The following is a 72,089-nucleotide window of genomic DNA, read 5'->3' on the forward strand; positions in this document are numbered from 1 at the left end:
GACAACTTGGACTTCACGGATTTCCCATCGACATGCGTCGCCCTCCAATAGGCCAAAGACCCCGGGAGATTGAAGACTACTTAGCGCAGCAGCGCATGGCGCCAACTTCTCAGCGGCAGTCACGATCCACGTCCCCACGCTGACCATCGCCGCAGCGCGGGCCATCCTGGACGGCGCAGCGACGCTCGCCAAGTCCCCACCGGGTAAACTAAAGACAGCGACCTCCGGGAGCGAGGCCGCTTGCAATCGACGTGACGAAGACCCCCTGACAAGGAGACCTGTGAGCGATCTGGATTTTACGGCACCGACGACAGTTCCTACGCATGGACATCGACTCTCGCTGGACATACCCGTGCTTCTTGACGGCCATAAGGTCAGCGCATTGGTGGACACTGGCGCGGATTTTTCAATTATAAGCGGGAAGCTAGCAGCGCTTCTAAAAAAAGTCATGACACCATGGTCGGGCACGCAGATTCGCACCGCTGGCGAACATGTCGTAACTCCTAGTGGCCTGTGCACGGCACGAGTTCAAATTCGCAGCTCCACGTTTATTGTAAGCTGCCTCGTTATACCTGACTGCTCCCGTGACGTTATCCTTGGGGTTGATTTTATCCGGGTGTATGGAGCTATTATCGATCTCCGAAAGCGCACAGTGACATTTTCAACCGAGAAAGCTGCTGATACTGACGTCAAGAATCGCCAGCGCTGCGCCGCCCTTCGAATTTCCGCCGAGAGCGTTTCGATTCCGCCACGCGCTAGTGTTTTTGTGACTGTTACTTGCGACGAACTGCGTGACGGGCATGCGGTCGCGGAAGGCAACCAGTCACTTTTGCTCACCCACGGCATCTGTACAGCGCGCAGCCTCATCCACCTCCGCGACGGCCGGTCTGATCTCCTGGTGACTAACTTCACCAACGAACCCCGGAATCTTTTTCGTGCTACTGCCATCGCGTTTGCTGACTCCTTAGCGGATGTTTCTGAATGTTTTACGTTTGGGGCTGTTAGCACTGTGCAGCCCCCACTTGACCGTCTTGATATTAGTCTGGATCTCTCGGACACACAGAATCGTGAGCTACGTGCCCTCCTACTAGAGTTCAGCTCTTGCTTTGCGTCCTCATCGAAAGTACGGCAAACGCCTCTCGTGAAGCACCGCATCATTACTCCTGACGACGCCCGCCCTATCCGCCAGCAGCCGTACCGTATCTCAACGACGGAACGTGAAGCGATTCAGACACAAGTTCAGGAGATGCTTTGTGATGGTGTCATACAACCATCCAACAGCCCGTGGTCATCCCCTGTCGTGCTGGTAAAGAAAAAAGATGGGACCCTTCGCTTCTGTGTCGATTATCGAAAGCTGAATGTCATCATTAAAAAAGACGTCTACCCGCTGTCCCGTATCGACGATTCGCTCGACAAGCTTCGTCGCGCCCAATACTTCTCCTCCATTGACTTGAAGAGTGGGTACTGGCAGATTGAGGTTGATGAACAGGACCGCGAAAAAACAGCTTTTGTCACCCCAGATGGACTGTACGAGTTCAAAGTGCTGCCTTTTGACCTATGCTCAGCGCCGGCAACTTTTCAGCGCATGATGGACACCGTCCTCGCCGGCCTCAAATGGCAGATGTGCTTAGTCTATCTCGACGACGTTGTCGTATTCTCTGAAACCTTTGAAGAACACCTCGAACGCCTGCGCGCAGTATTAGATGCCCTTCGGTCAGCTGACTTGACGCTCAAGCCCGAGAAGTGCCACTTTGGCTACAAAGAGTTGAAGTTTCTTGGTCACCTTGTGAGTGCCGCAGGCGTTAGGCCAGACCCCGACAAGACTGCTGCTGTCGCCAAATTTCCCGTTTCTGCAAACAAGAGAAGTTTGAAACGCTTCCTGGGTCTCTGCACGTACTACCGCCACTTCATCGCCGATTTTTCCAAAGTTGCCGCCCCCCTGAATCGCCTCACGTGCGATGATACACAGTTCGTGTGGGGCGCCGAGCAACAAGAGGCTTTTGCGGAGCTGCGCAGCCGACTGCAAACACGCCCTGTTCTTGCGCACTTTCATGAAGACGCCTACACCGAGGTCCACACCGACGCCAGCAATATCGGCCTTGGCGCTGTACTCGTTCAACACCAAGCTGGCGTCGAAAAGGTAATAGCGTATGCCAGCCGCACGCTCTCCCGCGCCGAGACAAACTACTCCACTACGAAAAGGAATGCCTTGCGGTTGTGTGGGCAACCATGAAATTTAGGCCTTACCTCTACGGCCGCCAGTTTAAAGTTGTCACCGATCATCATTCCTTGTGCTGGCAGGCTAACCTCCGCGACCCATCGGGGCGCCTAGCACGATGGAGTCTTCGCCTCCAAGAATTTGAGTACACCATTGTGTATAAATCTGGCCAGAAGCACGAAGATGCTGACGCGCTGTCGCGCGTACCCGTCGGTTTAGTCGATGAGAGCACGGACGATGAGAGCGGTTTTCTTGGACTGGTGAGTGCTTCAGACATAATGACCCGACAGCGAGCTGACCCGGACCTTCGGCCTGTCATTGACCACCTGCAGCGTCGCGCTGCTGATATCCCTCGGCAATTTGCTCGAAACCTGTCTGCTTTCTGTGTCCGGAATGGCGTTCTACACAAACAGAACTCCAGCACTGTTGACCGAGCGTTCCTCCTCGTAGTGCCAGCCGACCTCCGTGCCGATATCCTTTTTGCCTGCCATGATGAGCCCACCTCCGGCCACTTGGGCTTTACACGCACGCTCGCCCGAGTTCGTCAAGCCTATTATTGGCCTAAACTCGCTGACGCCGTTCATCGCTACGTCAGAGGCTGTCGTGAGTGCCAACGTCGAAAGGCGCCACCTCTCAAGCCAGCGGTTTTGCTCCAACCTATTGCGCCTCCCCGAACACCGTTTGACCAAATCGGCATCGACCTTCTGGGCCCATTTCCGCTGACACCGGTCGGCAACAAATGGATTATAGTCGCGACCGACTATCTCACACGGTATGCGGAAACCAAGGCGGTGAAGCGTGGCACGTCATCTGAGATCGCCCAGTTTTTTATGCAGCAGATCGTGTTGCGCCATGGCGCCCCATCCCAAGTAATCACCGATCGAGGCACGGCGTTTACGGCACAACTTATGCACGACGTATTTGAGCTGAGTCACACGAGCCATCGCAAAACCACTGCTTATCACCCACAGACGAATGGCCTCACCGATACACTCAATAAAACGATCGCCGACATGATTGCAATGTACATAGACTCCCAGCACAAGACCTGGGACGAAATTCTCCCGTACGTCACATATGCCTACAACACTGCCATCCAAGAGACAACGCGTTTTACGCCATTTCGCCTACTCTATGGACGCGACGTTCAGACGATGTTAGATGCCATGCTTCCGTGCTGCACGGATAATCCTCTCATCCCAGACGCTGAGCAGTTTGCTCAGCGCGCCGAGGAAGCACGTCAACTTGCCCGCATCCACATTCAGCAACAGCAGGGAAAGGATACGCGTCGCTACAACCTCCGTCATCGACACGTCACATACCAACCAGGAGAGCAAGTTTGGGTGTGGACACCGGTGCGCCGGCCCGGCTTGTCTGAAAAACTGATGTCGCGATACTTTGGACCTTACAAGGTTCTGCGCCGTGTCACAGAAGTGACATACGAAGTCCTTCCAGCGGGTACTGTGCAGACCTCGCGTCGGCAACCACGCTCCGAGGTGGTGCACGTTGTCCGCATGAAACCGTATTTCACGCAGTAATGTGCGGTGTACTATGCACTCGTTTAGTTGTGTAGGGCACCGCCTCTGGTTTATATTCGTTTTCTGTACTGACTTGCATCGCCCATCGCTGGCGCCCAGTCTGTGCTTTCGTTTTTTTAAGAGGGGGAGTAATGCCACCTGGTGTCCCAGATGTTTTTAGGTGGCACCTGGAAGAAAAGGACGCCGAAGTTGTCTCGCGTGCTGTGCGCGGAACTTTGCCTGCTGGTTGAGCTTCGTCCCGTCATCTTAGTCACATCTAGCCCTGTTGTCCGTGACAATGTTAACAAATTAGGACGGCTTAATTTCTGTAGAAAAAGGAGATTACGAAAACCTATCAGAAAGTGCGCCATGCGTTCCACTGTTACACGTGTAAAGAGTTTCGATTTATGAGGGTTGATTCAGTATTTTCTCGCAGGCGAAATTATTACCTCTACATTCTGTTACGTACCAATGACCCGAAAGTAGATGTCACACATTTTTTTTTTTTTTTAGATGAACTCAAGCCAAGAGAAATGTGCTGTCGACAATAATAACACAGATTAGGGTACTATGCGTTGAGCAAAGAAGAAAACACGTTTTATGGATGCTAACTGGATATGCGTTCGAGAGATGTGGTCAGGGATGTAAGTCGAAGTGCATGAAACCATTCACCATTAGGGTAGCAGAGTGGGTTGCAATGTATGAAAAGTTACAGAGGACTGCGATTAGCTTTGGTTAAGAACTTAATGGCGATATCCCTTCCTCTTTCTTTTATTCTACCTCTGTCTTGCATGCTCGTGTACTTGTTATAGATTTATTTATTTTTGTTGGCGACATCGGTATCTTAGAACTACACTGCTCCCCATCTGAGACTGGGCTGGCATACACGTGTCCTAATTGGACTATAACGACTACGCCTAACTAACCGAACGCGGAAATTATATCGATGTCAGAAGCTATTTCGATCTCTTTTATACGCATTTCGTGAACGCGAGATTTCCGCCATGATCTATAGAAAGGATTTTGCCTTAATTAAGGATAAGAAAAAAAAAAAGATCATTATTTTTGCTGGGAAATAGAATGACCTTCCAGCCGGGGAGACATAGCTACAACGAAATGCGGCAGGCACTGGTCATACGGCAGAAATTGCTAATGATTAGAGGAATGCCCGTGAGTAGGTATATTTCAGTCGAAAGAACCTGATCATTGGTGTCGATGAAGGCAGAAAAGACATCCGTGAAATCGATCGTGACGGTCCAGTGATATGACCTACATCTTAACCTTTTCTTCAACAGAAATAAATTAAGGTGAACATAAAACGGCGAATGAAAGTAGCCAGAATAAGAAATAAGTAAAGACAACAAGGCAAAGAACACGCAACAAAGATAACGTTGAAGATATTTCAAGATCGTAAATAGTTTATTCAGGCCTAGGAAGCACCCAAAAGCACGGCGAGGACATCAAAGAACTTATTGGCTGCAGTGAACACATTGCTGGCCCACATAGATGTTGCAAGTGCAAGCAGCAGAAAGGGAGCAAAGGGAATTTACACGCACGCTTTAGAGACGTGTCGGTCTCAACAGAGTTATCAGTCTACGCGTGTTCGCCTAACGGGGGGAATAAGAGAAGGGAATTGTCATTGCAATTCTTGTGATTGTAGACCACGCGGCTACATAAAGGGAGGCCTCGTCTCATGCTTGGCGTTAATGCACCGATGGTTTGATTATTATTCTGGAAGACGATCATAGCGTCGAGTCGGCTTTGATGGAGGGCGCTTTCTCTGATGTATATAGTACTCAGGATCTATAGGGTAGTCAGGATCGGCAGGCGGCATTCCATCGTCCGGATCCTCCCTTCCATGTGGTATCCTGCGTCGACATTTAGGGATAAACGTGTTATAATGCTCATGTTTAGCCCACTAATAATAATAGAAGTTGCTCGCGTTCTAATTGTCTTGTAGCGTTCTTGGCTAGATCCCCGCATCACAACTTCTATACGGCTGCCTGTGTCGGACGACTCAGATATGATATATTACTTAAAGGTTCAGTTATGACATACGTATCGTTTGTCTACGTGCTAACCGCAAAAACAATATTGTAACTTTGAGCATAAGCTTAGCTGTATAGCCCCTGAGGGTTTCGGAAATGAAAAGAGCTGCCACAATCATCCTTCAAATGTGAAAGTGTAGACAGTACGCTTATATTAGAAATTTTTAACCAGATCATGATCTGAACTAAAAGTTGTGGTTTAACGTTCCAAACCAGCGCTGTCTATGAGCGACGCCGTAGTAAAGTGCTCTGGAAATTTCGACCCACAGTGGCTCTTTAACGCGCAGGGACAACGGATTGCACATAGGCGCATTTACTAAATAAAATGGTATGAAGTAATAACCTCACATTTTGCCACACAATCTCATTAAATTCTCATAAGATATTACATAAAAGTCTCATATAATTGCATAAGATCTCATAACGTCTTGCACATTTTCGTAAATTATGGAATATATTTTATGATAATGATGTGCACCGTATGAGAGTCTATGCGACTTGAGATTGTGTGAGGTTATTGACCCGTAGAACTTTTGGTTTTTTCAGTAGGGGCATGCGTTTCGCCTCCACAGAAAAGCGGCCGGGATCCGATCACAGTTCCTTAAGCACAATAGCTGAGCGCTGCAACCACTGCAGCACATACAACGGGTTAAACTACAATAGAGACAGCAGTTGCTGTTCAATGCGGGTGACTGCGTACATAGTGTCGCAAGTCTACCATGTCAAAACCCCGTGTTTTTCCAGCTTTTGGTTTATGGTACTTTAAATTATTTCAAATGCGTCTTCTAATATCGGCTTCTGTACTTCCAGTCTTTGTTGAAAGGGTCCAGGCCAGTTAGCACAATTGTCATTGTGCAGTTCTTGTCCAAAAACGGCATTTGCGCGTCCCCGTCGGCCTTTATTTTACCTTCACATTTCGCTTATACACCCATTCTTCTCATCTCCACTAAATCACAATCTGCGGTCACAGCCTTATATTCGCTGCGTATTGAAACTCTCAAGAATAATTTGACCAAAGTAGCGAGCGGACACAACCTTAGTCAAGTAGCGAGCGGACACAACCTTAGTCTTCACGACTACGAGGCAAAAGTGTTAATGGCTTCTTGTATTAGGACTCTCTCCGATGCAGATTCGAGGCCACCCCCCCCCCCCCCCATTTGGGGCCTAAAAACAAAAAATACAGGAAAGCACATAGGATCGCTTAAGAGCTCAATGGTGAAACTTCGCTTCTACATTTATCTCGCGTGCTTGTGTATTAGTTATAATTTCGTTTTTGTTTCATTTTTTTTTTGTTTCACCATCAGGGACATCAGCATATCAGGAGTCCCCTCCTTAACATGCGAGACAGGACTGACCAACACGAGGCCCTTTGCGGCTTTTTATACGGACTAAGCCTAATTAACCGAACGGGAAAGTTATGTCGACGTCAGAAGCAATTGCGAAGTCCTGACCGAGGAATTTATGTCCACGTCAGAACCTAATTCACCGTCTATCTGACACACCTCCCGGAATCTCACGCAATCTCGCTGAACACGAGATTTTCACCATTAGCCTACAAAGGCTGTCACCTAACTTATTGGATGGATGGATGGAATATAGGAGCGTCCCCTTTGAAACGGGGTGGTAGCAGTAGCTATCATGCTCATTTTGACACTCACCTCCAATGCCCCTGGCGGCAGATGGGGGACGTTTGACCCGTCTAATATTCAAACATGTGGTGACTCACAAAGGTGTTCGTGGTGCCTGTATGGCCAGCGAATCATTAAATACCGAGCGTCCCTTGTATTAATGGACAGTTAGTGCTATCTCTCTTTATGTAAGATAACGATAGGACTCCCTGCCATCCTGAAACACCTATTTGATCACGTGCGCATGTGTGTGTTTGTTCCTTTATTCGAAATGATTTGGGTGGACAACGCGTGGGATAGAGCGTTCAGGTAATCGTGTCCTCTGATTACAGTAGAAACAAAACTGAACTAAAGAACGTTAGTTCATATTTGCCCGCTAGCATCCACTATCAACAAGCTTTTTGAATAATGTTTCTCGAATCGCACTGTTAAGCTACGAGTCATTCGACTGTAGTTGCTAAGAATTGAGCCTTGTGCATTTATTGAGACTGTGCTTATCATTTTACAATGTCTTTTTTCTTGAATAATGCTATTTGCTTTTGTAGGTACTACTTGGTTCTTTATTTCGCTTTGGCGCAATGAGCCATGAATAGTTACTAATTTTCGTCGATGGCTGTCGTTGGTTTTGCTTGAAAAAGGTGGCCTGAATGCATATCATTTGCAAAGCCGTTCGAGAGTTGCAATGCAAAGGATAATTGTTCATTCATCATTAACGCTTGATTTACTGATTATTTAACCCATTAAATGAACATTGTGATAAACTGATCCACACTACAAGCCACATGAACGCGCCCACGTTAAAATTTTGACCATCGTGAAGAAGCGTTGGCCTAATAAGAACCTTTTATTTAAATGAAATACTCAGTATTTTCAGCAGCGTACCAATATCTTTCTACACAAGTGCATGAAATACCAGAATATGTCGACACTATATTCATGAGCACAAACCCTTCACGTAAACAAAAAAGCTTGAAATAAGACGAAGCGCCGTAAAATGCGGTATAGAAGATAGAAACCCAAGTGACACACACTGAGCAATAGCAACAAAGGAACGCTAATGAAATACTAACTGAGGCTATCATTGCTGAAATGACGCGGAGATATAAAGCGATGCACATAAACGCTGCGGTCGATAGCACAGCAACATGGGTTGCAATGCAAAAATATCAACTAGAAACACGTGATTCCGGGTGAGTATGCGATCACAATTTTTACAGCACTGAAAGGGTCTGGGCTGAAAGAGTGGAAACGTTATTTGAAATGAGTAAGCTTTGTATTTGTGCAACGGAGACACGGCAGAGGCAATATGTGCATGGCTTTTGCCTTTTTGCTAGAGACAAAGACAGAGAGAGCTTGATAGGTTGAAAAACAGACATCTTTGAATTTCATGCAAACGGCTCCATGCAACTGTCTCTAATATTGCTTTTACTTCGTCCAGTGCGTATAAAAACGTATATAAATACCTGAAATGAAGTGACCACCTTAACAATCGGAAGAAGATGCGAAAAAAAAAAAGACAAACGAGGAGCCTTAGTCAAGAACCATGAACTTATTATGTTTATTCAGGCATACGCAACACCTAAAACATGGCCACTGTATTCAAAATCTCCCTAGAGGACGGCCTGACCACCAGTCTTGACCCCTCAAGTGCAGAAAGCAAAAATATATGTAAGCAACACTCACTTATGGTAAAGCAGGTGCAGGTCTCGAGTGCGTTGTTAGAGTTGTAGTCTATGTCTCATGAGGTGGGACCTAGGCAGGGATACTACCGTGAGAGCTGTCAGTGAAGGAGGCTTTATCGTGCGTGGGCGCCGTATTGTCGCGTCTCATACTCCCTGCGTACTCGACTTTCTCCCGAGAATTCTTCGCAACTTGACTACCAGATTCTTTGGCCAAAGCTGGAATAGCGTGATCGCGTTTCATCGATGGGTGGTAACGCTTCCTCGTCATATTGAAAACTGAGTCGTCATCGCGATCCGTCATTTCGCCATCACCGGCCCCCTTTGGCGATGCCGGCATTGCGAAAAGGTTATTATTTGAAGACGATCTCGAGCGATGATTTCTGGAGTCATACGTGTCCCCAGGATCAGAAGGATAGAGCCGCACCGCCCTGCCGTACCTTGGAGGGGACACTCGGTGACCCTTACGTCGACGACGTCGAGTATCCTTGTAATCCGTGTCTTCTCCATCCTCATGTGGCCACCAGCCATCGTCCTTTTCCTCCATCCATGGTCTCCTGCGTCGCCTGCGTGTTAAGGACGCTACCTATCAGTGGTACCCTGGTGCAATATTAGCATGTTTGTATTTGGTGGTATCCTTTTTAAGAGGCAATCCTGAATCCTAATGGGGATACTTCTAGCTCCGAATGCGGCTGTGCATCCGAATTGTTTGGAATCGAGGAGCTGCTTCGAGTAACAAAGATAAATGGTGATGATGCGACGTTGAATTATGGGAGACGCATGAATAGAGATTGTGCATACAGCACGCTACAAATATTTAAAGTGACGCAGTTTCTAATTCTGCCAACGTAATTAATGCGTAGAGCTTTATAAAATATAGAGCACAATCATTTACGCGAGGCAAATCAACGCTGTGTTGCTTCAAAATCAGGCCTTTTCTATAACGTAGTGCACAGCTACCAGTCTACAGCATATCCTTTTAGCACAATCATATATCCCTTCGTTGAAGCCACGGCTAGCTATCTTTACTTGAACCCAATTCATGTCAATATTAAGGTAAAAATCTGTTAATTGTTTCAGTTCCTAAAATACCGGGAAAATTGTTACTGCTCCGCGCTTCCTGGTTTACTCGAAGAAACACCTTAAATGAACACTGAGAACAAGTGTATAATCCATGCTTTGTTAAACAAACCTGATATTACTCAATTTATTGCCTTTGTTGTGGCACCGCTGGCCGCAAAGGATGCATTATTCGCTGACACAATTCGGTTTACTATGGCCACATTTTTTTCCAACCTAAATGCACACTGAGATTTCGCCTATAAGGCCACAAGTGAAAAATATTGCAATATAAGTAAAATTCGACTCAATGACAGCTTGAATGCTGGCGGTGACACACTTAGTACCAAGTAGTGAACATGGGATTATTTTCACGGTATTCAGGCCGTATAGCACATTCTACGCACTGTAGTCGGGTGTTGTATTTGTAGTTATCTAAAATATAAGTATATCTAAATATATCGAATCATCACCGGTTATCCATCATTCTTAGATGCATTCAACCTAATCTAATATTTGGTTCTTCCGTATAATCCCATGGCACTCTTAGATCCCGACTCTAAAAGCAATTATTTGAAGCCTGTAGAAATATCTTACCTTTACCTTATCTTATATCTCAGGAAGGATTTTAGTCAACCCAGCTGCGACGATATGTACACAAATCCTAGTGTATTTACTATTTAGTCCTTTATATTCGTACCACATTTACATAATTGTAATGCCGACTTTAACGAGATGTTTTAAGAAGACAAGTTAAACGATGCTGAGCATTCAATATGGAAATTCTATTCGTATTTAGCAAGTCCAAGACATGAAAAAATATTTGCAGAAATTTCAAGTGAAATCTTTTTCTAGCAAAAGCACGGCTATTCTTAATAGGGTAGACATAGTGATTGCGGTCCTTTAATCCATTGCACGCGCATTTCTTATAAGGCTGCACACCCACCTTCTATTCTTTATTCCTTCTTTTCTTCCCCTTAACGTTATTGATCAGCGCTTGTTGATATTTCTTCGTTTCCTTAACGCTTTCTTCAAGTAATGTGCTGCAGCTGTATTTCTTATCAGGTCCGTTTAAAGTTGCTAATCCTCTGGCATAAACGAATGCCAACACTGAGTTGATTCTCGGAGTTACTCATTACGTGCTTAGAAATGTTCATTTCCATAGTATTGCCGCATTATTAGAGCAAACGTATTCATACGCTGACCACCACTGTCATGAAATATCACATCTTGTGTGGAGCAATACTTTGACTTTGCAAGCTGATTGGAGAGGTCACAACCACGTGGCCTCGTGCGGGTAATTAAAACTCAGTTCGGAATAGCCCCTCGTTCCAATACGCGAGTTCTCCGACAGACCTCCCAAGGTTGCCAATAATAAAAGGGTGATATAGCCTAGTGGTATTTTCAAATTAAATATAAAGAAGCAGGAGCAGATTTAAACTGGCCGTTTTCAAACGTCGGTACACGGGTTCAGTAGCCAATAATTTTGGCCTCTTGGGCACCGCGGCGCATGCCCTCGCTTTTAGAATCAGCATGCGGCACTTAACGCTGTGGCTCACTGATAGCGCCGCAAACCCGTGGCCTCTCAAGCCCCTCGCTTTAGTGGCCTCTACTATCAAGCACACATTGAGCTGGAAGTGATCTCGGAGCTCACGATTAAATCTGTCATTTGGCGCGGTGGCATCTAGACGGCGCCACGTTCAAAATTGAAAATGAGAGTTCTCGTACTCTCGCACTAAAATCTCGTGAATCGAAGTAACATTTGCCCATTCTTAATTTTTGGGGTATCTAGGGATGATAGTTTTGCCGTTGATAAAAAGCCGTCCTCCGGGAAGCAATTTCTCATCTCGCCCTTGACGCTTTCTGTCCCTTTTATTCTTTATGTTTACCTGAAGTAAAATAAAGCATATGATGACCACGTATTAATGACCGCGTTGGTTAGCTAGCTAGCACAGCTAGCACAGAACCGGGTTAATTGGAGAAACATGGGAGAGGCCTTCGCCCTGCAGTGGGTATAGTCATGATGATGATGATGTTGATGTCTGGGATACTGCTCAGTCACTGCATTGTTTCTATTTTGATTTGCACCAGTCCTAATGTATTTCTACCCTGTATTACCTGTAGATGACGTACACACCCTCGCCATCATTTTGTTGATTGGCACACATGCACACTTTTAACTGGATCATATAATTTTAATGCCCACTAGCCACACTGCTTCGCGGCAATGAACGCGAAGGGAACCCCATGATGAAACCCGGAAAAAATGATGGTCACATTGCGGTTTCATCTCAAATGCAGACACCATTACGCATATGTTCATCAGGCAAAATTGCTGTAACGCAATTGGTTTTTTCGACAGTTTGTTTCTAACCGAGGCAATAATTTGAGGTTTCGGTTATTTTTTACATTTACTCTAATTACTTGAAGGCCGAGTTTGCCAGTGTTTACTGTGTTCGATCAGCAGCAATATGACAGCCCCACATGCGTTTATGCACGTCCTTGCTGAATAAAAACCGCTTGCGAAATAGGCGTTTTTGGACTACTGTGCAACTGTAGTTTAATTTTATTTGAAGTTATATTGCGAATTCCTAAATAAATAATATGAACAATATTTTCCTTTTTTTTAGCTTCTGCATTACATTCACAAATAAGACACTCTATATAAGAGGAAACTTTTTCCCGTATTCGTATTCGACTTTTATACAAAATTTTTATTATTCGCAAGCCCATAGTAGAAAGTTTGATGTTCTTTTGTACCTTTATATTTCAGCTTCCTAATATTTACTGACAGAATATATTGGCTTTTAATGTTTCCATCCTTATTTTTTTCACACTGAACCGCTGTCCGTAAATAACACAGGGCTAGAATTTCGGAGAGCAGTACCCCGTTTCACAACAAACCTTTATATCAAGCCAGATTTTCGAATGGGCAGACGACTCTAGAGTATTTAAATTGATTGATAAAGAACTCGAGGTTCCTTTGTGTATCCATAGTTGTAAATACAGAAAGGTCACTAAAGAAAACCTTTAGAGATAATTAGAAGTGTCTAGCTACGAGGAACCAAAACCAAAAGACCTTGAAATAGCATTGGATTCCTCTCATGCCGCCAAGTTTATCTTTCCTTCTGCTTAATAATTTAAATTGTGGTTTGCTGTTTCCACGAAGAAAGTGCGAGCGTTGTTTCGGAATAAAACCTATTTGACAATTATGACTTGTAACCATATTGAACCTTGGCAGTCTCGAGATTTGGAGTGCTTAATGGCACTTGTAATTGCGCGAAAGGCCTGTGGCGCTGACACAACTCTTTCAGTTCCTGATATTTAGTAGTTACATGGACTTTGTTTTCAGTGCGAGCAATCACTTTGTGATTAAGCAGTAGTTTGCCACACAAGGCTGCTTAATTTCCTTCTACGATGCCATTCAAGACCTATTCATATGTTCCGAAGGCATTAACTCCAGCCCCACTGCATCACAGTTAGGCGAAAGACAGATGAAGTTTCAACCCGATATTCTGCCATACGTCCGCGAGCAGCTGTTAAGGCAAGCTTCTTGACATGATCTTAAACTGCGATGCAAGTGTAAAATCTTAGACGATACTGCTACGAACAAGTAATTGGGCAAGGGCGACATAATAGCGGCTAAAAAAGTCGTCCTTGGAAATTTTCCTCCGGGTTCAAAACTAGTCACAAACTGGGCATTGGAACTCGAATTTGCTTATCCCCGACCTGATCCATCGTAGCAACGATTGGGGCGGTGCCTAGTGGCGACACCACCTGGCCGTCCATCCTTCCTTCGGCGGTCTGGAGGTATCAGGGGGCTGGCTGCGGTCAGTAAGTCAAGTCGTCAAGTAGTTCGCGTGACCGCTTCAGTCCGGCAGTTTTCGTCGTCCCCGCCATCGTCTATTACCGATGCCTGCAGCCTCAACGCTTACGCGATCACATTGCCACTTATTCGCATTGCGTTACTGAACAACCATTCAAGAAGATGACGACCAATTAAAGGGAGACAGAAGACGACTAAGACGACTACAAGAGGTTGGACTGCCCGCCACAAAGGAGGAAATTTACACTTTTGGATAGCCGGAGCTTGCTCCACTTTCTTGAAGAAAATATGCTGCATTACTTCTATACGTTAAAAGACCGTCTCATTCTATCTATTTATGCCATATGCCAAGCCTTAAAATAAAAAAAAGACAAATATCCCCATCACTCTCTTAGTAGTTTATCTAATTTTAAAAAACTTCCTCTGCCTGATCCGTCGAAATTTGAGACTTGTACACATGCTATTGTTACCATGTCACTGCAATGTCACTTTAAAAGAATACGCTGATACCTTGATAAAAGAGCCCCTAAATGGCCCCGTATTACCTATCCTTTAGGTGATAACCTATGTTACCGCAGCGAGGTGTCGAAGAAACGTTTTATTAAACATGCAAACTGGGAATCTTTTAGGATCTGACAATAAACTGCTCCTCAAATATTCTTGGAGTAAGAAATCATATCGTTCCCGATAACTTGAAATTTCTCTAACAAGGCTGCGCTGCCGTAGCCCACCTCTAAATATTTATCTTCACAGGTCTGGTTTGGCACCTTCTCCAGCCTGCGCATTTTGCGATTAACAGGAATAACTAGAATACCTAGAATTATCTTACCTTTAACACCTTGTTAATAGTCACGTTCTATACGTTTTACAGAGGAAACCGTAAAATTATCTTCTGTTTCAGGAGCGATTTTATTCAACCCAGCTGTGACAATGTTTGCTCAAATCCTAGTTTATTTACTATTTAGTTTAGAAGCGTTTTTACATGACATTCAACTGCGATGCAACAGTAAAATATTGGACGATACACCTATAAACATGTAATTGGAGAGAGGCGACATAACAGCGGTTTAAAAAGTCGCCCTTGGAAATTTTCTACCGGGTTCAGAGATAGTCACGAACTGGGCATTGGAACACAAATTTGCTTACCTCATATCTGATCCATCGTAGCGACGATTGGGGCGGTTCCTAGTAGAGACACCACCTGGCCATCCACCCTTCCTTCGGCGGCGTGGAGGATCCATGTCAGGGGGGTAACTGCAGTGATTATGACACTCAGGAAGTCAAGTCGTCATGTAGTTCGCGTAAAAGCTTTAGTCTGGCGATTCTCGCCGTCCCCGTCATCGTCCACTGCCATCGCCCACTGCTGGAGCCTCAACGCTTATGCGATCGTATTGCCATATATAATGTCTTGCGTTACTGAACATTCGTTCAAGAAAATGACGACCAATTAGAGGCAGACAAAAGACGTCTACAAGATGTTCGACTGCCCGCCACAAAGGAGGAACGTTTACACTTGTGGCTAATGGACAATATTAAGAGCCGGAGCTTGCTCCAATTTCATGAAGAAAATAGACAGCATTACTTCCTATAAGTTAAATACCACCTCATTTCATTATTCTGTGCCATATGCCAAGCCTTAAAATAAAAAAAAAAGACAAAGATCCGCATTACTCTTTTTGTAGATTCTCTAATTGGAAAAACCTTCTTCTGTCTGATCCGACGACGTTTGAGACGTGTACACATGCTATCGCTACCATGTTACAGCAGTGACTTTAAATGAAGACGCTGATATCTTGATAAAGGAGCCCCTAAATGTCCCCGTATTATCTATCCTTGCGGTGACAACGTATATTACCGTAGCGAGGTTGCGGAGAAACGTTTTATTAAACATGCAGACTAGACATTGTTTAAGATCTGACAACTACCTGCATCTCAAATATTCTCGGAGTAGGAATTTATGTAATTCACGGCAACTTGATACTTCTCTAACAAGGCTGCGCCGCCGTAACCCACCTCTAAATATTTATCTTCACAGGTCTGGTTTGGCATATTCTTCAGCCTGCGCATTTTGCGATGAACAGGAATTACTAGAATCACTAGAAATATCTTACTTTTAACATTTTGTAAATAGTCACGTTCTTCCAAATATTCCGAGCGTCCTTAACGCTGATTTCGGTTGAGTATTTACATCACAACCTGGCACTGACCTACCTTCTTTTACATCCTGCGATCATTCACCCATGCCTGAAATAACTATAAACGCTAGCAGCACTGCAGCACTAATTGATTTTACTTCAATAGCCGGTATCGATGTCATCCTGTTTTTTTTCTCATTGAGAATAAGCCTATAATATATATTTTACTCACTCTATAATATCTAGTGTGTATTTTACGTACAATGATATGATGTTTGTATTTTGCATCTGTATACAATTCTGTATACGTTACGGAGATAGTGTAATGAGTTCTCTTTCTACAATCATTGAAGAAAATGTTATGCCAAACATCGTGTCCCTGTTGCCTGGGTGGTCAGAGCGTTGTCGAGCTGCTGCTGTGCAGCTTTTCCCCGTCCCCCTTCTTCACCATGTATACCTTCCTTGGTGAAAATGAAATATATGTGAAATAAAAACTTTCACTGCGGCCTAATTCTTAGCCGATCCCCCTGTGTGCGTATGTGCCATATATTATTGCGCAGAAGCGGTGTCATACCCAATGAAGTGAAAACTGAGGGGCGACTATTGCATACAGTTAAAACATAAACAACAGCTGTAGCAACGTCTGGTGCTAAGAAGAAGGTTGGCGCTTGCCGGAACCCTTACGCATGTCATCGGCTGCTGTGTTTCCTAGACTAACCTTCTTGCCATGTATGAATATTATCATGCTGGTTTGGCGGTAGCATTTTCAGAAACAGTCTTGGTTTTCTAGTCGGAATTACCGCCTTGTGCTCTAGACGCGATGTTATTGGAACCGAGTTTTCATGCTTCAAGTAACTGTGTGGGGCGACTTGAATATAGGGTGGTACTGAAATATTATACTACGTGTACGTGAGTTTAGTTGGATTTTGAACGATGTGCTAATAATATTTAAACAGTGCCACATAACCAATAGGCTCAATGGTGTTCACACGTGGAGATGTCGGAAATGAAACTCTCATAGAATTACGGGAAGGAAGCGATTGCGATTTTTCCAACGGTCTCGCCTCCATTTGACCGTGACCGTTTTTTTGCTGTGTAGACAACGGAAGGGCGGTATCAGAGTAACCTTAGAAAATATAAAAAAGCATTTTTGGCGTTGTGTCGCGCTCTTATAAACAGCGCATGTCCTATATATGGTGTGAAGGAATGTAAACTGCAGCCGAAATGAATGCCTAAGACATGTATTTTTTGCGAAAGCTTTCGCGATAAATTTTAAGAGGACAAGAGAAGTTATGTCGAACACGTGATTAGCTTCTAGTAAGATGAGGTTTCATTTATTGACGGAAGTACACCGCAGTTTCTGAAATTCTGTATAAACTAGATATTTGGAAAGGTACAGTTAGTTACCATGTATCAATATCTAGTCGTTTTGAAGGTATTCAGGACACTTAGCCCAATCACCAAGCTCTTATTTGGTCCTAGAAATCGTTATCTGGCACTTATGATATATATGATATATATCATGCTCATTGCTTATGTATCAGCCTTTTATAATTATTCACCCTAACCTAATCGCTTACCGTCTCATAGAGGCATATAGAAATTCTTAGAAATTCCAATGCAATGAATTATTCGAACACTGTGCAAATATTGTGCTTAAATTAATTTTATTGCCCATATGCTACCCTTGTCTCTTTGAATAGTTTCTTGCAGAACAATCGCTGATTCAGCACTGGCTTCAGCCAGCCCTGCTGCGGCGATCTTACATGACGCAATTTTCTGTGTTTTTCCTCTTTAGTGTTTTATATTCAATAGACCCATTTATGTCACGACCTAGGTTCATTTGTGGAGAATTGAACGAGAATTTTTAAGAAGGCATGCGAAATTACACTGAACACTGAATATGTAAAATCCTTTTCGATTTTATCGTGATCCCGACCTGACAAACCATGTGCTGAAGCTTCAGGAGCAATAAATAAATAATAAAGAAGGATATACCTAAATATTTGCGTGTAAACATTCGGTATTTTTAAATTGTCCTGGCATTTTAGCGCATTTATAATGCTTCTGTAGGTGCCGTTAGTGCCACTTTGGTGTGGACTCTGACGGCCTTCCATCTCTAGAATATCTCTTAGCTATCAATTTTAAAGTTATCGCTTTAATGTGCTCGAGGTCCAAATCGTTCAGATACCTGCAGCCTCTATTTTATCGCAATGCATATAAGAATTAGGCAAGTACAAGCTGTAAATTCTTTTACTCCGGAAACTATCGTTAACAGCGCCGCACTCGCTGCGTTTGCTTTAAAAAGCAGCGGAGACTTTGAGGACCACTTTAGCGTAATTTTAATGCCGAACAAAACGTACACTGTGGCATTTCTTGCAATCGTTTTGTCGTCTTCGACAGTAAATTAGTCATTTGTTGCTGAATGATGTTTTAGAATATGAACGGTTTTCCTGAACGCTAAGATCCAAATCTGAGTTTTCGTTACTGAAGACATAGGCGAAACATTGCACCATACATGGCGTAAACTGCCAGCTGTACTCAGAGGTTGCAAGCGTGCGGCGAGCGATGCTGTCCAGCCGGACACGAAGCGAAATCCACCGCTAAGCGGAGCCATGGCTTTTCTTTGTTTGGTTTGGCTTATGGGGTTTACGCTCCAAAGCTACTCATGTTAAAAGAGACGCTATAATAGAGGACGGCGAACGTTTGGTCACCTGGGGCGTCATTAACGTGCACTGACATCACACAGCACATGGACACCTTGCTTTTCGCCTCCATCGAGAAGTGGCCGCAATGACAGGGATTCGATCCCGCATCCTTGGGCACAGTGGTCGAGCGCCCAAAAAACTGCACTACTGCGGGTGATGCAGCCAGGGCGTCGTCGTTTCACCAGTGATTAACACCGTGGTTCTGCATTATGTACCTTGCACGCTTCTTTTCCCTGGTACTCCCCCACTTTTAATATTTTTTGAAGTAAGGTAACTACAACTTCACACGCAGCCCTCATCGAGGAAATAATCCGTGATCATCAAAATAATCAAAATAAGAAGCGTTATTCAACGACGTGTCTTCCCCTGAGGGAAACCGCATGCGCTACGTCTGGCGAGAACGAAAAGTCGTCAAGGCGAAGCGAGCACTCTAGAAAACCTAAACTTGAGTATTTTTGGAAATATTTCACGAGATTGAATGAGTGCAAGAGAAAATATTTTGAGCATTACATGTATAGCTCTAAATTCGGGCTCGATTTATCAACGAACGTAAGGTCAAATTTGTGAAATACTAGGTAATATTAATAATATAGTTTTCTTCACTTCATGTTCATATTTTCCTCGTGCTCTATTAATCGAAGCAAATCATAGGCATAAGCTCGGGTATGCTGCAGTATATACATGGAGAGACGCGTTCATATTTGGACTACGTATTTGGAAGCAACACTTCCCACGTTGTTGCATTGTTTAGCCCTTAAAATTGTTTGGCGCCAGTAAGGCTATTATATCTTATACACGTCTCGTATCCATCCCTAGTAGGCGGATTCACCTTAACCTAATCCTGTGCTCTTCCGTAGATACGTATGCGAACTCGGTTGGATCGCGACTAGGGAGAAGATTTATAAAAAGCTCCGCAGAAATTTTCAACTAAATAATGCTAATTCTTATACATGTCAGTCGACTTAAGGTGAGAAACAGTTTCAACAATTACCACTGAGTCGTAAGTCAGTTTAATAAAAGCTGCTATTATTTTACGCGCGCACACATTCTAGGCTATTTCTTCTTTACTGCTTTAAATTCATGAGTCCCATTTAAGACCAATTTTCTTGAACATCACTGTCTAATTTACTGAGCGTGTGGAGTATCCTAAGAATTTGTTACGTAATTACTAGTGAAAAATACGTATCCCTTCAATGCTTATCAAAAAATATCTTCTGAATTCTGCCATTCGCTCAGCCATAGTAGTTAATAGTGTAGTAAAAAACCGATTGCTGTACATTGAGGACGATATTGTATGTACGTACCCGTCTGAACCATCCGGACGGTGGCGTCGCCTCTTCCCTTTTTTCCTGGGCGGTCGCCTGCGAGAAACATCCCTCTGAGGCCACCAAATCGCCTTGTTTTCCCGCATACCATTGTAAAAAACAAAACACCGTTTCGGACGTTTGTATTATTCAAAACACGCGTACACCCTAAGTCTTGGTTGTTCGTGCCATTGCAAATCACTTCTTGCATACCAAAGAGGTGTCATGGTTGGACAATATGTCTTAGGGTCTTACGAGCAAGGATATCACTTAACATGCTGGGGGTAGGGCTGCGTAATTTCGTAGCCTTTTATACACAAGCGGCGCTCCTGATATAACACAACACCTAAACAAAGAACCAAATGTTTTTGTTACGCTCTGAGGGACTTGTTTATAAAATAGCTCTTCCCTGTGGTCAAATATACGTAAGTTAAATGGCACCGTGTATAACACACGACTTATATTATCTTTTTAGACTCTACCTGCTCCATTAATTTTGTTGATCATTGCCGAGAGTGTCAATAATGTTTCCCTTCCTTATACTATAGTGACATTTTGTATAAACAACCCCGACCAGTTGACCAGGGAAATCATCGAGGCTTACCAAATGGGAAAAATTCAAGATTGTGTATCAGCAAACCATCCCTGCTCCTGCGTGACTGTGAGGTTGCCTATCTTGACCTAACATATTAGCGCCTGCCTTCTAGTTTTAGTTTTGAGTTGTTGGCTGTTCTCTTATGAATGCGTGTTTCCTGTGATTAAACTTTAGTTGAGAGCCAGTGCATGTCCTGTTTTTTTCTACCCTTCATCCCCGTTGTTCACGCTGCTGTTGGAAAACGTATCACCAACTTGTCCGCCTAGCTATCGTGTTGACTATCAGTAAACGAACTAAACCCCAGAACATACTTCGCACAAATTCATGCGGCTTTTAATTGGATTAATCTAAAAAGCTCTTTTGCAGCTGTAACTTACACAAAAACCCAATCCTGGCTGAACTCATGCACTATTAGGTACTGTTTTAAAGAACATTGAATGTATGTTTGGCTGTTTGTCTTCTGTGCTGATGAATGAAAAGGCTGCACAGACTGAACATGTTTTTTCTGTACCTTGGAGAGAAGAACGGAAAATATCTATGCAGAAGTTTACTCTCAGTGACAAGTACAATACTGAAAAGTGCCTACACTAATCAAAATTTGTTTTATTGCTGACGACGCTGATAATTTTTCGCATAAATTGCATTTCTCGGCTTAAACCTACATCAAATTACTGTAAATCATGTGGCTGCTATACTGGCCTCTTCATTGAACTGGATCCATGTCTGTTAATATGCCTGATATTCTTGTTGTTCAAAACATTTCTTTGCGAAAAATTGAAGAGTTGAAACATTGTGGACAGAACTTTTATATCAATATTCCAATGGCCACTACTGTAGGTCTGGCTTCGTACAAAATGTTTCACTGCGTCTGTAAACTTGACCTGATCACGCTGATCTCCCACTGTTCCTAGAAATTTTGTTTGTCTAGGCTTTGGGGTTTGTCACCAGATTATTTCCATGTAACGTGGTGTGTGGTGGGGGTCTCGCCGCACCAAGAGCAGAACTATTATATTGTTCCAGAAAGGAGCTATGCAGGTTAAGGAAAGAGTTCGTTTGTAGTGTGCGTCAATCTCTGGCCTATTTCGTGTTTAGCTGGCATTGTAAGGTCAGGGAACTTGTCGCTGTATTCGAATACAAAATAAACTTTCACTATAGGTAGGAGGAAAGGGAGGGTGACATCATTATCAACCGTTCTTCAGTGCTCTTAAATGCCAGACCATATTTTGATGTTTTGCCCTACATTTCATGTGTGCAAAATAATTCATTCAAGCTGAAATTACGTTAACGCCGTAAATGTGGTATCCAACCGAGGTTTTTTTTTCTTCTGCTTATGGTTAGCTGCCATCAGTTTTTAACTACGGCTTTAAACTATGAAGTAAAGAGCTTGAAATGAAATTTCGTGGAAAGTAGGAAATTTTCCTTCGAGGTGCTTTTCACGAGATAGCCTTAATGTAGCCCTTTTTATTGAACAAAATTGAATCTGGCATAATTTAAATATGCCATATGACAGCATGTTCTGTGCGACCAAATGTACTCCGCTTAAAGTACGTTCATTCATGACTTGCTGAGGAAGTACCAGCTGCTTGCCTTCGGCAATAATGCACACAGGAAAAGCATTAGAGAAGGCATAGTGGCTAATGCAATACCTTATAAAGGAATGTAATATATTTCTACAAGCTATAGGAAGTATAACCCGCACATGGCGATAATATGGAAGGTATGGGGCAGTTTTTTTTTCAAAGGGTGTTAGGTTGCAATGCTGTTGCTTCCAACCTGCAGTATGTTGTAATGCTGAAGAAAACACACCCTTAGATTGGGCCCATAGAAGGGTGTTATGACAACCGAAGCACTCTCTTTTAGGGTGTCCTGTCACGCGGAAGCCACTTTTTTTTTTCGAGGGTCTATGGGTGCTAGTTATAGACATGCGAAAACACCTAATAAGGCGTTTTTGTATTTACAATAGTGTATATGTCAATTCTGGTACCATTTCATCGCTTATACCGTCGATTAGCGATGGAGGCCTTCAGCGATCTGTTAAGAGGTTGTCCAGGCAATGCAGCTGATAAAGCGGCGTCGCAGTAGGGACGCCACTTCTCTACGTCCCGCTTTTGTCGGCACAAGTAGCTTTATGGGGTGGCAGAGATAGCGTGCGATATTCAAAGATTGAATAGAAGCAGCGTACGCCTGATGAACCTTCCAACGAAAGTGATGAAGGTATAACTTGTCACATTTAGCAGCCATTCCAGCTTCATTCACGCTTAGAGACGCCTGGAATGCAGAGCGCGTACACAAGACCGTAAAACAAAGTGACTGCCACTTTTCTCCATGTTTCGAGCTCCCTTTACGCCAGCCGCCTTTTAATTACCGGTGTGATATTCCCGCTAATCAGAGGGAAGAGAAGGATAAATTAAAATATATAAAAAATTAATTTAACACTTATTGCGTTATGAAAACGGTGTCATATGTTGTACCTCGCATTTAAAAGTGAATATTCACCCCAAGTATATCCTGCCTTTGGTTTAAAAGAACTTAATTCATGCAGATTCCAGTGGAGTTATTGTAAGGACGGGGAAACAAATGGATAGTGTGTTTATTATTTTGTTTTAAGATGGGTTTGTCTGCGACAGCACATATTTGTTCGTGTAGCTTGATGTGGGCTATATACTCCAAAAGGGGACACAGTTACTGCGGGCATGGCAACATGCAATCTTTCACAAAAGTACACGTGGCACTGTACACTTTATCACTGCACACTTTATCACTGTGTCAACGAATGCTATAATACACTTCTTTAGCGTTGCGCATGGTCTGGCCGGTCTGGCATTGCTACTTAATCGGTTATCCTAGCTCGTATTTAACTAATATCATTAGGATGAGGTGCCAATCTGGCGAGACGAGTATTGACTATTTTATACGCCAACGCCTCTAAAAAATATTAAAATCACTACGAATATGTGTTCCTTTAAAGACGCACATTAGGCAACGGATAATAATGAAAGTGGGCCTGCGGTGGAATCGCGATAGTGATTATGAGAAATGGAACATGGACAATCGCTATACTGCCAACCTTCTCGAATACATAAGCACAACTGGACTTCACTCCTTCTTTTAACTTTCTATCTCCTGCATCCCATTCCCCCTTTCTCAACTTATGCCTTGTGGCAAACTCTTCGAAAAAAAAAAGTATTGTTAATGCACGACAGCTGCGCACCTTACTGTGAGAAGCACAAAAAAAAAACATGGGTTTGGGTGCGCTTTTGACCAGACCTGCAGTAAAGAGGTCGAGTGATGAAACGAAATACGCATATTCGGTTTCATCAGCGCAATTGACAGACGGGTACGTCACCTTACCGTGCCCCACCTACGACATATGCAGTGATGCGCATAAGCTCCCTACTGGGCCTATTGTAGTTTTAAGCATCCTAGAACATCAGCTGTAGCTCGGAATTCACAAAATGTGCTAACAGTTCAGCAATAAAGGCCAAATGCTTGTAACCGGAACTGTTGGATTACATTCTGCGAAAATCTTCTGCAATTTTTACAGTTCCTGTATGCAGTCCTCTCGTGTGGGGGGGACTGGAAACAACGTTTTGGCTGCTATAAGCTTTTTTGGTTTCTTTAGGCTTGCTCGCGACTCTGGTGCAGAGCTGAGAGGATGGTGAAATTGATAACTCAAGCTACCAAAGGTTAACTGCGATAAACGTCTTCGAGTCTCGTAGTTGCACATAATTCTCCTTTGACGCGCAAAGCCGTAAAAGCACTAAAGAGTCGCCTTATTCAACGTGTGAAGCAAAATTCGCATTTCTCATTCTCCTAAACCATCATGAATTCCAATACATGATACTTCCTTTACCCACCAGGATAAATATGTCGCGACAAAGAAATCAATTACATTCGACCGTAAGATCCAACACTCTGTGTACTAGCCTCTAGAAAGAAGGTATCAAAGCCACCTTTCGGCGCTCGTTGGCGGTGCTAAGGCGACGCCTCACGCTCTTTGTTGCCACCCTGGCCTGCCCCCTCATTGGCCAACCTTCGGTTACTCGCCTTTCAGGCTGTCCTCCCAGTATAGCCCGTTATTCCTAGTGGCATGGGCAGAGGCATATAGTTTTATATTAGTTTTGGGCAGCCTCACCATAATATATGTCCTTCTAGTGTTGGTACTGGCAGAGGCATATTATTTTCTTTTACTTTTGGCCGGCCTTCACCCAGTATAAATAAGCTGATGCCCCATCTCTTCACTTTCTCATCATGAAAGTGTGAACAGGGCAATTTATGAATTCCTCTAACCATAGGCATTAAATTTATGTTAACCAAGTTGCCTTTACAATGTCTGGCAAACGTAAACACGTAGATGTGGGCCGAAATGCTGCTTGAGTATTTGTAAAATCAGTATGTTATGTTTAAGCCGAGTTTGCTCACCGCTATCGCGCCCTATATTGCACTATGTAAAAAGTAAGGGCTTGTTCCGACTTTGAAATATATGCTGCAAATATGTTATCAGAGGATAGGACAGCTCGTATATTTCATTCTCTTGTTGTAAAAGTGCTCTTTCAGTACAAAACTTGCGTTTAGAGCCAGCAAAGTACACAGGCTCACACTCAACCACTCTGTATACGTTATTACTCGTCCCTCGCTCGACCCCTGTGTATGTGTTATTACGCATTCCTCACTCCACACTCTAAAACAGCGCTGAACACCAACCTTAAACAATTATGCTCCTAAAATTTCCTCTGTTCTCAGAAAGTTTCTTTCTTTGTGGATACCTTCTAACTGACGACATCAAAACTGCTCAGATCGCGCCCAGTTTACTACGCGTTGCATTTTTCCATCCCTGAATCAGACCAACTTTATTGGTATACCAATATGTGCAATGCACCAATTACTTCCGTATTATGCGAGAAACCTCGGTTTTCACCATTAACTTTACTCTGGGAAGATTGATTGCACTTTAGGTGCCTTTAAATATAATGTTAAAGCTTACATTTCCTGTTGTACTTCCCAGCATGAAGCATGCCTAATGCAGGCTATACGATTCTGCTATACAACTTAGTCATCGCTACTGCGCCATGATCAGAGTGTACGGTGTAGAGCCAAAGTACCGGCACATATCCCGCAATAAAAATCTTGTTTCGTTGTTTATGGGTTTTAACGTCCCATCTTGACTGAGGATATGAGAGGCGGCGTAGTGAGGGGCTTCGCAGATTTCGACAACCTCGGGCTCTTTAACTTGCACTGACATTGCACAGCACATCGATGCGGAGCGTCAGAAATATGATCATCAGCGATTTGGGGCCCTCGAAGACACATACACATAAAACAGCAGAGGTATTGCGCGCAGACTGAAATTAAGGCCGAATGCTCATTTCACAAGGGTTTCCGGGTAACATCGGAAATATTCAACTTAGTTGGTACGAATTTTGTAAATTGTCACCAGTACATAGAGAAATTAGCCCCAGGTCACCTGAAAAACTGGAAAACTGCTGCTATTTTGTTGTCACCTTTTATGCCTGAGGTACCCATTCAATTCTATCTTTAGCATTTTTTTGAGTTTGTTATATTCACAAAGGTCATCTTTTACGCCTTTCTCAAAATAGCTACACCATCGTACAGACGTACCCGACCCGTCGGTTAGTGTACGGCTGGTCGCCGCTAACAGGCTTGTCCTTCTTCACTGTTCTGCGTGAAGAAGGACAAGCCTTTGTGGTAGTGTGGATATGTTCCCACTTTCTTATTTGGTCGATATCTCGAAGGCATTTCATGTTCGTCTTCTCTTCGGGGAGGATCATTCTGATCTACGTTTTTGTGTTTAAAAGGGTATCAATTGCTGAGTTCCTCTGGCTCATACCTGTCTGGTTCGTCTGACCACTCGTCTTCATCTGGTACTGGTGTCACCGGCTCTTCATCACCATCTGGCATCTCTGCACCAGCAGCTATACCTAGCCCCATCTTGATTCCCATGTTCTGCTTGATACAGTGCTGCGCATAAAGATAGGTGAAATCATTCGATCAATAAAGGCATCAAAAGAGTAGCGCATAAATTATATGTTTTGGAGATTTTTTTTGTCGAGGAAGTCTCGTCATATCAGTGCGTACTTCTACACGCAAAAATCTAAATACGTGCATAATTGGTATCGCTGATATTGCGTGGGACGCAAAAAATACACTGTAAAAGAAGGAATCCCCGGTTCAATCTGGTTGACGGCCGATATCATGCGAAAGAACTGTTTGTGTTACCCCGCATCAGTCATGATCTGGCCAGCCAGTCAGATGTCAGGCACAACGACAGTTAACAAGACTTTCGTGGGAGATCTTGTGTTCAAATGCTTATTTCTCCAGTAACACTCAGCCCGCGCTGCACAGAAACAGCCCAGCGATACCCTTATCTTTGCACTGTGCTGCAAAAGCGTCAATAACGAGCGAGCGGGCACATTTTTTCGACGATAGCAGTTACCTTCGACCAAGCAATCGTCAGGGCTTGCGCAACATCTCTTCCAGTTTTATCGCTTACGCACCTTCGTCGCCAAACTGAAATACTTGATGCATGTTATCTATAGATCGCAATTCTCAATACGCCCATAAACACTAAAAAAAAAAGGTTACTGAAGAGAAGCAAACAATCTGCGCGGTAAAAAAGCTATATACGTCATTTTAGTGTTTGATGCTTTTTCGAGACAGAATCAGTGCGTTTTCTATTAGAGTGTGCAAAGTTCTGTGCGCCTGCGTGACCATAATCGATAGTACGCGCGTTTCAACGCAGCGAGTCTAGTCATATGCTTAGGCGCGCTTCCTACTCGTTTGTAACACCTGCCGTGAGCTGCCGCTAAAAAAAAATCGCATTGACCACCTTGACACTAACATGCTCAACTTGGGCTGACTACCAGCCATTTATACGCAATTCCAGTTACGCTTTCATCTCTCAGTATTTCTCAGTGTATCCCGTACACAAAATGAAAGCAAGCGAAACATCTTTGGAGAGATGAAAAATTCGCGCGCTCCATTTTTTTAGTACACAGCTTATTCTCCCTGAGATGGAGAAATGTATAAAGACCAAGCGCTCTGCCCAACTGAGAACATATGAATGATAATAAAAATCAGTGGTAGTACTCGCTAGTGTTTTGATTTCTCGTTTATCTGATATTAATATTTATTCTACATTAGCTCAATAAACGTTGCTGATATTGGTTACGAGGGGTCAGGGGTGAATAAAAACATTGCCAGGCTTCCTGAAAATGAAACCGCCCGGGTTGCTTTCGATAGAAATGCAGAACGTAGTGTTTTTTATTCATCCCGAATGAAATTCTGCAGGTTTGATAAATACCACTCAGCACCAAATCGAAGCTGCCTTCTCAGAATCTCCCTAGGAGTTGATCTGACAGCGCTTTAGTAAGTTGCGGATAAGCGCTTTAATGAAGTTGTATTTGAACTCAAGAAGCGTAGGTCGCGCAATTTTATGACCCGCGTATAGAGTTAGAAAGTGAAGCTGCGTGCGCTTGTCACGAAGAGCCCTCTTGCCACTTCCTAAGCTGAAGTTCTTCCTCTCTGGTCCTGTTAAGCTCTTGCTGGTGACGACGGACCACGCTCCCACAGTATATACTTAAACTTATGCCGGATTTTGTTTCTCTCAAAAAGGAAGAGTAGGTTAAGTCGACATCGCAGGGCACCCTTGTGTCAAACCATTTTCACCTGCTCGGCAATCTTGCTGTTCAAATCTGAGGGTTCAGTGCCATATCTAATTGTCAATTAGTTGCAGTCGACTAATAATCTCAGTAGAGTGAAAATATCAGACCGAAAGTTAGGTCAGTGCTAACAGTATCAAAAATGCGACATGTGGGAAAGAAAAGCTAAACGATTGCTAAATATTGCATCTGCACGTATCCACCTTGCTTCTTTATCTCTAGGTCACTAACTTCCCCGGTAAATCATGTCTTCCGAAGTCGTACCAATGCACCTGACCTGCTGTGAAACAGTCCTGCCGAATGCCTTCGGCTGGTGCTGCAGGACTGTTTATCACGAAAGAACTAGCCAAGGAACAAAAAAAAACTGAGATGGCAGAGGTTTAAGCCGACCTAAACCTGGCTTTAAGGAGTGAAAGGCGCCGCTACAGTGGCACGGTGGTTAAGACGTTGGCCTATTGAAACCGAGTAACAAGGTTTGTTACCGGCAGTTTGGCATCCCCTCCGTTTTGACCTGTTAATCAGTTCAGTTCAGGCGTTCAGTCGTGTCCGACTCTTCGCGACCCCATGGACCATGTCACGCCACGCTTTCCGGTCTCTCACTATCTTCTTAACATCACATAGCTTCATCTGCAATGCCTCGAGAATGCCATCTAACCATCGCGTTCGCTGCCTACCCCTTCTCCGGCGACCCTCAACCTTTCCCAACATCAAATCTTTCTCCAGCGACTCCTCTCTTCTCATCAGATGACCAAAGTAGCTGAGCTTTAACTTTAGAATTTGACCCTCCAATGAGCAGTCAGGGTTTATGGTCGACAATATCGACTGATTTGATCTTCTGGCAGTCCAAGGAACTCTTAAGAGTCTTCGCCAGCACCACAATTCAAACGCGTCAATTCTTCGGCGGTCAGCCTTTTTCACAGTCCAACTCTCGCATCCATACATCACAACTGGAAAGACCATAGCACGGGTTATACGGATCTTGGTTGGCAGACTAATGTCTCTGCTCTTTACTAGGCGGTCAAATACTTTCCCGCAATAATGGTGCGCACATTAATAATTTTTTTTGCAGAAAAAACCCTGTTAACCACGATTGACTGGTTGACGACATATTTTGTCGATATCTCCTAGATGGTTCTAAACTGTTGCGCAGGCCCGAGTGAGAGATCTTTCGCAAACAAAAAATATCGGGGAGAATATAACGTTTCTAAGGGCTGGTTTGCGTACTCATATTCGTCTTCGCTGTCAGTTCAAGTGACAGCAGATATAAAAGCCTCACCGACACGATCGTAATTTGTCGCGACTGCATTCACCCTTCGCGTCACAGGCGCTCACACCGAAGCGCGTTTTTTATAGTCGATTATTGACGAGAAATATGGCCAGTTTGTAGGAATGAGAAAAGAGAGACGGTAGACAGCAAAAATGGAAACCTTGCGCTAAGGCGCATCCACCTCAATCACTGACGGGTTTACGTATGACACACGCGGCCTATGCAGCGACGCATTGGCACTAGCACGTTTTTGTGACAGATACAACCTCAATAACATTAGCAATGAACTGCTCTCCAAAATGAGACTTTGGAAGCCACAGTTTTTCTCCTTTGCGCCGTAGTGCATATGGAAGCGTCGTCGATTTCAAAAACCAGAGGGGGGCAACCTCATGATGTTTTCACGTAACCTCATGAGCTCTTCCACGAACCATGCCATCGAATTCACCACCTGTAGCAGCAGGACAACAGCGCAATTCTACCGATTTGCTGAGCAGGTGTAGCACAATGGCGAATAATATTAAATGATTCTTAAATCTACATTTATAGCTACACAGTACCAGGAACCTTTATATACCAATGAACAGATGTGGACAACCTCATGAGGTCGTACCCCTTTGTTCATTATGCCTTTATGCATTTTGACGTGCGAATTTTATTTTCAGACCAATCGGTCGACCCGTCGTTAGGCTCCATGCACCACTCCTCATGTGCTCGCTTTCGCATTCTTAGCAAGGTTTGACTATTGTTGTTGCATCTTTTTGATTTTTATCTCTTTCAAAATGGCTTCCAATTGGCCCGATTTAGTTATAAGCGAGTATGTACTTTGACACAATTGTTAAAAGTGGTTCATATAACTATGAAGAATAAAGAAAATCTGACAGTGCCCTCATGGACCATTGTTATATTCAATATATTACTGAAGCCTTCATTGTTAAAGTAGGTTTGAAGGCATATTTGTCTGTTTTAGTACAGACACTGTGCGATGTCAAAATTGTATCGGCTTACATAATCATATCACATTTCACAGAAATGATGCAAAAGTTCTGTTGAGACCTCGTAAAGAGTGATAGATCCTGACGTATTTTACAGGAGGGTGCCCTAAAGGGTGCCCTAACGTACAGGAGGGTGCCCTAAAAGAGAGCGCTCTTATATGACTACGAACGTGTTCACGTTCTCTTGTTTATCATTTCGCTTAGCGTGCCCTTAATTTTTGCTTCATGCTCTGTTTCCCTCTACTGAACGAGAGATTGCCCAGGATAGGCCGTTGTCTAAAGTTCGAGCAGCGGAGCAGGGCGCAATTTTTTTAAATAACAAATATTTTATAAAAGTTGCGTATTTTTGTTTTCAAACACGTATGTGTGAGACTCCATAGAGGACAACAAGTGGTTACTCTCGGAAAAAAAGTATCTCCACTTTTTGGAAATCTGATAAAAGCGTTGGCAACTCTACTTACACGTCATTAGTTATTGATTTATTTTTAGCTACCTTGTTTAACTTTTTTTTTTCAGACTATGTTCAGCTCGGTCGGTAGAAAGAATAAACCGAGCGAAATGACGGTAGACGCTGCTCCGAATACTGGAGCAGGGCCGTTTTCTTAAAAGTCTACTTGCTGTGAAACCTGTGCAACATTCGCTTGTAGCGCTGTGCCTGAACTTGAGGGAAAGCTAACTAATTAATGCTCACTTCGTAAAATACATTCTACTGTGACAACAATGCGCAAAAAGAAGCAATGATTGTGCACATATTGAGGGGCCTTTTCAACGACTGTGAAAAAAAATACGTAAAGTGGGATGCAATTAAACAAAGCTGCGGATATATGTTTCTAGCCCGGACTCACAGTATGGCGACAATTCGAAATCATTTGCATGGTCACAACACCTGGCGGTCAGAAACGCTGAGGCTATTACGCCCTACCGATGTCTTTAGACGAAGCTACTCAGCAGCAATAGTGCTATAGGTAGTGCGTTTGTTAGCCTCAAAAAACATTGAACCATCCATGGTAATCCATTATAGAATTACTCGGTCTGCAGTTGGCAAAGGAGGTAGTCTGTGTCATCGCGTTTTGGGTTATATACATGTGCCTGGAACTCTTTACGTATGTTTTTATAACCTGAGCCTATGCATCACATAACAATTGCTCATTACATACTCTTCACAGTTAAATAATTTTATTTTGAATAATTCATCATATTGCCCACTCTATTTGCATTATGGACCTATTATAATTAACGAATTTAGTTGCTCATAATTACAGGAACGGATTGTTTGAAACTTCATTCTTGCTTCCTAGAGACCAAAAGCATTTTTACAAACTTAGGGGGCGCTCACGAACACCGCCGCCGACTGTTTGTGAAATGAAGGCCTAACTGCCCCAGGAATGAACGGAAGCAAGTGCTTTCAAAGCAGTTGCCTGATTTCACAAGGTGCCAGTGATGTGCTTTGATGCAGAAAAAAGATAAACATCCTTGTACAGATTGAGAAAATGTGCTTTGATGCAGAAAAAAGATAAACATCCTTCTACAGATTGAGAAAGCAGGAAATTCCACTTCTAAAGGGAAGCCTTTTTTTAAACGCCGGGAAACGATTGAGCGTACGAGTAGGGCCCACAACAGATATAGATGCACGTAAGAAAAGCTTACCGTAATATTTCCCCCGTTTAGCAGAGTCGAAGTGGAGACTGCCACTTGTTAAAGTTTTGCGAGTGCTTTGAAGATACGTGTGACAAAGTGTGCTACTCATTCCGCGTAGGCAATCTAGGTTTGGTTTGGTTTTGCGGGATTTAACGTCCCAAAGCGACTCAGGCTATGAGAAACGCCGTAGTAAAGGACTCCGGAAATTTCCACCACCTGGGGTTCTTTAACGTGCACTGACATCGCATAGCACACGGGCGCCTTGCTTTTCGCCTCCATCGAAAAGCGGCCGCCGGGGCCGGGATTTGATCCCGCGTCCTTGGCTACAGTTGTCGAGCGCCGTAACCATTGCGCCACCCCGGCGGGGCTAGGTAATCTAGTTATAAGACTCTGTTATAATTGCGCGATGTAATTAAGGCTAGCTATCCCCTCGTTGTTGCTTTAAATTGCGCAAACTGTTCCCATGGCCGGATACGCGGCGGTGTGTTTTAAATTTGCTCACTAATGCCGATTCTTCACGTTATGCAGCCTAATCAAACATTCATAAAAACACTTCTAAAAAATCATGGCAAGGGAACGAAAGAGAACGGCGCACAGTAGCAGAACGCGCTGCGGACGACAACGCTCCCTTCGGGCACAGACGGCGCCGTCTTTCGCGAAGGCGACTTGCTTGAGCAAAATGGAGTCTAAGGAGTCTATTGAGCTTAACTGGTGTGTCATTTTAACGGCTTTATGTAAAAGGAATTATAGCCTGCGTAGCATTATGACGCACTCCACGAGAAGCTGTCACTGTTGCTAGAAGCAACCAGCGAATAATGAGCTTTTAAAGCGTATGTCGTGCTTCACAGTGCACATTTATTGGGGCATTTTAAATATAGATGGACTTCAAGCTAACTTAGCATACTTTGTACCTTTTCTTCGTCGCTTAGCTGTCATTTACTCCTCAGCCGCGTTTATTTGTGCTCTCCAAGACCCGAACATTTATTTCTAAGGTTTTAATCGGAGTGTTTTCGCGGGAAACGCTTCTTACTGGTGTCCCCTATATTCCCGGTCTTCTAAGTACATGGTATTCCCTATATTCCTGGCCTTCTAAATAGACTCCGCCCACCTAATTACATTTCATACCTTATTTGTGGGGTTTAACGTCCCAAAGCAACTCAGACTATGAGAGACGCCGTAGTGAAGGACTCCAAAAATTTCGACCCCCTGGGGCTCTTTAACGTGCACTGACATCGCAAAGATTTCATACCTTCTCAATCTTTCCTAGGATTCCCATGGTTACGCTGCATTTCTACACCGACTTATGACAGCATCGACAATGCGCTAATTGAGAAATCTGGTTTGGAAACATGTGGTTCTGTATATATTCCTATGGAGCTAAGTTTTCTTTTTACCCCCCCCCCCCCCCCCCCTTGTCGGTCCAGACTGTGGACAGCAACACCACCGCATCTTGTCTGCGTCACAGATCGGTGTTGGTCTACGTACGATATGAAACGTAATGAAATAGAATGAAGTCTATTGTGCGTCACAATTTCGTGAGCCTTTCAGAAATTTCGACACTTTAACTTACCTCAAATCCGGTGTGAAATCTGATGGCAGGATACTTCCTAGACACGTCCTTCAGTGCGAGAGAAAAAGAAATAGTTTAAATGGTTGTCAGGTAAGATACTCGTCCAAAAAAATGCGTTCAAAATACATCGGCGTATAAAGCAATAATTAGAGCCAAACTTCAAGGGCACTTAGTACTCAAGACGTGGAGTCGACAAGATTTTCACTAGATATCTGGACAGTTCGTATTTAGTGCTGTAGAAGAATCTGTACGGCATTTTGTATCTCGCAGCCACACACTATGACTTAGTATGAAGCCAGAACGGCACCTGCCTGCCTTCTGCAGCCTATATACCTTTCCGTTATAACGGGCAATGATGCATTTTGAATGGGCTTATAGCAATACCCTATAACAAGTGAACTTTGCCGAGAGCGCCACTTGAAAAGAAAATAAGCTGCATTGAAGCTATATGCCAGTCGCAATTGGGAAGCGCACTAGTATCTTAGTTACCTGTTACGAAATGATTGAGAGTCATTTGACGTCATATTATTATTTGCTCTTAAATTTATGTACACTTTAAACCAGCTGCGGATTATTCTGGACTAATAGCTTTCCTATGCTGGGGCTTAGAATTTATATGTACGTGTATCTTCGTTACACACTGTACACATGCCAAAATCTGTCTGCCCATTGCTGCCTAAATTAAGCTTCGTAGACAGCCAAGGCAGTGCTCAAAGACCAAGTGCAGGTCCTTCTTAAAAGAACATTTTTCTCACATTTTCGAGCGATATGCACATTGCCAAGCCCCCTCGCCTACACTGAAGCAATTAGCAACGTAAAAGTGGGAAACTGCATAACGTGACGTTACTGAATGCAAAAGTTCGTTCAAGCGAGAAAAAATTTTAAAGTCATTGTGTGTTTTTCTTTCTTGTTAGCATATTTGAATGAATGTCGCCACTACAAACCTTTTTTCAAAACACCTAGGTGAGCTTTCGCAAAACACCAAAAGAAGCAAAATAAAAGTGAACTATCCATGATTCGGGATACTTCTTAGCACGATGCAGTACGGATATCGCGAGCAGAGAACATTGACCACGCATTGCACCGCTCAAGTAGCGGCTGAAAGTTATGCCTTTCGCAAGATTCAGCAGATCTCTTAAAGAAGACTGAAAATTAATCTTGTCATGTTTAGTTGATTAGCTGCGTCCGGAGGATATTGGCGACATACGAATATCGCCGAAATTTATGAGAATTGAGGCAATAGAAACCCCCAACTTCAAAAATTATTCTCGGAGCATATGTTGGTCGTTCGCCTGCCAAACCTTTTGGCAGTAATACGAATGCATCACACATCCAGCAGTACAAATTTCATATCTACCTGAAAAAGCTTCGACAACTGTCTCACAAGGCATCGGAGAGCGCAAATTAATGTTTAAAGCACAGCTATGAAATACAAATTACTACAGAAACCGACAATATACCCGAGATAGGTATTATGAAAAGCAAAGCAGTCGCAAGAAGAGGGAATGAAAATACAACAAATATCTGGAAGTTTGTGATGCGGAAAGATGCAACAAAAATCCATAGCTTAAAGAGTCTGAAACTTATTTTCGTGTAAAAAAACATCGGAGACTTTTAAACCAATGCACTCTTTATATTTGGGCACGGTTGATAGTGAAATAACAGCACCTGTCTAAATATGGCAAGGTTTCCTGTGTGAGCGGCAGCTATGACTGCTCATATCGGTGATATATATGTCACAAAACCTTGAGCTGGAGTCCACCCGAAAAAGAGCCCTTAGTGACCGCTGTTGATAGTGCCACTTGGGCGGCCAAATGTCGAGTAGTTAATAACAGATTGGTGCTTAAGCGTGGAAGACACTGATGCTAATAGGGTACGCAATGATATGATATCAGAAACTTGGAATCCCGAAACAAATATATGAAGGGCCCTGTATCAGAAGGTTTCGGATTATTTCCGAGCACATTTACGCCTTTGAAGGGAAACTCCAGTGATCGGTGAATTTTTATCTTCACAGATATCAACGATATCTGCATCAGTCGTTCTTCTCGACTCAAGATGACGTGTGCCAAAAAGCACAGTGGAGGACGATTTAGTATTCCCGAATAGGACTTGTAACGATAGTGCTCCTGGACTGCCGCTACCAATCAGAAATACTTTTCTCTGCTGATGACGTCACAGTCGTGAAGCGGCTCCGGGCAGACCGCGGGAACTATGCAGATGACTAACTGCGCGTGGCTTTTTCGGTGTGGGGTCGCCTGTATGATGTTATACTGTGCTTCTGACACGAAGCAGGGCTACGGCGACGCAACTCGGAAACAGCTTGGCGCAACGCAGACACGGCCAACAGTTTGCTTTAAAACAGCATCGTTTGTGGACTCACCATCCCATAGCGTCAACTCACACTTAATGTACTCCTTTCTACGATATGACGAACAGCTAGTTTTGTGCTGTTGGCTGCACAATTTGTTCAGAAAAATTTGCTCAGAAAATTTCACGCGGGACTGCTACCAAGGTGTAGTTGTTTGGCCTAGCTAGCACGAAGCGATGGTTGAAATCGGATGCTGTGCCGACGATCTTTCCGAACTGGACGCAAACTAACCTCAAGCCGCAGTCCCTGCTTGCTCGGCGGATTGTTAGCGATCCAACGTCATTAAAAAAAGTCTGCTAAAATCTGTAGATCTTTTAAATAATCAAACATTAAAAAACAAAACCCGACTGGATAAATGAATATCAGGAATTATCTCGCACTGAGGTTCTCTGACCTCCAACGAGATTCTGGCGGTGACTGCGATACAAGAAAATTTCTGCTCGCCGCACCCAGCTGCCGATATAAGTGGCTCAGCTGATTTGATCTCGTACTCTAGCTTCGCTGCTAGGCGTTTCCGAAATTACACATTTCTTTTACTGTGCGAAAGTTGGGCTGATAATAAGTCTGTTCTATTGATTGGTTATTTACTATAGCAAAAGAGTGCTTCAGGCACAAACAGTGCTCTCCTGGCCACGCGCCGGAGTATCAGTTCTGATTGAAGTTTTTCGCTTATGGAAAATTATTGTTTGCGTGTTGTAAAAAATGAAATCTCCTCCTATGACGAGCAAGCCTTAAGCAAATATAAATCAATAATTAACTCCGTACGGTTGATAAATCGCCGAGGTTGCCCTTTAACGTAAACTGGAATAACATTGCACAGAGCTTCTTTGTTTTCGCTGTTCTTGCTCTTCTTTAACGTGGTTCGCGCAGAATTGGTCAATGGATTACGTGCAGAGCCGCCTCTACATAGCTTTCCAAGATAATTTACTTGGTCGTAGCTTATCTAGGTACTAATAAAAAGTTCAAATTTCTTTATGACTGTAACTGTGTTGCCTAAGTGGGTAAAAAATAGGAGGACCTGTTCTAATATTCTATAAGCAAAGCGAGCTAGAGAGAGGGGAGTGGAGGGTTTGCGTTAGGCCTTATGAAAAGGTCTGTGGGACTTTTAACAAATGCGACTACAGGATAATTGTAATGATTTATTGGAACGAGATCTCCGCATAAGCAGGGCATATACCTTAAGGCAACCTAACAAACGCTAGCTTACGGAAGCGGAGCGGATTTCTAGAGCCGGGGAGCGATCAGAAAGCGGAGGGAATTCAGAGGACTGATAAAACCATGACTTTTGTGAAGATTAATAGCCTCCACTTGTCAAAAAGCGGGGTTACCTAGAGATCTGTGTACGCAGTCGGCGTAGTCAAGGTAATGATGGCAACTGCTACCTTGATTATATCAGCTAAAATAACTCTATAATAATTTCGCATTCATATCTAATGACGAAGAAGTCGGTATAATATATAAGAGCAGTATAAGCTTATGAGTATACCTTGAAAAATAGCAGTAAAAGGCTGCCAGCCGAGAACTCGTCCGTAAAAACGTGGGAAGGTATTGCACCTGTTTCGAATGTAGTTTGCACTCATCGTATTGGACGAAAATCTTTTTCAAGCGCGTCAAGATTCTGCTATTGTCAATCGAGAACTTACCGTAGACTTGAAGAGGGCCATCCGTGAACACTGGAGAAAGACCTTCACCTGCAAAAATAAGGTAAAACATTGATACTGTCCCGCTGGAGTTCAGATATACTGACCCGACGATTTGCTGCCGAAATGGTAAATTTAGCCAAATGAAAAATATGTGCGAAAACACGTTAATTTTAATTTTGCTTTCAATTCCAGGCTAGCCGTTAAAATTATATTCTCAAACAATAATTTACGGCATTGGTGACGGAAGACCCTAGTGTTAGCGCATTTTAAAATACTGGGAGCACTTCATGCATCACAAGAGGGCGATGAGGCAGTGATGTATTCTCGGGTGGCTGGATAGTACTTCATTTTCGACGCTGCTTTCGGCGCCCTTCATTTATGTTTGGATTAGCTGCACAGGGAAATAAATTGATGAAAACCAAGGCACGCAACGCAACAGAGCGACTGAAAATGATAGCCTGTTAGCTCTTTCCTCCTACAAAAAAAAGCAAACGTTTTTGTGGTCCTGAAGGGGCAGATAAAGGCAACGATATGGCTTTACAGCACTGAAGTATCTGGCGATACCCACCAGCAATAAAAAATAAAAAATAGGAAGTGAACACAACAAGAGACCAGAACTCTACCTCACGCGTAGCTGGAAAGCTTGTTTCCTTGCCTCAAGTTTTCTGCTTCATAATTTTTCCTAAAAATAAACAACGAACTTTTTTCACTCATGGGGACATGTATCATTAATTGTGACACGGAAAATCTATTCATCTTCAGCGATGAAGTTTGCCAGTAGAACAAATACTTTTCTAACTTGTTCACTTCACTAGCTTTTACGCGCGGGTTCTCCTCAAATGATTGAACCACCACGATCATCATCATCAGCGGCAGCAGCATGACTATACCCACTGCAGGGCGAAGGCCTCTCCCATATTTCTCCAATTAACCCGGTGCTGATTGAACCGGACTAATTAGAGATTCTGATTGAGTGATTGAACCACTCTCCGTCAAATATTCCTGACAATAAATACCATTATTTTTTCATGTAAATGGTCTCCCTAATTGTAACTATGACTCGGTATCTTGTTAAAGCGGATTTTGTCACCAACACAATCTCACTCAATTCCCATAAGAAATCACATACAAGTCGCATATAATTGCATAAGGTCTTATAGTTTCTTGTACAATGTCATCAATTATGTACGATATTTTATGATAATGATGTGCACTGTATGAGAGTTAATGCGATTAGGTGAGATTTTATGAGGTTATTGCCCCGTAGAACTTTTGGCTTTTCAGTAGGGTATTGCGCAAAAAGCGCTGTCGCCCTGTAACTAGTATAAAGCACTGAACATGTGCAGGGCTTTAGGGTTACAGCTGTACGCTTTCTGTCGGCTGCACCAGTGAGCTATTTCGATACCGTTTGCGAGAAAAAGATGAGGACGTAATTGTTGGAGCTTGTACTGTACTTACACTGCTCTCGTCCTCGCAGTAAGAAGTGTTTTGTTGCGGATTCAGCGAATTCGTGAGGCAGGACCTCACCTGATCGCTGTAATTGCTTCTTGACATCTGCGGAATGAAAATATCCGCACTTTTTCACAGTCGCTCTTGAAGATAATTAACACACGAGTAATTCACCGCATCCCCGTGCTTGCAACTCTAACAGAGCCTTTGTTAACAATAAAAAACCTGGCAATCAAATGTGCAAAAAAATTCAACAGATAATTGCACAAGCAATTTCGAAAGAATGACATAACCAGCCTACGTACTGTCAGTGCCACAAATTGTAATGACACTTGTTCTCTAATGCGATGTATACGTACACAGGCTGCTTTCCCGAATTTGCTTCGAGGCCAGGATCCAGCTACGACTAAGTAAAGGCATTGATTAATTTTATGGGTTTTAGTGTGGCATGCCCGCCTGCCCTTTTAAGGTTACTTATGTCGCCAGAACTGGAGTATTTAGTTGCTACAGGGGTGGAGGAAAAGTACGCAGAATCAAAAACCTTGTGAGGAATCTCATCTAAACTAAGCTGAAACCACTCTCCGATTAGTGATAGGCGCAGAACTAGCAAGGTGCATAGATCCGCTATGAATTGGTTCTAATGGTACCATAAAATTGCGTTCTTATTGCCGGTATATGACTGAATCCTTTCCTTCCAGGTATATGTTATTGTAATGTATCGATGTGTCGCTCCGCGTAATAACAGCTCGCATAACAAAACGCATAATAACAGCTTCTGTGCATTTGTATTGTTTCTATTCAACCTACCTAACAGTGTACATAACAGAACCTGCACTGTTATCAGAGCAGTGATATTTTACGCAATGTCGTTATGAATTGAATTCATCGGCATTTGATTTCTTTATTAGTAGTCGTATTTGAATTTACGGACATACAGAACGTCGCGTGGTCTAGCCAAAAGCTCAGAACATGACGCGACTTTCTTCTACCTATGGTAATCGCACCAAATATTTTCGCAGGAAAACAAAAAGGCATTAGCCCTCTTGCCATGTTTACTGTTTGAGCGCTAAATGTTTCTGGTCCCTACTTTTCGTTTTCTTGGATGATAATGTTCGGGTTTGATCTTCGCTTGTAGCATTTAAGCTCCCAAATTTACTCTATGTAGGAGGACCGCACTAGCAGAAGGCTTAGAAACTTTTGAGCACCTGGAGTTTTGCAATGACCACTGACATCGCCAAGCATACAATCGCCCAGGTTTTCACCTCCATAAAAAATGGGCCGCCACGAAAGCGCTCTGCCATCAATTTCTTCATAGCATAGTACACGCTTTATTGTCGACCCGCCCGCGAGAAACAAACGAGTGTGGCGTCGTACTTACCATACGCGCCATGTACGACTGCAGCTTGTTTTTCCATTCCTTCTTTTCGCCGCACCACTTAACGACCTTCAGCACTGCGGAGAGTAGAGAAGAAACCAGTTTATCCTTCCTCCAACCCGAGTATTCTGAAAATCAATCAACATCCCCCCCCCCCCCCCCCTCCTAGTAGCCGCTTTTTGATTGGAGCTGTCCGTATCCCAAATGCTTTCGCAGATCACAGAGCGACAGATTTAAAGAGCAAATAAGAAGACCGGTAAGCAGAGGTTTCACTCTTCACTGATGCTAGTACAGAAATGGTGCCCGCTGGGTGCTTTTTTCTTTATTCTCACACTTAATGTAACTTACCTCACGATCCATATGTATATTTAGTAGTTTGAAGACGCTATTGGCAGTGAGTGGGTTTTGTTTTAGTGCTACCCGCATGCTCCCCAAAAACCCGATGTCTCAAGCCGATTTGACCTTTGATCTCTGCAAGTGCGGACGGGTTAGAGGAGGAGGAACACGTACAGCTCCGTCACAGAGAGCCTGCACATGTTTGCGGTCTGGTGAGAAAAACGTACTGCTTGGTGCAGGGTGGAGAAGAAAGGATTTGGAGCGTACTTAGAGAGAAGAATGGCGGTGGGGAAACGCTCGACATGTGAGATAAAGCTGTTGCTCCAAAGCTGCTGCACTGGAGGCAGAGCGGAGCTCGCCCAACTTTGCATTCACTGCTTGGCGCACTTTCTGTCGTGGATGTGCTTCTTGGGTTAGTATGGAGGGTAGCCCGGGCCGTCCAGGTTGTCTGATGAGTATTGTCATGTACGATGACGGAAACAACATCCGACAAGACGAAAGCAGCTGTAGGATTCAATGGAGGTTGATGTCACTGCTAAGAGACAAAGGTGGACGAGCAGAGGCAGTACGTACTGCCTCTGCTCGTGCCTGCTCAGTACGTACCTTTCATGCAAAATCAGTAACCAAGTTTCATCGAACCTTCCGAAAAAGGAGATTTTCATAAATATAGGAGATGTATTCCGATGTCACAGCATCTGTATCTCAAGTTTGTTGGGAGCATTTCCGACATCCAACTGAGATACAAATATCTGGATAGTGACACGGTTGTCAACATCTCGTTAACCCATTAACATTAATAGGCTTATTAAGTTCCCAGAGTATTAATCAAACTGAAGCCAAACTCAAAGCCAACTCAAGCGGATTATGATTTCACACGTGAATTCATACTAGCCGCCCTTATTCTGAAGCCATTCGGCGTGGAAGATTTGACCTCCCCGTTGTGTTGTTTTCGATGCAGCGTATACGTCGTAGGGGACTGTACATATGCATTGCATAAGAAAGTTAAACCGCCCTTAAATGTTTAAGAAAGGTGCAAACCGGAGACAGTTCCGTTTTACACACCTAGACGCGGACGCAACAATTCTGATTGTATTTTATATTCATATTTTATTTGTTCGTGCACTGCCAACGGTGAACCATGTTCAACACCCCATCTGACGTAAAAATATATTTCCTCAAAAGACAGCACAACAATAAAGGCATTCAGAGTGCTCTTTTTTTGGAATATATATCGGTAATAGTATGAAATACGCATTCATATTTTGCGCTGGCATTGCTGCCCAGAAAAGTTGTGATTATTGGCAATGGCTCTGCAGTACAGTTACGCACACTGAATCGCCGTCACTCTGTTGCAATCACTCGGCATCGTATTGGGACTTTCGTATTCACGGAAAACTGAAAATGGAGAGATAAAAAGTCCTCGCGGTCACTTCAAGCTGCTAAGTTTTGCAGTGAGAAAGCATCTCTCTTTCCATGGCGCGATATTCCTCCAACTGTTCCTAATTTCATTAAATTCTTTCTTGTAATGCATTTGCATGCTTGTCGCTCACACGATTGGCAATAATCGTACCTTTTCGTTTCGAAACGATGAACGTGTCCGAGACTGCAGGGCCCGGTAGGAATATGTAACCGAAGAGCATTCAAGGATTCCGGATTTCATCTTGGATTATTTCACATGCTGCTTCAGTGCGTCTAGCCCTGTTATTACGAATCACTGCTTTGCCACAGCCGCCACGCTCTCCGGTTACGTTCGATTATTATTGTTACTCTAACCATGCGATTCCCAAACACATGATAGCAAGTCATACGCATTGGAATGGTCTCATGAAATAAGTGCCCCTCTAAAATGCTTAATGAAACGTTCTTTCTTTATTCTTTGAATGCCCGTCTGTAATGCAAAACGACTGAGCTTGAATCTCAGAGCTAACATATATTTTATTAGGTTACTTCTACATAGCAGCCAACTTCTCGCCCTGATTTTTTACAGTTACCATCGAGGGACAAAAGTGCCACCTAAGAAACATCAGCAACACTTGACGACATTCCCTGTAAATACTGGCGATGCGTTCTTATTAAAATCTTTCTCAGCCCACGAAGCTGCATTGAAAAGGAGTTCGGTAGGCTCCATACACCTGCGGTAATCAAAATCTAGAACAATATTGCAACAGCGTTACGGGAAAGTTTCAATCCGTGCAAAATTTCAATCCACGTTTTCAATCCGTCCTTTGTAATTTTCCTTTGAGTTAAGCAAGGCGCAGTATCTATCTGCCATTAAAGTCTTCTAGACCCAGCTAAGGCAATTCAGGTCCAGCGAGAGAAACATCCGGCGCTGCTCCCCGAATAGTAGAGCTTGCGCTCGAATATTTAGTACTAGGTTACCGTTACAGTAACATTTGTCAAATTGACTCGCCACTTTAGATTCGTCCAATTTCGAGCATCTCAGATGAAAAGCGTACAAAGTATGGTTTCTCACGTTTTCCGCACTCCTTGTCACCGCCCGGTTTTTGATTCTGGGAGTACGAAATGCCGGAACAGGCCAAGAAGACCATGAGGGCGAGGAAGACTCTCACCCACCCTCTTCTGGCCATAGCGGGCGCTCTGCGAGTGGCAAAAATAAAAATAAATACGGTACGTTAGAAAACGGGTCCTTGATTCCAGCTGATGTCGTCTAATGAAATAATCTCCCGCTGGTCTCCCTTGTGCTTTCCCAGTAGGCGGCTTAAAAGAAGTATAGACCTTTTCACAATTCTGGGAAGAACCAAACGTTTTGTCTGTGAGGTAAGCACCGGGGATCTGGAACCATAAAGTTGGCTGCGTTGCTGCACAGCTCCGTTTTCGACAGTGCAGAATGCTTCATTATCTTTCAAAAACATCAACAGGTCCATTAGTATTCGCTTGAATGTTTAGTTCAAGGTTATTTAAGCGCACGAAATTACAGCACAGGAATCACCACGCGATGTTCGCCTGCAGTCAGCGAATAATTCATAATTCAGTTTGTTTTTATTTAGAGGATATTCATTGTGTCTAAACTGCAGAGTAATAGCTAGTTGTGACGCCAAAGTTTAGTATAGGTCATGTAAGCTTGGCGAATAGCCGAGTATTATCAGAGCTTCTTGACTGCTTGTGAGTCTGTGGCTTCAGGCAGGTGACCTTTACATTTGCAGCATAATAAAATAACAAACTTAATTACGTTGACATTTTCTCGTCCTTCACGTGGTCTATACGGAACTTTTCTCCTGAGAAATATGGCTCGGCTGTTAAAACAGAACCGGAAACAGGTGACAGAAGACATTTTAGAATTTTGCAGCTGTACGTGAATACCGTACGGTGATCTCTGTAGATTTATGTGTTACGCTTCCCAACAAAATAAAACATGGAACCAAGCTAGGTTATGGGTAAGCAAGCCGATGAACACAGAGAACAGAGATAGAATATGACCAATGAATATGAAATGATTTTAATGAATCGCAGCGGGCCTAGAGCAAGCGCTCCTGCCCGCGCCACTGCCCACTTGTAAAAGAAGCCATATTATCCCCACCGAGGTGATGTAGGGATAGGGAGCTCGACTTCGGTGCATAAATATGCAGGGTTGAATCCCGGCTGTGGCAGAGGGTTTTCGATGGAGGCGAAAACCCTCGGCCGACCGCTATGTGATGTCACTGCACGTTAAAACCCAGGTAGTAAAAAATTCCGGAGCCCTCCACTACGGCGTCTCTCATGTCCTGAGTCCATTTAGAAGGTTTAACCCCATTAACTAAACCAAACCATAGGAGGCTATTGCTTACCGTCGTGTTCGAAGTAGGTACTCGGGTTCAGTAGCCGAGTGTCGAGGAGTCAACACTGAGGGTGTGTCTGCTCATTATAAACAACTGTAAGTAGACGTAGACATTCGCTATTTGCAGGAGCGGCTCACAGATGGCAGCACTGCTACGGTTAACCTACCACTTCAGAAAATAAGCGCTCCGCTGGAAATAAGCTGATCGTGAAGGCCACAGTTGAACCTTCGTAATTCGACACGGCAGCTCCCAGGTGGCGTCACATGTATAGTTGGCACTTCGAAGCACAAGGCCTATAACTACATGAAGTTTGTATCACCTACTTAGCGTTCAAAAAAGATTGTTACACCAACTTCAAAGAAGTAAGAGGAAACAAAACTTCTATTTCGCAACATTATTGTTTTAAAGGAGACAATACTTCTATTTTAGTATTACATGGGAACAACAGTATAGCTGAGATGAGAGCAGTTCGTTTCTCATAAGGATGCCAGGTCCAAACCACCGTCTACTGCGTCTTCGATGAGAAAGATGCGTCGTTGCCAAAATGTCTACACTCGTGTCAGTATGCACTCATGCTCTAGTGTGCTCTCCAGTCTCTCTTGTAAACTTACTTTCTTATAAACATGTATCTTCTAGCACGTTGCATAGCAACACGACCGAGCTACTCAGCCCACAAAAACGACTTAACGGTGTGGGAAAAGTTTGAAAGTAGGCTTGTTCGCTTCTGCGCTTTTCGCCTTGTTTACCTAGCACTGCTTCATCGTTGACAGTTCCACCGCATGGTACAAGAACTAGGTTTCGCAGAGGCGCCTCTGCCTACTAACTGTTTGCTGTAATAGGATCGCCGACCCTTGCTAAGAAGGTTTGCGCGGGTATGGTGAAAGCCGCCACATGTTCGTCAACTAACTGCATTTCTCAAGAGTGGAAGCTGTGATATATTTGCAGTTACACGCAGGCATCTTCCTATCTCCGAAAGCGGCATACTCTTCCACTGTCCACGACCTTCTAACATGCAGTTTTTCCGCAGAACCACCAACATCGAATTTTATAATTTCGGAATGCACGAGCCGGCCCACCACTCATTCGTAACCCGTACAAGGCATCATGAAAACACTGAGTGTCCCTACCGTTCACCACACGGCAGAATGTTCTGGTTCGATAGGCGTGAAAAGTGGCAGCCGGAATTTTGATATTCCGGCTGTTACGATGCTGCATTCCCCCTCACAACAATTGTTCGGCACAAGAAAGCAAGGAAAGAATGGATTACGAATGACCTTTTTAAGCGCATAAAACACAAGGATAAGCTGTTCGAACAGTTTCTGCGGACGCGTGATATTGCAAAGCTGCAGGAATTCAAGCGGTTCAGAAACAAACTTAGCTCTGACTTAAAGAAAGCCAAGTGTAGATTCTATCAACATAAGTTCGAAAAGTGCGCAGATAACCCCCGAAAAACATGGAAACAATTCAATGAACTAAACGCCACGCACGTTTCTGGTATACCATTTGAATTAGTTATAAATGGAGCCACTTATTCGGAGCAAAACTTAGTTCACCTTATCAATGATCATCTAGCTAACGCAGGTGCTGGAAACTTTTCATCTCTTTCATTGCCTCACAGCAGTCTGGAGAGATATATAGGACAGGCGCTGCTTGAAAGTGCATTTTTAACGCCCACTTCTGAGGATGAGATAAACCTTATAATAAACTCGTTCGATAACCGATCGGCAGCTGGCCACGACGGCATTAAAGCCGCACCTATAAAAGAAACTGCCCACTTAATCTCAAAACCACTCGCTTACATCTGCAACCGCATACTCGCTTCGGGAATCTTTCCTGAGAAAATGAAGATAGCTCGTGTCGTCGTCATTCACAAGGGAGGAAAATACAGTGACCTGAACAACTATAGGCCGATTTCAGTTTTGCCCCTTTTTTCGAAAGTGATTGAACGTGTCATACACAAACGCCTCAACGACTTTTTTGTTGCAAAAAACATCATATCAACAAAGCAGTACGGGTTCCAGAAAGGAAGATCAACTGAAATGGCTCTCGTACAAATAAAAAATAAAATAATTAAAAATATTGAGGATAAGCTGTACACCGTTGGAATATTTCTAGATTTTCGCAAAGCCTTCGATTCCATGAAACATCATATTTTGCTAAGAAAACTGAAAATATGTTGAATTAGGGGCATAGCACTTCAACTCATGCGCAGTTACCTTGAGTCGCGTTTTCAGTTCGTATGCCTACATGGCTACAAATCAAACCCAAGGACTGTAAAATATGGTGTACCGCAAGGATCTATATTAGGCCCTTTGCTCTTCTTGATCTATATAAACGATATAGCTAACATTCCTCAAACTGATGACATGGTATTATATGCAGACGATACGAATGTATTCTTCTCTGGAACAAATCTTAATGAACTTGAAAACACTGCTAACACGTGGCTATTAAATCTTAGTGTATGGCTAAACTTAAATAGTCTTGAACTCAACGAGAAAAAAAATAAATTTATGCTTTTCTGTGCAAAAAACAAACCAATAGATTACGACTTTAAGCTTCGCTACGGCTCTTGCTGCCTTGAACGTGTCAGCTCCCATTCCTTTCTAGGAGTTAAATTCCATCACAACCTAGGCTGGAGCGACCACATAGACCACACCCGTGTCAAGATAGCGAGAGCTATTGGTATGCTTTCCCGGCTTCGAGATCTTATACCTTGCTCGCTGAAAAGACAGTTGTATTTCTCTCTTATCCATTCTCGCATCAGTTATTGTCTTCTTATCTGGGGTACTTGTAACAAAACTGACTTAGAAAAAATATCAGCCCTCCAGTCGCGTGCAGCTCGGTTACTTTTACCTGCAGGAAACAACACAAATAGTTGCTCGGCAAATACACAGTCTCGAATGATTCCTGTGAAAATCATGTATGAACTCAAAATATGTGTGTTTATTTATAACGAAATAAAAACAAATTACATTAATTTTTTAACACGTACCTAAACAGATCTACTGGTTACAGCTTGCGTCAAACTTCTGTTGTGGTAAATAGGCCTCGTACTAACTACGGAACACAATCAATTGAGCATCAGATCATGTTGATGTGTAATTCTCATCCGTTTGTAATAGATGCAGCTAAAAATAGTTCCACGCACAGGGGTTTTAAACGCATCTGTTCGTCTTTCTTTTTGTCTAACGTTGTGTCCTAACAAAATGCTTACTTCTGGTTCCGTTTGATGTAACCCTGCTGGGGGGGGGGGGGGTCCTGTGGTGCGGTGGCCTCATAGATTGTTCATAGTAGGATGTCGTGCGGTCTGTGTGGCATATCGTGCGGTCTGTATGATATGCCATACAATTCGTATGATATGCCGTGCAGATGGGGTGGTGTGTCGTGCAGATTGTGCGGTGTTCTGTGGTGGATGGTCTGTGGGGTTGTTGCGTCGTAGGAATGCTGTATCGGTTCGAACAACCCTAATGTATTGCATTACTGTACCATTTTTGTATATGATTTAGTGTGTATTATTATTTTATTATCTGTATATATTTACAAGAACTGTTTATGATGCGTCTGTTTTGTAAGCGATGGCAAAGACAGCCTTTTGTTGTTGTACAATGCAATACCGCTCCTGCTGCTGTACCCAGGCGAGGACAAGACCCAGTCAGGAGGTTTAGCACCTCCTTTTGTCTTGCCTCGTGGGCAATACCTGTATGTTGCCCGAAGGAGAAATAAACAAAAAAAAAACTGAGAAGCCCAGCCGTCATGATAATATTGCGTTTTCCATCAGTTATTAAAATTTCCTCTCTCTCTAATTTAATAATAGTATCGTGAAGAGGAGGAAGCCATAGAGAGGTGAAGGGGACGGGAAAATTCAGCTCTACTAATCTAGCTTCTCTATTCATCTTAATCATGAGCATTTTGTTGGTTTTAGCACTAATAAAACATATTTTTAATTTACCCTAATTTACCCTAGGAATATTCATATTTCGAGATAAAAAACGTAATACTTTTAGTATTGTGTTGCATGCAATTTTGCATGTTCTTTATTGTCATGTATCTGAACTTGCAGAATTACAAAATTCTAACAGCAAGAATTAGTAGCGCTGTGGAAGAATAAGAAGAGCCTTAAGGAGGCTTATGCATTTTCTAAGTAGGACGTTTGGGAATGTAAATATTTTTTCTTTTTATTGCAAACAACTTCTACGAGTTCTATGAGACTTCAGGAAAACAAATGTTAGTCATTGCCTGGTACATTGCCTACGTCATACACGCTTTTTGCTACGCTATCGTGTTGACGATTCATGGCGCCTAGGAGGAACAGCCTGCTCAAGCGGTAACCGCATGAGGCGACAGCCCCTAGCGATCCGCCGCGCGACACCGCCGCCAGCGCCTGTCGTTGTCGTTGGTGTACACCGTACGGAGCGACGGGGCTCAGCGACAGAGAGGAGTTTCAGCGTTGCTCTGTTACCGCCGCCTCGCCATTCTGTCAAGGTGAGTGTAATTGCGCTATATCCCGTTTCTAACACTAAACAGCATGAAGCACGATAAAACAGTAATGAAATTTCTTGTAACGCATCGCATTTTAAAGAGTCACAGCGCAGCGGTGCGTTACTATACTGCAATGCCGACTTGCATTGCAAGAAGTGACTTTCTCCTGCTCCTTTCGAAAATTAACAATATCTAGCCACACTAGCCTTTTTTTTACTACCTTTCCAAGCTTTTACTGAATTGTCTCGATGCGCTCATATATACACGGATCATACGAAATGAGCGCATGCAGGCACCAAACCAGACTGGGAAAACAAACTTCACACGCAAAAGCAAAACAAAAAACGCCAGAACGGACATTGAGCACCGCAAATCCTACTGCGATTGGCTTCCTCGTGAGCCACTTCCGGGCGACACGCGAAGTTGTCTAAAAACCCAGAAACTGAGCGACCACGACGAGCGGCAATTTTTTGGCCGCCCTCAGCCCGTCGCGCGACGGCGTCGCGCGGCATGTCGCCGCGAATTGTTGCGGTTAGCTCTTTAAGCATCTCAGTTGGTTCAAGACAAGGCTTCAAGTACAGAGTAAATGCGTACTCAATAGGATCAATCGGAAAGAAGCTTTGAGCGTTTATTCAACTTTAGAAATATTCCTGACAAACGTCTTTGTTAAAACGTATCCGCCAGGAAGTCGACTCAAGACCACAAGAAAACGATTCGGCAAGAAGTAAAAAGAAAAATCTGTCCAACCATTTCGTGAACAGGTGGTACACACACTCGTTAAACCTTTTATACATAAACTACATTAACTAATACATTCAGTCCATCCTGTTGAAAAATGTTTCGCCAGTATGTCACGCTAAGAAGGAATATATAGGGGTGCCAGCAGAGAACCAGTACAGAACGACCAGCGTTGCAAGCTTCTCGGACCGAACAGCCTGTGTCGCGCGTGCTAACTGTGCGAACGCCGTTCGACTTCATTTTCTTCTTTCGAAAGCTGGGAACACCGACATTAACGCCTCCACTTTACAGCGTCGCTGTACGCTACAGGGGCCCCCATCCAAACGAAAGGCGAAATAGACGCACCGACAGGTCAGGAATGGGGGTGCCACGGTGGCAGGCGGGTCGGCAAGTAAGCCAATATCCGAGGGGAGGTCATGGGGAGGTGTCTCCATGTATGTGTGTTTGAGACGATTTAAAGATCCGATCGCTTCTTTACTTTCCAGCAGGATAGTCGCCGACATTGTCTTTGTGCTGAGGAGGCGACACGGGCGATCTTATGGGGGTGTAAGAGGCGCTTTCACAGCGTCTCGTCGTAGAAAAACGCGCGTCGAGGACGCAAGGTCCAGATGCATGAAAATCTGACGGTTAGATTACCGATGCAGGACTGGACGCAGGCTTAGACTGCAGTCCTGAAGGCGTTGAGGATACTGCAATGGCTAGGACGAAGGAGCCGAAGGAACGAACAAGTCTCCGAGAAGCCGCAGGAGCGCACCGAAGACAGGTTCGACCGCCGAACAGCCAAGGTCACCACAAAAACCGACGCGTAGGTCAATGAGCACTATAGGAAATTGGTCAGCCCAGTGGTCACGGTCAAGGCAAGCAGTGAGGGCAGTCTTGAGATGGACGACGGAGCCGCTCTACCATGCCGTTGGCACAGAGACGGTGCCGACGGAATGGCGCGCAGGTGAATGTGTTCTGGTTCTCGGCTACGACCCCGTAAAGTTGCTACAAAATTATCCAAAGGTGTAAGTAAAATCTTCCTTGACCACTATTTCGCTAGCGACTAAGCGTTCACTTAGCACGTTATCTGCACGTTATGCCGCAACAGAACTTACAAAAGAAAACGTCGTAATCTCTCAGTTTGATCCAACGCATATTGATTAAGACTTCACGCAAATTACACCATGGTTGGGGAAAAGCCTTAAGACTAAATGCCATCTAGAATGGAGATAAAATTATACTCTCGCGACGCGCTAAATTCAGTAAGTAGTTACCTGGAGCCCGCTGAAATCCCTCGACTGACGTGGCGAAGGTGGCGTCCAGTCGGACCCGGCGAACAAAACGACTCGTCCGCTTTTCTTTGTTGTTGTCCTGATTTTTGGCAGCTGTGGTCTAAGGACTTTACACTCGCTCAAGGCGTGTCTATTGTGCAGCGTGATAATTGAATAGCCTCGCTAAAAGCGTTAGCGCGAACGAGAGAAAGCATAAAATAGCACCGGGTTATGTAACACGTCACCTTCCAGTTTTTATTATTCGCACACATTGTCTTCAGCGGCGCCTTCTCGGCCAAATCCAGTCACGATCTTGATTAGCGAGACGTGTAACTCCACTATGACGTTCTATAGACAGCCCTTAGCATGTTCTGCTCGCCTGAGGAACTAGCTTAATCTCCCAACGAATCGCAAACTATTAAAGCAGAAAAAATGTATTTTATTTTCCGGCTCTTACGCTGCGCGATGCTATCAAATCAATAAATTAATGATCTTACATTGGCAATTGACATCTCCTCATATTCCTCTATGCAACTGACAGTACCCACACATTGCAGGCTGTGCAAAGCATCCGGAGTCATTTTGATTACGGTGCTCACTTCAAAAAACTAATTGTTTAACTTTTTACTTACCCATATGTGCTAGGGCGGACTTCAATTCAGGTTACGTGTCTGAGGGAATAAGAAGATCGCATACATATAAAAGTAGATGTTGTAAATTGACAATGTACACTTATAATGCCTTCGCATATTAAAACTAAGCGCACAAAATGTCGACCAATCAGGCTGGTCCAGGCGGGGCGCGTTTTAACTTGATTTTGTTAAAAAAGCCCGATATCAAAAAAAAACATCTGGTGCTGCCGTTGTCGGAATTTTTTGAGTCGGCAATGCCGCGATATATGCAGTGCCTAAGGCCTGGAAGCTGGTACCTCAGGTATGGCAAGGCAGTACACTTTCTTATCGTCGGGTTGTCTACGGCACTAGACAGCGTAGACAGGAAGCCAACAACCACGAACACCAAAGGTAGCATAGCGGATACTGTCTTGCCGATCAATATGAGATAATAGTTATGAAGGTAGAGGATTAGAAAATAAAAATACACAATCAAATGCATTCAGTGGAATCCCAAGCCATGATCCCTAAGTTTCGCGTCAGGTGCTCCACGAGCAGAGCAACGGCGGTGGGTTTTAACAATCACTAAAACTTGACTGCCTTCTACACAGCTGCTGCGACACTGTATCGTTGTCTTTCAACTTGCGTAGACAGAGAAATCTGTCCACTGTGGGGCAGGAGCCCGTAAGCTCTTTTCTCCGATTTGATTTGATTTTCAAGTGTACTGAAGGCAGCACGTCCTTCCCGGCTTTTCCTCATTTACTGCTTTGGTGTGCCAAGTTACTGCCAATTGGCATCCGCGTTTGCTTTGATGCTGACCTTTGCTGCTGACACTTATTGTGTTCATTATAGGGCGATATCAAGATACTCTGAATAAAGGTTCTGAAGGAGTGGATCTGGGTTGGCAACAGCATCGTGTTTGCTGACAATGGGTCTGGTTTGAGAAAGGCTTTTCTTTGAGTCAGCTTAGGCTCCGTATATACGTAAGCTGCGTTTTGCAGAACCTACCCTATTTTCGCCCCTTTGGAAAGCAATGTTATAAGACCGATTGCATATTAACCGGCAAACAGAGATCAACGAAATTCTTAAACACATCAGATAAACTAGGGTTACCTAATCGGTTTGCAGAAAATGCATTTTGATGAACCATTGTTTATAATAGGGGTGGAGATTATAAGACATCGTTTTTGGAGAATGGGCAAAATCGTTCTTATTTTTGGAATGCAGCATTCGAATTTCTTCAGCGAATATATATCTTCAGTGACCGAGTCACAGGCTTTCTTCGTAGAATTAATTTGGCAGTCCTTTCTAGTTGAATGGTTATATGTTCATGGGTTTTTTTAACGGGACCTCTTTCTTTACCTGTAATTGAAGTGCATATGACAGGTCTTGGAGCTGTGGTATTAGAAGAAATTGCGGTCACCATTAAAATGACCTGCCTTGACTTTCATGAGTATTTTTGGCAGAGGGAACGGCATTACATGGTTTGAAGTTTTACGGCAGCTATAAAACTTCTGAATCCTTATGATAGCCGCGACATATTTTCCACAACACCATTCGTGGTCTCGTATCTTCGTCCGACGGGAAAGCGACAAACCAACTTATTTGTTTATCAAATCTAGCTTTTTTGTTAACTGTCCACTTGAACTTAACGTCAACCCGCAATAAAGTTTTAACTGCCTATGCTTTGCCTGCCAAGAATTCTGAGATTTCTTGTTTTAAATCGAATATGGTGAAGTTCGGCTGGCTTAAATCGGTTATTTATTAATGCAACCGAAAACCGCGTGTATTTGAAGAATTGTAATGGTCGTTGGGGATGGTGAAAGTTTATAGCTGATTTTTTAGGGATTCTGAAGCAATGAATCATTTTCGACTGTTTCACCCCATCTTCTAACTAATTAAAAAAATAGCCTTTATATAACATTTCAGCTCAAGTAACATGGCTCCTATTTGCAAAGCGGCAAGACGTGATCGCATCAAATTATAAACTTACCCATCCTCGCTCTTCCCATCAAAAACCCCACCCCTTCCTCCTAGGAGGCCGCCCTTCTGACCAGGCTAACCGCCGATTAGCTACGACTGGTATAGCGGGCCAAGATAGAGGGAACGGCCAGGGGACTCCATGACTGAAGGGCCCTTCTGGAAGTGTCCGAATGAATTTTCATTAACGTTTTCCTTCCTTCTCCTACTCCTTGCAGCTGATATTTCCGGCAACAGATGAACTCCTGGAACTCGCCTTGCGGTGAGTATTCAAGATGCTACAAGTACCGCCTAACTCTACGTAGTTCCGATATTTTTGTGCTCTACACTAAAAAATCGAAGATAAATAAAATGGTCGTGGCCAATTTTCAGCTCGAGTAACACACTGCGGAGGATATTGCATCAAGATAACTTTTCGATTTATTTCTAGTCAGATAGACTCCATTTCGCATAAAACGGACCACTGGCCTCGAGATGAAGTTATTGGCGAACGAGAAAAACAAAATACACTGTGTTGTTGTAATTTGTTTTATGAACTTTTACATACATGCTCTGAACCTTATCCGCATATAATCTGCTGTCGCTACTTTTTTCATCTATTTCCTCATCTGATACTTTCGCGCTGGCACTATTGCGCCGATATATGATTTTCGAAACTCTGACACATTTTAGAGCCAATCTAGATTACTTTAGGTGATTTTATTCATCGTTGGCCTAATAATAAATCAGTAATAACAATCATAAAAGGCACCACGTGGTTTCCACATTTTGCTCAAAATTTCGCACCTGCACCACTCCCAATAAAGAGAGAAAGAAGATGACGTTTCTTGCCTCGAGAGCACGCATCAAGCTCATGACCAGAAGAAGAAGAGCTCTGGAAGGCCCCGGACGCGCGGCACTATGGCCGAAGGTGAGAATCCTCAGATATTTTCCTCAAGCTGCTTATTGAATAATAATTTCACGCTCCGCTGCCTTATGAGAAGGTTTCTAGGCAGCGTGAAGTAAATGAGACCGTTCATGTGAAAAAATTAGTTGTGGTTTAGCCCAGGTTAGCCCTAATTAAATTGCGAAAGCAACGGCGGAAGCTTCGTTTACCTGCTACCTTATTCACCTATCACGCCCTATCAGTGTGAGGTGCTACAATATTGCGGACATTTAAGCCTATTCTTCAAGTGTATGACGCGAGAGTGTACGCTACCCATATATAAAGTCACGCTTCAACAAAGCCGTAGGGACATGCCTGCGTGGCGTAGGGGTAAGGAGAATGCCAACGGTTCTGCCATGCGGATTCTGACATCACCCTCTAATATGAAAGGAGCGACCCGAGTTAGCAGCTCCTGCCCGTGGCATAGGGGTAACGTGAATTCAACTGTCATGGAGGCTAACTTTTTATGAGAAGACCGTAGTTACGCCTGTTCACAGCGTAGCTGCGGCCACCTGACATCTCGCTTTGGCTGTCCTTGTATTGTTTTCAATCTAAGGATTGGTATTTCTACACTTTCGTCTTTGTGTAAGAGTTACTAACGTAAAAGAGTGCAACAACCGTTTCACAACGAAGGCACAGGACAGGAATGCACATATTGTGCATCTCTGGGGCAGAAAGGCGCATGGTCAAATGTTTAAATGACTGTTTCGTCGATCAACCAACCACAGCATTTTTTATTAGGAAGGTCTACTCCACGACTGTTTATATACTTCAAGCGTCACAGATAACAAATGCAAAAGCCTCGTCCCGTCTACGCACATACATTAATGGTGGTTTGTTTGGAAACGACTTCCCCGCTTCTCCAATAGTGTGTTACTTAACGTTTTTTGATATACCACGACAATGCCATTTTTTATGCAGTGGGTTCATCTCAATGTGGTTTATGGGGTTTAACATCACAAAGCGAGTCATGCTATAGAAACGACGTAGGGGACAGTTTGAAGAATTTCGACCAGCTGGGGCTCTTTAACGTGCAGTGACATCGCACAGCACACGGACGCCTAGCTTTTTGCCTCCATTTAAACTCAGCCGCCGGTGGTCAGGGTTCGATTCCGAATCCCACGCAGTGCATTTAGATCCCTGATTGCGTGTTTCTTCCCTCGCCAGTCAGGTTTGTAGCGATGCCTGACAATCGTGTGCAACTAAATATCAGATGTTGCACTTTGATCTATGATATGCGATTTAGTTAACGGAAAGCCACAAGAAATGAAAGAGATCACCTCACTCCAAAAAGCATGCCTCCTGCTTCGAGCACTTATACTGTCTTTCTTTTTCACAAGCGTTTAATTATGGATCAAATTATTACGATTGTAAGAACTCTGCCACTTTAATGATAGGATAACGAAAAGGGTCAACATATTTGCGCACAATTGAAAGTGGGCATTTGTGTGTTTTTACGGGCTGTATTAAAGCTTAGTGGCTTCAAGGCATATATAAGCCCTATCATTACATTTTCATGCTTATTTCTTTGGGGCAGGCTTTCCACCAGGTATTCAGGATGAACGTTTAAATTGAAGTTAATATGCCCAAATACGTAGAGCGAATGAAGTGTTACTGTATGTGTGCTGCAGTTGTCAATCCAAGCTTATCTCACCGCGAAAGAATAATTTGACAACCATGCTCAAAATTTTATTCAAATAGGTGCTAAACAGAGGCATAGGCAATCTGAATTTTTGGCGTTCTACTGGCTGATATTCAGCAAAATGAGCCTTTGATTGAGAGTACCACTAAACCTGATGTTTTCATGAGTTAGTGTGTAAGTTAAAAAGTCGCGTAATAGTGGAGTTCGTGTATTATTGTTAACACCCATGCCCTTCTAAACTAGAAAAGGTAAACATATGCGTCTATTCAGGGCAAAGTATATATCTAAGGCTGGTGTAAAGGAAATTACTAATCAAAGTGACACAGGAAGGCTGCACTTGACTTGCTTTGTTTTATTCTTTTTTTGTGTGTTTGTGTGTGCTCATTACGGCTGCCTGATCAAGTCTATTCTGTACTGGACCGCCTACTAGCCCCGCGGCTTTCGGTCCAAATATTCTTTATGTATTTCATTGCATACAAATAAAGATCACTTTGATTGATTGATTGATTGATTGATTGATTGATTGATTGATTGATTGATTGATTGATCCTACTGAGCAGCAAAATTGCCTTTTTGCTTTAGAGCTAATTTATTTAAATCTAAAGTTTCATTTATTCTGCACTGGATTCGTTACGTCAAGTGTTAAAGTACTGCTCGGTTACCATTCTGGAGGTTAAGGCTGTACAGCCAAAAATCGGCGGTCCGGCTACCGTGCGTCCGGAAAGGGCTGTGCCTGTATTGTTTCATCAGGTTTCCTGACTTACAAATCAACAATCTTTTTACTCTGAGGCCCTTTACAAATAGGACGCTATAATATTTCAGTACATAATATAATCAGTATGCAGTGTCTGAAATTCTCTGAATAACGTCTATGACTTAACCAATGAAAAACCTCAGAGGCAATTAATATGATCGCTTAGGGGAGATTGCAAGATGGATTGCCGCTAACTCCTTTTTCCGTTGAATCCAACTATTCTTCAGGGACGGAGCAGAGCTTCGCGGATACGACGACTTCTGTTGGCTATGCATCCACATCTAGCGTCGACTTGTCCGCAGCGTCCTCCCAGCTTTCCTTTGCGTAAGTGTTACGAGCATTAATCTGGATTCTTTTTACGCGCTTGCTTGTAGGAAAACTGCATGTCATATGTAACGAAAGCATTGCTATTGGTGATGCTCAACTCTGGTGCCTTCGAAGCACAGCAGGGAGACTACAGAATTGCGCCTAATGACTGGCAACGCACAGCTGCGCTGTCATACGGGACCAATAGCCGAAGTTTGATGACGTTTTGCGCCCTGCGAATTAAAAATCCTGAGTGTTTTTGTGAACTGGTTTGGATGGGCAATGTCATATTCGGCGTATCCACGGTTTCCGAAAATCGCGAGGCCACGTTTGTTGAAAGTTAAAGCAATACTTTTCTCCATGAGAGCAGCAATGTTATTTACCATTTTATCCAATGTCCCCCTAAACCTTGTTTTACGGTATTTGTTTGCAGACAAATGAACGCTAATCGAATAATAAGATCTTGCGGAAACAGTGCGAAACACAGCGCACAAAAAAGAAGACGGGACAAGCGCTTACTATCAATTAGTTGCTTTGAGAAAACCTGCAGAAATATACAGAATGATCCTACAATCACCTGCGCATGTCCGTAATAAAACCTGATACTAAAAAGTATTCTGAACTGTCAGGATATGAAATTTCACAGAGAGCGTATTGACGCATGTGTCGTGGTTGTTATGGATGAGATAGGCTTCCTTCCATTCCATTGTCATTTTTTTTCTGCCTGTACAGGACCGAAGCTTTGCCGAATCGGGGAATGAAAGGGGGCTGATGGCGAAATTTTTGTATGGTGCTGTGCCGGGTTTTGGGATGGATATTTAGCGAAGGAATTGTTAGGTTCTTGTAGCCTTATGTTCAGGCATCTGCCTGTATTCGCAGTGTATTTTTTTCCACACCGCAATCTACACTGTAAACGACGCCTTCTGCACATGGGAAAATTACATCATGCTGAGCGATTTTCCGGCGACTTTTAGACAAATGCCACTCAGCTTGATAAGTGCGGAGAACAGTACTTGTACCCTACACCTATATTGTAGATGCTTTATGAGATGCGAGAACCCATGAGTGCACGGAACCACGGCGACATTTTTTTTTTTTTCAGTTTTTGGGGAGGCCCCGGTGTCCGTGGTTTTTCGGTAGAGTTTACTTTTTAGAGACCTTATTTCATGCTAGCAGGATGCATTATTAGAAATACTGTTATAATCTGCCTATGGAAACTATACACAATGGCGGGTTGGCAGGACTTGAACATCGCCGAACCAATTCATTACACTGATATACCAAACTTCACGAGCTTGGAATAGTCAGGGTTAAAGTTCATTAAATGCTTGGTTGACCTGAGCTGAAAATCTAACACACATGGTCTGGCATCAGGATATGAGTTTTAAATCTAAAGATTGCAACAAACGTTCAGGCGTCGTTTGATAGGTTTAGTTAAGGCGTTTTCCACTGTAACCTAAAATCTTCGAAATAACTTCAACAGACTTGTTGACGTCATGTGCTTCCACAAAATTAGATATCTACGTAATGGAAAATCTTTTTACAAGGGCACGTGCTGCATTATCGATTGCCTTGAGGACAACTCAAGTAAATACTCCTCAAAATAGGGTCCACTGTCGTGTTAATGCATACGTGTGTTCTTCCTGCTTTGTCTTCCGATTTGTCGTCCTGCTGAAAGAAGGTTGATTTGAACCAAAACGTCAAATGCTCTGAAAAGACCCCGACCAATATATCTCCACTCTCAATGAACTTCTGTTCGTCATTATCTTCTGTTATGCACTTGCTGAAACTTTCCAAGAGAAAATCGTGCGGAAGCCAGTAATATAAATTCTGAACGTCAAAGCTGAATGCCTTACAAGAACCTTGGTTGCGACATGACTTGTAGTCAGCCACAACGGATCAATATTACTACATCACAAAAGGATCTTCAATAGGTAGCATGCCAAAGCTTTTCTGTGAGAATATTCACAATGTGTGCTGCCAACTGCTGCTCTGACTTGCAAATACAGTGATTAGGGATATCAGGTTTGTGTGTCTTAGCAGCGAAAAAATGTCCACAGAATTGCCGTTTGCATTTACAACAGGGGAACGCAGGCAATCTTGGCTTGGATTGCCTAAGATTCTCTATCGTTCCTACATCTTCCCTACGTTCCTGCTTATAAACACCGCTCGAAAGTTGGTTTCAGTTTTTAAATTTAAGGCTGTTTTTGACACAATACCATATGTGCCGGACCTTTTGGCATATGGGAACCAATCCTTTGATGAATTTTAACTCTGACCACTTCAAGCTCGTGAAGGGTGGTGTAGCAGTGACATGTATTGCTTTGGTGATGTTGAAGTATTGCGAACACGCCATCGACTATTGCTTTCATCAGCAGGTTGACGGACTAGAGTCAGCTGCCTTCCTGATGATGCCATCTTTCTAGCGTGTAACAAGGTCCGTAAAAAGTAACACCGATCGAAAACCACAGAAACCGGAGCCTCCCTAAGAACAGAAAAGGAAGTTCGCCGTGGTGTCATACACCCAAGGGAAGTCGCATCGCCTGAAGTATCTAGGACACAAGTATGGGGTGGAAATATTGTTTTCCGCGGTCATAAAGCTGAGTAGCATTTGTGCAATGGTGGACGCGAAATTGAGAGATCAAGTGTCACCGAGCGTTAGCACCAAGGGATGCCAGTTTAAGCTTAATGTACCTCTTCTACGTACAAAAGTCTTCGTTTATAACTTATCTTTCACATGTGGTGAAAACTATATCGAGCAAACAGGCAAATGCTTGAACTTACGGCTATAAAAGCAATTCCTTGGGGGTAAATATCCTTCTGCAACCTGGCACTGTACTATAAAAATGTCGCGGTAAGCTCCCTTCAATTTTCCTGTTCGACAAAGCTTCGGTTCTGTACAAGCAGAAAGAAATATTGATAAATGAAATGATGGAAGCCTATCTCATCCATGATAACCATGACATGTTGCGTCAGGAAGCACCCCATCTCTTATTATCCATCAACGTGAAATCTCATATCTTGATGAGTGAGAATGATTTCCATTGTCAGTTTTTATGTATGAATATGCGTACCCAGATGCAGGGCCATTCTATATATTTGATGTTTTCGCGAACATACTCAGTTTATAGTCAGCACTCGTCCCCACTTCTTTGTTGTCCGCTATGTTTGGCGCTTTTTCCAGAAAGTTTTATACCACCTAGCTCGGCTTTCCGTATTATTAGAATACTAAGAATGGCTGGTTTTTCACTTGCCTATAATGGGAGTTGGGGTGCGCCTAATTTCTTTTCTAAGGATACGACGCGACAGTGTGAATGGCTCACGTATAATGGCTCCCCTTACGGATCCATGCTTACGTAGCACATGCATTATGTTATTGTTATGTAACCAATTTTTTTATTGTGTGCTGTTATTACGCATGCATACCGATTATAGAATACAACATATTGTATTATACCATTGGAACGCACCCGTGCCGCCTAGAAATAGTGTGTACAAATCGAGGTCCAAGTGTCGTGGAAGGTCACAAATTCATCTAACTGATCTCAACGGCGGAGCTCGAGTTAGCAGCAGCTGCGAAAACGGCCGTGTCACGTGATGTGGTGACGTCACGCAGCCCAATGGTATTCACTGCGCGCATTTGTGACAAAACAGTTCCCACCGGCCAGCGGCATGCCCGTGACTTTTCGCTCAAATGCCGACAATGTCGGTTCCGGAATTTTCGGAGAACGGAGCTTTAACTCTGTGGCTTGAATACTGGGAACAGACAACTCATACCACGATTCGTAGTTACCGATTACTTTACAGTGTTAATTGCACAAGCATAAGAGAGAGGGCAATTTTTAAACCACTTCATCCACGGGTAGTTTACAGCACTTTGGCCTCACAGTCGAATGCCAACGCAGTTCACATCAGTTATACGCGGAAGGCACTATTAGAGTTTTAGAGATTCATCAAGAGGTCTAACTGGCTCACCATTCCCCGCGCCGACTAACAGCACGCGCTGCCAACCCAGGCTTCGAAAAAGGCGACATCGCATATTAGTATTCCAGGATACTTGCTTCGCGAGTTTGACAGGATGCCCTTGGGTAGCGCAGGAACGTTACAAAGACGTGGTTGAAGACGGGCTTTATACCTATGCTACTCCTGAAAACTTGAACGTCGTACCTCACAGCCCTCATTGCGTCCATGGCTCTAGCAGACGGTGGCACAAATACTGTGTTATTTACCAAGATCATATACGTTCACACGTTATATCAGTCTCAGCGACCTAAACGTATGCGACATTTTTCTGTATGAACTATGTGAATTAATTTGCAAGGTATAACAAAACAGTTATTCAAATGTATGGCGACCAATGAGTTATCGTGTCGAGTCGAAAAGATGCAATAAGGACTGAAATCTTAAAAATGTTTGGCAAATAATGATTTAAATATACAATATGCTTATGAAGTTTTACAATAAAAACACGCGTCTGCGTGCCATTAACTTCTATTGCTTTTTACATACGGATGACGTAATGTCTATTTGTTCCACGTATAATCATCATTTATGAAACTGCAGCGGTGCCGACCAGAAGGATGAAGACACTTACCCGGACGAAGTCATCCCCATCATATGCTGCATTATCTGTGTCCTGATCATCATCATGTTCATCTTCATATACCTTCTCACCACCATCTACACCTGTAAGTTTTTGTGCCAAGGTCATTTGCCTTGATTGCAATTCTTATTATATGCATTGCATGACAAAATTCAAATTTAAGCCTGTGGCTGAAAAATTTTGAGTAACAACATCTGCCCTTCGTAACCTTTATTATGATCAGCAGATAGTATATGGGCATTGGCTGACACAAGTGAGGGATGCATATGAGCATAAGTTTTTAAACGTCATTAATGAGTGATGACCACCGCGCTTCTACATAAAATACATTGTAAAATATTTATGAGAACAGCTCAGCCTTCAGAGAATGATTGTGTATTTCTCCCACGTCCCAAGTCACAGAACATGGTACATCTAATTTCTTTGTATATAAAATTCAACCAAACACAATGAGTATAGACTGAAACAGACTAATATTAATATTACATTACGGTTTTCTTGCCGATTCCGTGAATAGGTTATATGTTGATTCATTTTGATGTGTGTGACCAGATATAATTTCATGTAATAGGTAAAATGCTATTCGCGTCCACTTGACAGTTGCTTACGTTACCAAGTGCGGCGCTTATATTCGATAATTTGGCCTAAACAAATAAATTGCGGAACCAAAGTTTTCTTCACAATATATATATATATATATATATATATATATATATATATATATATATATATATAAGGAATTATTCTCAGGAAACTCTTCCTCAAAAAACCATCCTCTCATGAAATGTATTTCATTCTGGTGATATATCATTATTTCGCCTGAGTTTCTGATTTGGGACTGCCAACGTGCAAAGGGCTTGGTGGGTGGCGAAGTTGGAACCTGGCATTAAAAATGAAATTTGCTTCAAAACTTACCTAAAACACACCTAAACTGTCAGCGAGAAACAGCGCATAAGTTTCTGATGGATATTTACTGCGCTTAGACTTTATCTCACTGCCACTATCTGGCCTCGCTTATAACAAACTTGGAGGTGTGCCTATAACGAATACTTCGTTATAGGCGCACCTTGATCACAGCCAGCGCTGCAATTGAGTGACACTGGAGTACCAACGCACCTACCTACCTACTCCTCAGCATTTTTGATTAGCAAGATAATGAACAATTGGCGCATTTAGCATTTTACTGCAGCAAAACGTTATTCCACTCAGTCCGACAAAAAGAAATCCGTGATTTGTTTCCTTTGAGCCTTCAGTAAAATATTTTGCCTTCTCAGAGGTAATTACAATTTTGAATCTGTCTTCGTCGGGGTCATGCGCCTGCACGCAGCGGTGCACCAGCTGTCTCGTAGGACGAATTTGGAGGCATACGATGCTCCGCAATCCATGTTCCTTCTACGCTGCATTCATCCAGTGTTCCGATTGGTGCCCGTACGATGTCGTCTGTTAGCTCTCCGATGGTCAGTGTCCGCATCAGATCTCACATTCTTAGAGAGCGATGCTCATAGGAAACGGCTTTGCACGAAGGTGGGACATTTTCAAGGCGCCGTTAGGCGTTCCGGTTAATCCTTTCCATGGTGGACTGCATTGGCGTGAAGAAGGACGAAATAAGGTTACGATGGTCTGCGCAGCAAGGTTCGTCCGAGTGAGAACTGCTGCATACAGATATCATATACAGGATGTCTAAGCTTATTTTAGACAAGGGTTCGAAAATACACATTTGAGGTAGGCCTGAAAAACTATTTGTATACAGCTGCCAACCATCTGACGCACCTCAGACAATATTTATTTTGCTATTAACTAATTAGTATACAATGTTTTTCTATTTTGCTAATTATTGTCTTTAGACAATAATGTGGTTCGAAAAGTTGGATACACCTTATGAAACTCCCATTTTATTTATTTGCGAAAAAAAAAATACACCTTACGTGAATCTGTTTTGCAAGCCCGAAAGAAAGTCCTCGAAATACAAAAAAATATCACGTGACTTACGCATTCGCACGCTAGGATTGTGGTGCTCTCTGTCGGGGTTTGAGTGAACGAAAGCAGCTGCGGTCGTGACTCCACAGCCCACTTAGAGCGTTAGGCTGATATGTTGGCGATGGTTGCAGCGAGCGCGGTGAGTTCGCTGAAAACCACCGCAGACATATCGGCCTGTCGCTGCAGGCCAGAGCCGCAGCCGATTACGTTCGCTCAAAATATGGTTTATAGCACCACAATCGGGGTGCGCGAATTTGTCAGTGAAGTAGTATTTTTGTCATTCTTGGACTTTCTTTAGAGTCTGGAATAAAGGCACACGTGATACTTGCTTTATCGGAAATAAATGGATTGGGGGTTTCTGCTAACTTCGCAAAACAAATTTGTTGTCTAAAGGCAATGGTTAATAAATTAGAAACATTGTCTTAATTTCTAATTACTTATTTGCACAATAAAAAATGCCTGGTGCTCCAGATGGCTGGCAGCTGTACGCAAAAGGTTGCCTTTAGCCTACCTCAAATATTTTATTTTTAACTTTTGGCTAAAGTTAGCTTGGACACTCGTATATGTGTTATAGAGAGATATTTATCTAGCGCTTCTGCTTAATATTCTGCGTGAGTCCCTGGACTGCTTTCGAAAGAAGGTCTTGCATGAGCTTTTGTTGAAGATGATTTATGGTTGCTATGTAGATTGGCAGATGAAGGCGTTTTTCAGAGTTCCGAATTACAGCACTAGTATGCCAACACGCGCAGTCGTCTAAAATAATGGATATTTTCCTGCTTCTTGTCATCCGTTGCTCGCCTTAAGTGCAGAACCAGCCCACCAAAACCTAAAGCGTCACCACAGGTATTTCTTTTGATCTCGCCCTTTTTTTTTCAAGGAGAAGGCACTTGCATTTTTGCCACTACTAGAGTTACTGATTTTTTGAGCCGTTGATATGAGTTCGCAAAAGCAGAGTTGTAAGCGCGTGGCTAAGTTTTTCTTCATAACATAATCATCTCTAAGAGCTAATGTTTGCGGTAGCATTCTAAAAAATAGGGTCGTCTCCTCAACATCTTGCGAACTAATGGCAGAAGTGTTCTCTTATAGAGCTGTAAGGAACTTCCTGGTCTACAGAATCGACGTCACCGCCGAGCAGTTTGCCGACAATCTTGCAACGCACATTAAAACGCTTGCGCCGATCAGCAGCAGCCGCGAAGCGTTGAAGGCTATGACAGCTATATACACAACTTTAAGGTTTGTCACAATCACTACTCTAGTCAGATTTGTCTTTTCTTCTTGAAACCCATTTGAAGAACACTGTCACAATTGTCTGGAAGGCTGATAATCTCAATATTTCCCTGAGAATTTTCACCTTCCAATCACGACTGCTTGAATAACGAGTGCCGTATGCAGCGGTTTTCTGTGACGCCAAAGTCATTCGTTGCTCTAGACATATTTGCGCCCAGTGCCATAACACGGCTAACTTCTGCTCAAGGAAAATAGCCTCACTTTTCCATTTACCACCGCTGTTACTATGTCGGTCATTGAAAGTCTTACCATCTCCTAAAAGTAAATGCAGGGAAAATGTTTCCGGAGTGCTAAAGCGGTAAACGAAAAGTTTGCGCATTGCTTTACACGGCGCAAGAGAGACACACCGCTCTGCATGCATACCATATGTAAGTGAGGGGAGTAGAGAAAGGGTGTCTGCAGTTACCACGGGAACTCACTTGAAGAGCAGTGCCCTTAGACAAACTGTAGCTGTTGCTTTAGCGATTTGCCAGTGACGTTTGTACATTTCTGCCACGTATTAATAAATTAGAGACAGTAGCAGCAGTCTCTATGCCTGACCAAAAGTCGAAATCTTGGATAATATGTTCAAAAGATTTTTCCCCAAGGAGCTCTCAGTGCTTGGTATGAACATTGATAAATCATTTTTTATACGTAACATTCGACCTCTGTCGTCCTGAGACAGCAATAAAAGGCCTAGCTACTTGCGCGTATATTTCATTTCATGGTTGGTCAGGGTAGGAGCTCGGTTATATTGTAGCGGCCAAAACATACATATGAGTCCGAACCACCCTAACCGTCCATATTTCTGTGAAACATTGGCGGAAAGAAGCATAAGCGAGAGTTATCAGTCCCTAAGAACAGACTGTGTAGCGTTAGCTTCTTTTTTGTATATTACATTTATGAAATTCTGATTGGGCAGAGATCAAGGCTTTGCGGAAAGTAAATAATCCACTGGCTACCATCCATTGTGCCTTCCTATGCATTTCCATTGATCCAAATGTTCTGTAGGGACAAAGTTCTATATTTGCAACTTTTTATTCAGTATACAAGAGTCCCAAAAGATGACGCAGCAGAAAATGTGTTTGTCATCCTGTTCTAAATAGCAACGGTGCGTAATGTAGGCCATCACATTCTTGGGCATGTCTGGTTTGAGATGAAAAACTGAAAGCCACCACTGTCGGAACTCATCCATGTGCTGTTGTTTGTGTTGTTGTCTATTTTCAGATGAATACTCGACTGAAGACAGTAAGCTACATCTGTCATCTTTCTACGCCTGCTTTGTTACCATATCGTATGTGCAGGTGCACGAAAATGGGTGTACTGCTGTCCAAAACGATTTGGTTCCTGTCATTTCTGGCCTTCAATAAAGGCTTATCGATACTGTACTTTTTCTGTATTCGCAGCTTGTGTTCAGCAGACGAAGAGCACACTCAAACCGGAAACAGACCATGAATGAAATAGCGTTCAGCCCCTTTTGTGTCCTGCATTTCAGGAGGAAAATGTAATTGATTGATTTCAAAATCTAGTGTCGCTGGTATTCTTACATGCCACCACTATCCTTAGCGGTAAGTAGACTCAAGAATGTGTTTGAAATGTGAAAAATAGTGCTGCTCATTGGTGAAAAGGTTCCTGTGTGAGAATCTTGTTCCGGTTGATATACAGCCAAGGCTGCCAAAAGGGAGGCCCGCGTTAAGGTACTTAGCGATCAAGAATATGGAATTGAGGCACACTTGTGCACGCACGAGAGAGACGAGTAATAGTGTCCTGACAACTAACGCTGCACTCATTTGTATTTCTGATTTCTTTATTAACTTAAGTTATTTCTATAATACCCCTCTTTTCCAAGGCGTGAACTCTGGTGGTCCTTTTAAACAGAGTTCAACTTATTAATTCACACTGTCGGCTAATGAGCACAATGATTTTAGAATGTGACATACTACGCTATGATGGCAATTATCTGAATAAATGTATTTTCATGTTTCTAAAAATGAAAGGTAGAACAAAAGGAAAAATATCAGCATAATATGAGAAAGAACTGAACGTTGGCTGAGCAGGAGCCTCAGTTTGCAATCCACGAAAGGCCTTCGACAAGAGGGCTTGTCTTCGTCAAAGTAGCACAATTGCAACAGGCAGCGTTTGATACGCCTTTGCTTCCAAAGGAAAGCGAGAGTAGAGCAAAAAGGGTAGAGGAGCAGGGGAAAGACTGAATCAATGTTTTCTTGGCACGAATATCTATGAAAATTTAATCAGTTTTGCCGCCTCCTGAAAAAGAGAACAAAAAGAGGGGCAGCAGCAGGGCAAACTTTAATGAGAGGTAGATGATGAGTCAGCATATAAAGGAGGTTCTATGCTAGTAGGTGTTTCTTAAATACGACAGGTATTTCCGAGAGCTGGTAAGCGATACAGCCTTCCACCCTACTCTATAATGATTACGCGATCACATAGCTATATGGCAACGAGTGTGATAATGCACAGTCGACGCGAGTTTTGAAACGCGCAATTTTAAAGCTGCTATAGATGATTATCTTTTCCTTTATTGCTGTTGTGATGCACATTTGGAAATGATGCAAGAAAAACTGGTGAAAGAAAATAGCAAGTTTAGGCGCGCTCACGCCCAAGAATTACCTGAGCGAATAATTGTCGTGCTCTACAGGGATTTATGTCATATTCAAAGTTTGTGGCTATAGACGGGCACAGAGTTGGGATAGAATAAGTAGTGCATTTTAAGCTACACGTATAAACTGCATACAACCTGAAAAATGAGAAATATTAAATAACGATCAAATCAATATTTCTTATCACGATTTCCGCTGATCGATTGGAGCTGCGCACTTGAACCGGAATAGAGCATCCTAAAACGCTACAGAGAGAATCAGACTTGGTGGACTAGCTCAACATGCAGAGCTCACGGCGGAAGTAATGCTGAGCCGCTTCTGGACGTTGAAGTTGCCTCCTAGCACCAAAATATGTTGCGATTGATAACTAGCGGAGTGCAGCACTCTGCAACCTGATTTCACACAATTTGAACCCTGCAGCTGTCTTTCAATATACGCACTTCCACACACGAGCTCAAAAACACGCTGATGACCAGTTCTCTGTCTATATGTCTGAAGGCGCTAAAAACAGCCAAAATATTTCTCACAATCTCCGAGAGTGACATCATCCACTACAACTTCCGGCGAAATCCAACAATCGTCGGCGGATCGAGCTAAAGCTCCCCGCGTTGCGCCTAACTACCAGCGCAATACGTGCAACAGACTTTTTGGACCAGTGAAATTCGCAATCGTCATGCCGCAGCTAGACAACTTGCTCTGGTGCGACCAGTGGAAATTGCCATTGTCTTCCTGTCGCACCTTCTGAATTGACGGAACAGGATCATTTGTTCTTTTTGAACGCTTTTTTGAAGTGATACTGTGTCGCCTCCGCATTGGACATACACATCTCACACACAACTTCATATTCCTTGGAGAAGAAAAACCTACATGTGAGACATGCAATGAGCAACTGACAGTAAAACACGTTTTAATATCATGCACGAAATGTGAGGAAATCAGGTGGAAACATTTTATGTGTTTCTATAATAAACACATTCCATTTCATCGAAGTCTTTTGCTAGGAAAGAATGCCATTGTCAAAATTTCTTCTATTTTTGATTTTTTAAAAAGGTAAAGCTAATAAATAAACTCTGAGTTATTTTTAACACGAACTACTTTACCCTCAGTTTGGCGCATGATGGCCTTAGTTGCCTATGTGCCATAAAACCAAACACAACACAACACACATTTGTTCTTCACAATTCCAAGCTAAAATCACATCTGTAAAGGAATTCGAATTCAAAATACGTGCCAGGCATGGGTAAGATACAAGAGTTCATGTGTTTCTTGCACATTTTGCAGTCTTTCCGAAGATAGGGAGGACGCTGAAAGTTGATTTTCGATTAATGTACTACATGCACAAGCTCAGCGCCTGTTGACATTTGATGTGTTACAGAAACGATTCAGCTCCACATACCATGAAAACATAAAAAAGCATCAGACATCAAACGTTTTCCTGCTTTGCGCCTATATAAACCGTTTATGCCATATTTGACAGCGTGTGACTGGAAAGCATGCTCAATGCACCAAAGAGAACGAAACAGTTTAACATAACACAGCCTCATTCAAACTTTAGAATTTATACTTCCGCTCTTTATCAATGGACGCTAAGTGTTTCGTAAATTTTTATCGGGACCTTGGCTTTTTTTCCAAAAACATGTAGGAAATTTTCACGACATATCTTCTGAAAATTGTACCGCCGTATATATCAAGGTGCAAAGGAGGCAGCAAATTTATAGGCTAAAAACTATTCACAGTATACCAGACCAAACAAGGAGGTAAACGGTCAGGCGCAGTGACTACTCTGACGCCCGTGATGTCAAAAAAATATTTCTTCGTTTTTTTTTTGCTACACTTGTCAAACCAAGGAGCTGAAAGTATAAGGTCATCGCCTCGCATCAAGAGCTGAAAATTCAATCTTCCCTCGATAGGAAATTGACATTCCTTTAAAATCGAGGTTATAAACATCACGCACCCCGGATAGTCTCAGGTTTTTGTTTTCGAATAATTTCTCTGCCGAGGTAGAATTTCTACATCAGATTTCCACGCTTATTCTATTTCCACAAGCATGCGCAAGCCATGCAAATATGAATTGCACAGTGGCAGGTACACAAAAAGATGTATCAGGAACATGCCTATCATGTATTGCTTAGCTGTGTTGCTCTCCTGAACATTTGTGCGAGGCTAGCGATAGAGCCTTTTTCTGCAAAACATTGTCGCATCTTGCATGACTTTATTAACGTGACAACGTTAAAGTCATCGTTCTGCACAAAATATAGCGATCTCGGCGTTGTACTCTAAAAACTTGATCATAGCAGTGGCTACCGTCAGATGCTCACTGGAATAGTCGGGCATTAATTAGTCACTGGGCTTCGTAACTCTACAACAATACAAGCAATGGTCGAACTGGAAAGAACTACCAACTTATGTCGCTTCTGTGCGTAGGGAGGGCAAGATAAAATCTGAACTCGGTATCGTTGTATTCCAAGCAAGACTCCCTACAAACTTACGCCACGCAGTCACGTTAGTACGGCTTCGTTAAAGCGCTGCTTCGTATCTGTGTCAGTTGGTCATAAAAACACTCTTGCAGCTTACTGTTATCTCTCTGATAGATAACAGAAGCACGCTATTAGAGATTAGTGATTTTGCGAGCTGCAACTAGCACGTATGCGAACAAGGATCTGCCACGCGGCCTGATAAGTGCATATTTTTATACCTGCAGCAACAATGGACGTCAAATATCGCAAGATCAATTTCTCAAGAATAAGCAGTAAGTTTTGCCGGTGGTTTTTCTGCGTTTTCCAACTACCGTGTACTAGATAACAGAAGCACGCTATTAGAGATTAGTCACTGGGCGGGCTGCAAAGAGCACGTATGCGAACAAGGATCTGCCACGCGACCTGACGAGTGCATATTTGTATACATGCAGCAACAACGGACGTCACCAATCGCAAGACCGATATCTCAACACCCAGTAAGTTTTGCCGGTGGTTTCTCTGCGTTTTCCAACTACCGTGTACCAAAAGACGTTACTTCTGAATGGAGATATCTCACATGACATTTATGTAGCGTATGAATTAGTATGCTTCTCTGGCACAGGTAAGTTGGGCGGAATTTGGGGCCCCTAAATGACATCGCAGTCTTTGTATTTTAATGTTTGGTTTCAAAACCCCTTCCTGTGAAAACTGCAATCAGTTTCGAATAACAAATAGCTGGTAATACATTTCCACCTGCTATTATTGCGAAAGCAATACATACACTCTAGGTTTCAAGCCTTCAACGTAGCGCGGTAGCCACGTCTTACCCACGTGACGCTGTGACGTCACAATCCACGAGGGGTGGCAGGAGCTGCCAACTTGGGTCTCTCGTTTCACATGAAATGGTCATGTCAGAATCGGTCTGCTAGGACCCTGGCATTCACGTTACCCCTATAGGCCACTAAGGCACGTTCATACGGCCTGGTTGAAGCGGGGATTTATACGTGGGCTGAGAAAGAAGAAAAAGAGAAGAACGCTCGGTCACCCGCAGCTAATGATTTCACTCAATATTTGGTTCAGTAGCGTTGTCATGTTTTTTATTATTTGAACGCAAACCCTGAAAGGGGCTTCTAGGTCTCCTATATTCCGCAAATAAAACAAATTTGTCTCATACAACAGGGCACCTCTGCTGAATATACATCCTGCTTTGGTTACAAAGTATTGCTTACGTAAAACCGAACAATGGCTGTTGATAGCCATACGACTTTGTAGAAACCTGCCTGGCATGCTTTCCTGAATCTACTGTTTATATAGTTTGCTTTTTTTTACTGGCCTGAAAATATGTCTAAAGAAACTGAAAAAACTTCCACGACGAAACGTTTTTAACTATTTTCCCGAGACGCATCTCGGTAATCAAAACCCGCTCTTTTCTGGCGGCTAGAATGTTCGGTGGATTGGGTGACGTCAATTGACCACAGAGCATGTTCGAGTTATCAAGAACTGCCCATTGAGGTATCCTTTTCCATAGGGAAGATTTGTAAGTGAAAACATCGGGACTCTTGAAGCAGGCCCAATGCTCCTAGGTGATGTGTAAGCGCGCGGCGGCGTCGCGAGAGAATTGAGATCGGTAGCGGGAAGAGATGATGGGAAAGGTGCTGCGGCCAA

The 72,089-nt window shown here is 43.2% G+C and overlaps 1 protein-coding gene across 1 annotated transcript; it reads right to left on the reverse strand.

Annotated features, from left to right (window-relative positions):
- Positions 1-5,137: 5,137 nt before the first annotated feature.
- LOC146189524 (uncharacterized) lies at positions 5,138-43,629 on the reverse strand. The gene is made up of 10 exons (XM_084603280.1): positions 43,511-43,629; positions 40,705-40,778; positions 39,336-39,431; positions 37,878-37,925; positions 33,864-33,911; positions 26,566-26,696; positions 20,123-20,179; positions 15,122-15,229; positions 9,531-9,656; positions 5,138-5,603 (listed from the first exon to the last, which is right to left on the reverse strand). Exons 1-10 carry the CDS (start codon positions 43,623-43,625, stop codon positions 5,462-5,464), a joined length of 945 nt encoding a protein of 314 aa, XP_084459406.1. The 5' UTR covers positions 43,626-43,629; the 3' UTR covers positions 5,138-5,461.
- Positions 43,630-72,089: the final 28,460 nt, after the last annotated feature.

Source organism: Amblyomma maculatum, chromosome 5 (assembly GCF_055883805.1).
Source record: "Amblyomma maculatum isolate TAMU_Amacu chromosome 5, ASM5588380v1, whole genome shotgun sequence".
Taxonomy (NCBI): domain Eukaryota; kingdom Metazoa; phylum Arthropoda; class Arachnida; order Ixodida; family Ixodidae; genus Amblyomma; species Amblyomma maculatum.

What these genes read in the sequence shown, in the direction of transcription:
- LOC146189524 (XM_084603280.1), bottom strand. Translation starts at nt 43,625, where the DNA reads ATGGCCAGAAGAGGGTGGGTGAGAGTCTTCCTCGCCCTCATGGTCTTC. An exon ending in ACTGCGAGGACGAGAGCAGT is followed by an intron (nt 37,926 to 39,335) that starts GTAAGTACAGTA and finishes TTATTTTTGCAG; the next exon opens with GTGAAGGTCTTTCTCCAGTG. An exon ending in TGGTCAGACGAACCAGACAG is followed by an intron (nt 20,180 to 26,565) that starts GTATGAGCCAGA and finishes TGTTTCTCGCAG; the next exon opens with GCGACCGCCCAGGAAAAAAG.